The 72,089-nt window shown below is 37.9% G+C and overlaps 2 protein-coding genes across 6 annotated transcripts; one reads left to right on the top strand and one right to left on the bottom strand.

The window, feature by feature from the left end:
• Nucleotides 1-31,947: 31,947 nt before the first annotated feature.
• Nucleotides 31,948-32,379, bottom strand: LOC138878447 (uncharacterized). The gene has a single exon (XM_070158125.1). It carries the CDS (start codon nucleotides 32,377-32,379, stop codon nucleotides 31,948-31,950), a length of 432 nt encoding a protein of 143 aa, XP_070014226.1.
• A 24,835-nt stretch (nucleotides 32,380-57,214) lies between these two features.
• Nucleotides 57,215-61,639, top strand: LOC104225553 (3-hydroxyisobutyryl-CoA hydrolase 1-like). Of its 5 annotated transcripts, none has more exons than XM_009777376.2 (6): nucleotides 57,215-57,536; nucleotides 58,800-58,863; nucleotides 59,363-59,447; nucleotides 59,771-59,855; nucleotides 60,718-60,803; nucleotides 61,399-61,639. In XM_009777376.2, exons 1-6 carry the CDS (start codon nucleotides 57,515-57,517, stop codon nucleotides 61,423-61,425), a joined length of 369 nt encoding a protein of 122 aa, XP_009775678.1. In that variant the 5' UTR covers nucleotides 57,215-57,514; the 3' UTR covers nucleotides 61,426-61,639. The 5 variants fall into 5 exon arrangements, with proteins under 5 accessions (XP_009775678.1, XP_070012800.1, XP_009775679.1 ...); XM_070156699.1 differs by having other exon boundaries at nucleotides 57,295-57,536; nucleotides 58,800-58,871; XM_009777377.2 differs by having other exon boundaries at nucleotides 57,295-57,536; nucleotides 58,785-58,871.
• Nucleotides 61,640-72,089: the final 10,450 nt, after the last annotated feature.

The following is a 72,089-nucleotide window of genomic DNA, read 5'->3' as shown; positions in this document are numbered from 1 at the left end:
CAAATTGGCATGAGGGTCGTTCATGAGAATGAGAGTGTCGCCCAGCAGTGCTTTAGAAATGACAATTGAAAAAGCAAGTGTTTAACATAATTATCAAGTCCAACACCATCGGAAGAGACTATAAATCTATGTTCAATTGTGTTGTTTGCACTTGGCATGTTTTAAAGACTGTAATGACGAAGACATTTTGTTCTGCTACCTAAACACTTTATCCTTCGTTACCCCTTTTGAGCCTTATTTATTTTCTCATACCCCTCGTTCGGAATCAATAGCAACGACTAGGAAATACGAGCCTGGAAGGTAAAGAAAAAAAAAGGAAAAAAAAAAGAACGAAAAAAGGAAAAGAAAAGAAAGATGATAAAAAAAAAAGTCAAATGACAAAGAGGAGTTGGGAACTACGTTTGACCTGATTCCTCAAAGAGGATACGTAGACACTTCACAGCTCGGTCATAGGGTGCATAATGGCCACAATGGTCATAGTGTGCCTGGTGTAATAAAAAAATTTAAAAATAAATAAATAAAATTTTAATTATAAATAAATAATCCCCAAGCAAGAAACTTGGGCAAGGGTTGCGCTTGTGGTAAGCAAAATTGGTTCCGAAGGTTGTAATTTTGAACCCCAAATTGATTTGTTGTTTGAGCCTTTAATACCCTTTCTTTCTAGCCTGTCCAAAAACCCACATTACGGTCCAAAGAAAGATCTTCTGACCAGTCGGCAAAAGATGCCAAGTCAGACAAATGAGAGTCTTACCGGCGAACATAACATTCTGTTCCACAGCAGAAAGAACTTTAATCTCCAACAGAGAGAGTCATACCGGCAACACTCCAAATCCCTAGCTGGAAAGTGATACAAATGAGAGAGTCTTATCGGTGAAAATCTTCACGGACACCATAAGGCGATGAAAGCTGAGAGAAAAACCAAAATGAGAGAGACTTGATGGTGAAACCTTTTGGGCACTACAAGTCGAATAAGATTGGGAATCAGATGGGGAACTGCCAATTGAAGGTCTTGAAAGACGATTGACGGCAGAGGATAGGCCACATGTGCATGTCATGACCATTAGAGTCGGTATCTGCGTTTGATAGGTTTTTATTTATAGTTTCTTTTGTTAAAGAGTCATCTTTTTCCGTTGTCTTTTATTCTGTTCCCTTTTATCTTTTCCTTTCATAGAAAATTCCCCAGTAGAGTCTGTCTGGTCAGAACAAGTGGGAAATGACTTCAAAATAGGCCATCAGCTTTCCAATTATGCAAGACGAGATCTGACTAGTACATCCAAGTGGTATAGTCAGCAAGGAACAAGCGTGAGGCCAGTGTCAAGAAAGATATCCCCAGCAAAAGGGAATTGACAAAAGGATCGACGAGTGTCAAGAGGGATATCCTTGCCGAAATCAAAGGTTATTAAACCTCAAGGTCAAGGCCCGTGGACAAATCAGGGAGAGCAATGAGCATGATTTTCATGCGAGACTAAAAGGTCAGGGAAATGCCAGTTTCCGAGTTGTGCCACAAAAGAAGAGGGATATCCCCAGCAGAAAGGGATCATTCCCAGCAAATAATATCATCCCCAACAAGTTGTGGAACGCAGAGCAATGAAGGAGAAAGGGAAAGCCATCCCAAGTAGGAGTATCACAACCAACCACCGTGTTTTAAACTAACAAATTTTGTTTAATTTGAAACAGGTAAAGGAAATGACATTGATGTCAGAAATGCATGCCACAAGAAAGATTGTCAAACTGGGGCAGAAAATTTTCTTTTCAGTTAGAAAATTTTCTGGAAAATCAGGTACCCATTTGGGGAAGAATAAAGATAGCACCAAGGAAGTGGTCTTTGAACCAGGGTTGCCCCCAACATAATAAGTTTCCAATGGAGGAAGTTGATCCCCAGCAGACAGAACCAAGGAGATGAAATTGGTGTTTAGAAAAAGCAAAAGCCATTATCATCCCCCAGCAGCTTCCAGAAGAATGAAGCATCAATTTGAATGGATAAAATTCCCCAGCAGCGTTATCCTCAACAACGTTATCCCAAGAAGATAACACTTTTATCCCCAGCAGTGTTGAGAGAATTTAAAATAAAAACAAAAAAAAAAATAGCCAGGAGATTTGAAGGAGGGGAAGAAAGGAGACTCCCACTGTGGTATTATCCCCAGCAAGCAAGAACAAAGCAGCGCAAAGGAAAAAGAAAAGAAAAGAAGAAATTGCAAAGGTAAGTTTCTCAAATCATTGATCTTTACATTTTTCTCCTAGGATAAAAAGTCCTAGTCTGATGAATTTCCCTCCCGATACAATCTTGGTCCGATGAAATTTTTCTCCCAAGATAAGGTATCAAATCTTAGTTCGATGAAATTTTCTCCTAAGATACCAAATCCTAGTCCGATGAATCTTTCTCCTAAGATAGAAATCTTAGTCCGATGAAATTTTCTCCTAAGATATCAAATCTTAGTCCGATGAATCTTTCTCCTAAGATCACAACAAAATGGACCTAGTCTGACGATTTATCTCCTAGAGTCAAAATCTTGGTCTGATGAGATTTTTCTCCCAAGATAATATAATAAAATCTTAGTCGGATGAATCTTCTCCTAGGATCAAAATCTAGTCTGATGAATTTTCTCCTAGGATAATTTGAAAAAAAAAAGAAGAAGTTTGAATTTAAAAAAAGGGTTGTTGAAATCTCGCCATCCAAAGAAAGGAATGGCATTTTTTGAAAAGTTGTTGAAGTCAGGAGCCCCTGAAGAATAGAATGGCGATTTATTGGTTGAAGTCAGGAGCCCCCTGAAGAATAGAATGGCGATTTATTGGTTGAAGTCAGGAGCCCGCCTGAAGAGAGGAAAGGCGTTTTTAAAAGTTGTTGAAATCTTGCCAACCTAAAGAAAGGAATGGCGATGTATTGGTTGAAGTCAGGAGCCCGCCTGAAGAGAGGAATGGCGATTATTTTCAAAGTTGTTGTTGAAGTCAGGAGCCCGCCTGAAGAGAGGAATGGCGATTATTTTCAAAGTTGTTGTTGAAGTCAGGAGCCCGCCTGAAGAGAGGAAAGGCGTTTTTAAAAGTTGTTGAAATCTTGCCAACCTAAAGAAAGGAATGGCGATGTATTGGTTGAAGTCAGGAGCCCGCCTGAAGAGAGGAATGGCGATTTATTTTCAAAGTTGTTGTTGAAGTCAGGAGCCCGCCTGAAGAGAGGAAAGGCGTTTATTTTAAAAGTTGTGTATTTGAAGTCAGGAGCCCGCCTGAAGAGAGGAATGGCGCTTATTTTTAAAGTTGTTGTTGATGTTGGGAGCCCGCCCAGATAACAGAGGCATACATTTCAGTCTTTACATTTCAGTTGTTGAAGTTGGGAGCCCGCCCATAGAACAGAGGCATACATTCAGTCTTTACATTTCAAGCATTGAAGTTGGGAGCCCGCCCAGATAACAGAGGCATACATTTCAAGTCTTTAATTTTCAAATATTGAAGTTGGGAGCCCGCCCATAGAACAGAGGCATACATTTCAAGATCGAGTCAGAGGACAATAAAACAGAGGGTTACAATAGGAATCCTCAGCATGAAACAATAAAATTCCCCGGCACCGGGAAGCAGAAGGTTGCAATAAGAAGTCCCAGCACAAACTCAAGTGCATATGTCAAAAGGAAGAAAAGCATCGGAAGAAAAGCACCAGAAGAAATGCAAGCAGACAAGAAAGCAAGGCAACAAGAACAAATTGCAGTCTAGCCTAGCTTCTTGTTTTCTTTTAAGCACGGTGTAACAAGGAGATCGGTAAGCAGTGGTAATAGCATGCAACAACAGTAACATTGCAATCCCACGGTAGTCCCAGCTACCAAAAACTTCCCGAACTACATTGACCTGATTCCTGTTTAGTCCAGGATATGTAGGAAACCTTTGAAGCAAAGGTTCGGTCAAATCTTTTTCAAAAAAAAAAATGTTTCATACGGAGTACTCAGATGGGCAAAAATCGCTCGCTTTATCTTTGCACAAAAACCCTTCGTGTCTTCGGGCAAAGAGGGGCAGCTGTAAGCACGTGATTTTTGCCCAATAGGAGAATTACTCCCAAAAAATTCAAAAATAAAATAAATTTTCTTTGGTGTGCAATTTTGTGATATTTTGTGATATTTTGAATAATTATTTGTATGTTTGTCTATGCATGTTTATTTGTTAAATTATTAAAAATACAAAAATATGTCGCATATCGCATGTAGGATTTAATTATACAATTATTAGTAACTAAATTTGTTTCACAAAAAAATAAAAATTACAAAAATAGGCATCGTTTGCATTTTTAGCATTTAAGGTCCAAATATACAATTTTATGCTTAATTATTACTTAATTGCGCGTTAATAATTATTGGGAGTTAATATGCGCTTTTATAACTTAATTTATTTCTTAAATAATAGTTTAAGTATTTTTATAATTTTGTTTTAGAAAAATAAAAGAAGAAAAGAGAGCAAAAAATAAAGAAAGTCGGAATTGGGCCTCTTTTTCGATTTCAAGCCACATGCCCAAAAAATGACCCAATCTTCCCAAACGACCCAGTCCATTTCGAACTGGGTCGACCCAATCCAGTACCAACAACCCAACTCCCCCTCTTCATTTTCATTTTTTCATTTTTACAAAACAAAAAAAAAAAGAAGAAGAAAACCCTAGACTTAAACCATCCGCCACCCCCTCCCTATCATCTTCTTCTTCCCCAAAGCTCCAAACCTTCCAACCATGGCTGCCCCTCTCTCATTCCCTTCATCCCTACGCCACACACACACAACCACGTCGACAACACACACACACACACAACCACGGCGACGTAGCACACACACAATCCGCGGCTTCACCAACATGAACGACCATCCATGTTCGATTCCTTCATTGTCGCTTCAGCTGCATCGTCTGCTTCTTCTACTGCTGCTGCACGTCGAGCAGTTGGTTCGAAGCCACTCCGTCGCCAATGCTTCGTCGTCAACCAAGCAAACCACGCTGCTGCTTCTCCGTCGCAGCTGCTGCCCGCGTCCGCCATTGACGCAGCCATTTCTGCTCCTTCACCTGCTGCTCGACGTGCGCTGCTGCCTCTTCGCCATGACCAGCACTGCTGCTGCTGCTCGTCGCAGCAGTTGCTAATACTCACGATCCAGGTTTGCTGCTTCATACTGCCTTTGCGTCGAACAAATGACGAAATTGCTACGGCCTCACTAACGTTGTGGCTGCTACTTCATCTTACCTTCGTCTTCGTCGTCATTCGTTCGAGCTTTGGTCGAGGCTCGGATAGATTTGTTTACAATCGAAGTTCGTCGTTGATTCATCTAAGGTTAGTTGTTTTTGAGTTTTATTTTGTCCATATTTCGTTTTTATATTTCTCGAAGTAAAAGTCGATAAATGTTCGATCCTTGCTTTGTTCATGTCTATCGTTTGAATTAATTTTTAGTTTGTTCATGTGTTTGATTGAATTAATTTTCAGATTTCAAATGGAAAGTTAATTAGTGGTTTTTCATGTTTATTTCATGTTTGTTTTATTGTTTAGGTAAGAATTTGTTAGTTTGATGTTTGTTAGATTCAAATTGAAATTTAATTGATTATTTCTTCAATTTGTTTCATGTGTTTATGTATTTTTAGAAATTGTTAATATTGTTAAGTTCAAGCTTAAGTTCATAATTGTTTCTTCGTCGATCTTGTTATTTGTCTAAAAGAATTTAGTTGTGTTAAAGGAAATATATTGATTTAATAGTTTGAATCCATCACGTTTGTTGTTTAATATAGATTTCATTCATGTTCATACTTTGTTTGTTTGATCTTGAATCCGAAATTTGTATAGCTTGATTTCTTGTTTACCATTTATGATTATTTCTTGAAATTGTCTCATAATCTTGTTTAAGTTTAATATAGGAATTGTTGGTTGTAATGTTGTTAGAGTTGATTTTAAGTTCAATATTATTGAATTTAGAAATCTAAATATACTCGTTTAATTGTTGTTGTTGTTGAATCCGAAAATAGGTTTGTTGTTGCTAAAAATATTGTTCAATCAAATTTTAGTTGTTCTTTGTTGTTCAATTTGTGTTCATATGATTTGTGGTTGAAATCATGTTCATGTGATTTATTGTTGAAATGTTGAAAAAATCATGTTCATGAGATTTGTTGTTTGAATTTGTGTAGAAATTGGTCATATTGGCTATATTTTGGTTGAGTGTGATTAATTGATTTGTTATAGCTGATGGGGTAGTTTGGTAGTTTGCAGTACGTTCAGGGGTAGTTTGGTAATTTCAATAAGGTCGGAGGGGTAGTTTAGGAATTGTACATTTTGTATTTTTTTATGTGAAGCATGGGGGACAAAATGAAATGGGGTGGGTTGTGATATAGTTATTTAATATAAAGGGGGGACAAGACAAATTTTAGTGTGGGGGAATCTTGTATTTGTTTATGTTAGGCATGGGGGACAAAATATAATGGGGTGGTGTGATATATTTATTTAATGTAATGGGGATAAGTGGGAAGATAATGGGTTTGGTAGAGAAAATGGGTTGATTTTTAATTGATTGAAAGATTTATGGGATGGGGATATAAGTAGAAGTCTTGAAATCAGATTTTGGACAGACAGAAGAACAGAGAGGAAGGAATCTGAAAAAAAAAAAAAAACAGATAGACAGAACAGAAAAACACAAACAGAGAAAAAAAAAAGAGCTGAATATTTAAGAGAGAGAAAAATTCCGAAAAATATTCAAACCTTCAAATAAAAAATAAAAAAACAAAAAAAATATTCTGCTTTCTTTCATTGTTTGAAATCAGCATTAATTGTTGTTGTTTCATAAAAGTTGGAAGCATTTGTTTTGGGATTACTACTCCACCGGTCTGTTACTGGGTTGTTACTGTTGCTGGGCTGTTGTTGTACTGTTATTACTGCTGCTGATTCTCATTTTCATTTTCTTTTGCTTCCAATATCAGGTACACAACTGAAAAGCTGATTATTGTAAACTGAAACAAGAAGCATGAATACGAAAAATGAAGAGTTGAAATTCTAAATTTACTTTAATTATATTCTGAATTTTATTTGTATGTATAATTTATTTAGTTTGCAAAAAATCAGAATTGTGTAGCTATTTAATACATATAGTGGAACATCCGACGATAGCTTAACGATTGAACTATCTATATATTGCCTAAAAATAAATAAATGGTGTAGTAACTCCGTCAAGTAAAAATCAAACGAATAGGCCATCTAGTAGGAACTTGGTAGAAATATTGTTTAGTTAAATAATATTGGTTAATTTCAGCATGTAAATGGTCTAGGATTAAAATTAGATTGCTAAGTTTTTTTTTAATTTGACAAACTGATAGCATGCCTAGTATAATGTAACTAGGTAATAACATGTGAATAAGACGGTCCAGGTCTAGTTTTATGTCATACACGTTGGGCCTGGGCCTGCAGTGGCAACAGACTGGCATGTTTGTATCATTTTCAGATTTTATGAATCATATTCAAAATTCATCTATAACAACTCAAGCATGTAAATAAATTAAGATATTTTCTCTTTTATTTTGTAGAGACAAATTTCAATAGAAAAATGTAGGCATTTTAGGACTGTCCTTTTAAAAATAAAATGAGACGAGCCTCGCTTAATAAAATGCACCAATTGCGGGCCCTCATAAAATGTTTAATTAAAATTAATTAGACTTTGGGATGAGCCGTTTAGCAAAATTCCACGGCCTTACCCAGAAATAATAATACGCTAATTGCTTTAGGCGCGCATTTTAATAAGCTTACCTTCTTAAATTCGGGTGTGCATTTCATGCGACCCAAATCCAAATCCCAAAACATTGAATAAAAATACGTTCCGGATCGCGGGTGCATTTTATTTGACGCAATCCAAAGACATGTTTTTAAACGATGTTCACATTTTTTTTAAAAAAATATATATAATGATAAAAGCGGTAAAAAGATAAAATTTGCACATGAGCTCATTTTCAGTAGTTATATCCGGAAGGCAAGTACATCTTCAGTGCCAATTTCCGTCATCCACAACATCTCAACTCCAAGATTTGCACGCAAGGTGCAGAAGTGTAGTATGAGTAAAACTGACTCCATGTACTCAACAAATATCATAACTAACCCCGGCGAGGTATTATAAGAAAGAATTATAAATGATACTCGCTAATCCCTTGTACAGTTCATAAATTCCAAAAAGTACAAAACATAATATGATCAATCATGAATTCACAGATAAAACCACTTTGGTGAACACAATTTTCTTAACGTAGCCTGCTTAGTAAAAAATCCAACATATAAGGAAGATATGCAAAAAAATCAGTAAGATGCCAAGGAAATTGCAAGCAAAGAAGAAATGCAATAACCAAGTATCAATCTGTTACAACGCGTAACCTGATCCAAATAGAAATTACAATACAGCTCTAAGGCACACATCAAAATCTCAATAATTGAACCAAACCACTGATTAGACATCCTAAGGCCCACATCAACTAGAAACCGGTCAATTTCTCACGATCCGCGTGTGCACCATCAAGAAGGAACATGAGAGAGTGATCCTAGGGGGATAAATCCATATCCACACATTGCACGAACAACTCACGTGCCAATAATATATCAACCGCAAAGACAACTCACGTGCTGTAAGGACAACTCACGAGCCAATAATATCAAAATCTTGGATTCACACGAATAACTCATATGCTGGACGGTCAACGTATGTGCCAATATCCCAATCCGCCGGGTGTGATCACATGCTCAATATTACGATCTGCCTATCATGGCTAGAAGCTCAATATTACAATCCACCTGGTGTAGTCACAGACTCAATATCACAATTCACCTGGTGTGGTCACAGACTCAATATCACAATTCCCCCGACGTGGTCTCAGACTCAATATCACAATCCTCCCGGTGTATTTATAGGCTCAATGTCACAATCTGCCTAGCGTGCTCACAGGGTACAAGTCCAATCCATATCACAGAAAAAGCAGATATGCAAGAATACATCTACATGATCAAAGAACATTAAATTTCATACTCTTGGACTGGTGTAAGTGACATACTAGGGTGTATGTATGTGCAAAGTGTGTTAACGTAGCTCAAATTAGGAAAATACATCATAAAAAAAAGCAATTATCAAGTTTGATCAGGAGATTACACTCTATGTAACTTCAAACATGGCTCAAATAGCTCACAACATGGGTACATATATATGAACCATCACACATGAAGCTTAGCAATCAACTCAAGGCATATCATAGCCTATGTACTACACGAGCATAAATAATACCTTGGTGCATGAATATGGGCTTAATCCCAATACATATGTGCCACCCATAGCACGTAGCTATCACAAATAACTCAGGCAACTAGTGCCTAAACCAAGTTTAGGTAAGATACTTACCTCAAGACAGCCAAAATAATACTCCTGAAATGCCATCCCGTACGAATCGGCCTTTGTCGAAACTAGCCATAAGCAACTCAAAATCATCAAATAATGCCATAGGAAACAAACCCAAGCGATAAAAGTCGAATCCTTAATCAAACACTCAAAGTCAACAAAAAGGTCAACCCGACCGCACGCCCCGAAACTCAACAAATCTCACAAATTCCGACAACCAATTCGAATACGAGTCTAACCATATTAATCCATCCAATTCTAACTCTGGATCGACGTTCAAAACTCAATTATTAAATTTCAAAAGGTTTAGACAAAACCCCCCAAATTATCCTTTAGATTCATCAAAACAATTTAGAAATCAAAGATATATTCAGGTAAAATAATTAAATCCGAATAAAAAATAATTTACCCCAATCGAAGTCGTGAAAATCCCCTCCAAAATCGCTCAAATCCGAGCTCTAGATATCTAAATGTGATAAAATAACTCAACCCGCAAAATATAAAGCTCTGCTAGCTCCTTCTCATATGCGATCTAACAACTGTTTCTGCAACCAAAACTGAGTTTCTGCGGATACCATTGAAGCCCCGACCTCTCGCACCTATGGACAACTTCCGCTTTTGCGACATCATAGGTACGAGGAAACTTCCGTATCTGTGCAACACCCTTCCAGCCTCCCCGCTCGCTTTTGCGCCAAAGTGATCGCTAGTGCGGTCCCACAGATGCGCTAAACTCTCTGCATCTGTGAACTCCTGCCCCAACTCTAGATTGTGCTTCTGCACCTCATCGACCGCATCTGCAGCTCTACACCTGTGCCCAAGTCTTCGTAGGTGCGACCACACCAGATCCCTGCCAAAACCCGCAATATCCAACATGACCCAAAATGTTCCAAAACCTGCCCGAAACTCACCTGAGCCCCTCGGGACCCCGTCCAATCATGCCAAAAAGTCCCAAAACATAAAATGGGCCTACTCAAGGCCTCAAATCACACAAACTAATATCAAAACCATGAATGACCGAACAAGATCAATCTCTTCGGTCCATGAACTTCAAACTTCGAAGCAAGCGTCACATTCAAACCTAGCCAATTCAGAATCCAACCAAACTTTGCATACAAGTCCCAAATAAAAAAATGAACCTATTCCAACTACCAAAATAATAATTCGAACCCGATAACATCGAAGTCAACTCTTGATCAAACCTATAAATTTTTCAAACCTTCAAATTGCTAACTTTCACCAATTAGAGCCAAAACCCTCTAGAATCATCCAAATGTAAATCTAGGCATACGCCCAAGTCCAAAATCACCATCCAGATGTAATGGATTTGTAAAAAGTTCAATCCGAGGTCAAGTACACAAAATTCAAACTTGGTCAACTCTTTCAACTTAAAGCTTCCTTGCCATACACGTACTCATGGGTGATCCCACATCACCCCAATCCATAAGACCGACAACACAACTTAACTGAAGATCCTTACTTTAACCTTAGTCCATAACCCTTAGAACCCAATCTCCTACATCTAATATTCATTATAAGACCCGATTCTCGCATCCAAACACTGAATAAGTCTAAACAAGTTGTATCAATCCATAACCATAACCTAAGATGTAATCACATGATGTATTTCATAACTTAGATACTCATAGCAATAACTCCCGACCACAGTAGCTACTCAATAACAAATCCGGTACCGACGACATACCTCATATCAAACAAAACCATATTATTAACCTTTGTATACTAGATGGATGAAAGAAACATATAGAACTCATAACCACCCATCAGATCAACAAGTCGTGGAGCTTCCTCGCCCGTCAAGTACCACAACTAAAATCTAAGCTGACTAGTAACATTACTCTTCCAAACATACCTTAATCAAGCCCGATAGTGCTCATATAAGGTCCAATAACCTTATCTCATCCAGTACAAGCTTCTCTATCGACATGCCATACTAATACTACCTCGAACCACATACCATGCAATTAGTGCACCAAACAAGCAACAACTCGAATGTAACCAATGATGGAAGAAGAACCTGAAGTGAGAACCGTCCCGCAAGCTGAATAAATATCACCACACGTCGCAATGCTATAAACCCACCTCACAGAGGAGAAACAAAACACATTAAATAAACACAAAAGATCATAACCCAATAGAACTCCACTACGATACGTGACCCATTCCAAACACCGGTCCACACAGAATACCTCGAGCCGTGATGCTCACAATCAATAAACCATATTCATAACACCAATAAACACGCAAAGTGCATGACCATAACCATGGAGAGACGGATAGTACAATATACCACCAACAGGAAGACCATAACCAAGGCACCACCAACTATTCAACACCCAAAGAGCCATCTCACTCGAATTTTTGCCACAAGACCCGAAGAGAATCGCATTATGAGTACAAATAGTCAACAGTCTCACAACTCACCATAGCATAGAAGAGTCACACATGGAACATATCAGAACACGAATAAGATCAACTATAACCGATGCCACACCTCAATAATTATTATGCTGAGTAAATCAACCGATTTGACATAGAACACATATTCTTATTAGTCCTGCCAAAGGGCTCCCAAATCAATTCCAATCATCCCAAAATAGGTAACTAACCTTCCAAAAGTCCATAGTAGCCTAACCATAGCACATACAATCAACTATCAAACTCTTAACATACCAAAAATCTCCGCAACTAAGGACAATCTGCCTACGAGATCTTCAGGCCTTCAAATCCTAAAAATGCAAGAATCTCCATAACAACTCCTAACTCCACTACTCAAATACTGACACATCCCTCATACACAATCATCTCACAAGAAATACTTCAATAATTTTTCTGTGCCACATTGCAACATCTAAATAATCAATAGTTGATTAACCGGGCGATTATTGTAATACCATTCAAGCATCCAAAGTCAAAACGCAAGGCACCTTTTGAAATACACACTCGTCTCAGGTGATACCAGATAATGCTAGCATTCTTCTAAACATCTAAAACCGTCTATTCTATCTAGAACTCATGACCTTCCCTTTAAGATTAAACCATAAACTAGTACATGCAATTTCAATCCCACACGTTGCACCGTATCTATCATGCTATCATACAAAAATTCGAGAACCCCATTATCAAATCTGAATCACAAGCAGGATACTCACCCAATAACCAGAAACCTTCCACTTAAACCTATCCAGGAGAAAATTCACAAGACTCAACATACTCCTCATGCCTGTCAAAAACATCTATCCCAAGCCGTGGTCGAAATCACCAAGAAGTCCTCGGAAACTCATTAGCACAAAACCAAGCCACCAGAATTGAATCCCTCTAACTTAGTAAGCCATGCAGGTTTCCAAGCCCAAGAGTATTGCCACAAGACCCCCGTAGAGTCTCACCGCTAAAGGTATCGATAATTTCTATTACTAAGCCGATCTGAACCCCCACCAAGCCGACCTATTTCTCGAGTCCCTCTCAATTTGCCTTAAAGTTAACATGTCCCCATACCAATACACTATGATATTTAACAAAATCTCACCACAAGAGATCCTAGCACAAAACCACGTCGTCCTAAAGCCCATAAGCCATTGTATCCCCTCTTAAGTACCCAAGAATACCGCAACCGAGATACCTACTTTGAAGAGACCTTCTGTGAATCTGAAGTTGTTTCTTTAACCCTTATGATACTGGATTGTAGAATCACTAATGATATAGAACTACTGCAAGTCTCGTCACCATCTAATGCAGATCTCAAATCTTAGCCATATACAAAACCAAAAATCCTCAAATACCATATGTGAATCTTTAACCCATTAGAACCTTCTCGAGCGTCATCCACTCTGCTCAATTCTCCAATGAACCACCCCAAATGAGCCGAACAACTTATATTCGATTATCAGAAAATACCTCAAGAATTACCCCCTTAAGCAACAGAGTGAATCCCTACTCCATGCACACTACATCTACCATGAATAACAAACCCGAATCATTCTAAGTTTTCCATATGCTCCTAAAGTGTAATAAATCATGCATCTAGAAATTTCCTTACTTGACTAATCCTCAAAATCAACCTTTAAGTCATAACTGATCCACAAATATGCCTCAGACCAAAACTAATATAACTAATGACCATGGAATCTGATCGCTGCTAATAAAGTCCCTCATTTGGCTCGAAGCCACATAACATAACATCTGATAGCCTACAATATCGTTACTCCATAATTTCCTTGATCTCACACTGTAATTCAATAAAATCCCTCATGAGTTCATGTAGTCCTAATCATAAGATACCTCAAATCATCTACTAAGAGCATAACCATCCTTGCGACAGTTGTGCAAATTTCTTAAGCGATCCAAACTCAAATTGCAACACTTATAACCTGCTGGTAGAAAGAAAACTCTCCCAAAAACATCATTAATATCACACATTCGTAAACCACCCCACAGGAGATAACTCACCTGCTTAGCCTCAAATTGGCATCTCTCTATAACCCTATCATGGTCGCAACCACTATGCAATTGCTAAATCCCCCTGAGTTTGAACTCGTCATCAAGACATAAGAATCTACTTTGTTTCACAAATGAACAACATGAAAGATCTCTCAACACGCTTATAACTCGAGACTGTGCAATACATTAAGATAGAAAACAAGCATCCATAGTCCTTTCGCACTCCAAGTAAAATTCTTCTCATCACATCAAAAGCATCTAAGCACATTATGTAGTAACATAATACTCACCATATAATTATCCAACCACTTACTAAGCCATCAATCCCATCCCTAGGGACACTAGCAGACATATGAGTCCAAAAACATATACTCATACAACTGAAACCTTCAAGCCCAAGCTGCAGTCTTAACCTAGCTTCAAGTCTTCCAGACTGGCCTATCTCTTAAACACAAGAACACATCTCGCACCTCATCCATGACATCAGAAGATGTCACTAAACAACTGGTACCAAGTTCCCAATATAACTTACGAGTGGATGGAAAAAATCAAAGATATATGCTTCAAGCTGATCAAAGCCGTAAGATAAGAAAGAAAGATGGATAGTTTCCTACATGCATGTAGCCTCTCGAAGATAGGTATGGATGTTATCATACCGATTCGCAAGACTCTACTAGATACTTGCTCATAACTCATAGAACCTATGAACCTAGAGCTCTGATACCAACTTGTCACGACCCAAAATTCACCTAGTCGTGATAACACCTAATACAACCCTCTAGGTAAGCCAAATAATAGTCAACTCAATTCTAATGAAAATAATGAGAAATCAATAAGTGAGATAACTGAATTTTCACACAATAACCCAAGGACTGGTAGTACAAGTTATGAGCGACTAAGACTTAAATTTACAAAGCTGGTATGAAATAAATACAACATTTGTTCAGAATGTACATAAAAATAATTCAAATTTGAAACTACCAAGGACAAGTGATAGTTATATCTGGAAGGCAGATACATCTTCAGTGCCAACTCTCGTCATCCACAACACTCAGTTCCAAGATCTACACGCAAGGTGCATAAGTGTAGTATGAATACAACCGACTCCATGTACTCAACAAATATCATAACTAATCTCAGCGAGGTAGTAGAAGCAAAAATTATAAATGATACTCGCCAATCACCTATACAATTCATAAATTCCAAAAAGTACAAAACATAATGTGATGAATCATGAATTCACATATAAAACCACCTTGGTGCACACAATTTTCTTAACGTACCCTGCTTAGTTAAAAATCCAGCATATAAGGAAGATACAGAAATAAATCAGATAAGCAACTAAGGAAACTACAAGCAAAAAAGAAATGTAGTAACCAAGTATCACTCTGTTGCGACGTGCAACCCGATCTAAATAGAAATCATAATACGGCTCTAAAGCCCATATCAGAATCTCAATAACCGAACCAAACTACTGACCAGCTTTCCCAAGGCCTATATCGACCAGAATCCTGTAGGTTTCTCACAATCCGTGTGTGCACCATCAAGAAGGAAATGATAGGGGAAGCCTAGGGGGATGGACCCATATTGACATATTGTACGGACAACTCACGTTCCAATAATGTATCAACCGTACGGACAACTCACGTACTGCAACGACAACTCATGTGCCAATAATATCAATATCTCGAATCTGCATGTGTTGTACGAACAATTTACGTGATGCACGGACAACTCACGGGCAAATATCCCAATCTGTCTGGCATGGTCACAGGCTTAATATCACAATCCGCCCTGCGTGGTACAAGCTCAATGTCACAATCCACCTGGCGTAGTCATATGCTCAATATCACAATCCGCCTAACGTGGTTACAGGCTCAATAACATAATCCGTACAGTGCGGTCATAGGCTCAATATCACAATTTTTCTGGCGTGGTCACAAGCTCAATATCATAATCCGCCTGGTATGGTCACATGTTTAATATCATGATTGGCCCGACGTGGACACGGGATCAATATCACAATGCGCCCGATGTGGTCACGTGCTACCAGTCTAATGCATATCACACATAAAGCAGATATACAAGAATACATGTACATGATCAAAGAACATCAAATTTTATACTCCTACACTAGTGTAAGTGATATACTAAGGTGTACTCATGTGCAAAGTGTGTTAACGTAGCTCAAATGAGCAAATACATCACAAAAGTAGCGATTATCAAGTTTGATCTGGAGATTACTCTCTATGTAACAACAAACATGGCTCAAATAGATTACAATATGGTACAAATATAAGAACCGTCACAGCATGAAGCTTAGCAATCAACTCAAGGCATATCATAGCCTAAGCACTACCCGAGCATGAATAATACCTCGGTGCACGCACATGGCTCAATCCCAACACATGTGCGCCACTCATAGCATATAACTATCACAAATAACTCAGGCAACTAGTGCCTCAACCAAGTTTAGGTAAGATACTTACCTCAAACAAACCAAAACAATACTCTATAAAATGCCATCCCGCGTGAATTTACCTCCGAATGACCCGAAACTAGCCAAAGGTAACTCAAAATCATCAAATAATGCCATGTGAGACAAACCCAAACAATAAGGGTCGAATCTTTAATGAAACACTCAATGTCAACCAAAAAGTCAACTAGGACTGTGCCCCCGGAACTCGACAAAACTCAAAAATATAGATAACCCATTCGAATATGAGTCCAACCATATTAGTTTCATCCAATTCCAGCTCTAAATCGATCTTCAAATCTCGGTTATTCAATTTAAAAAAATGTAGACAAAAATTTCCTGAATTCTCTTTTTATTCATCAAACCAATACCAAAATCAAAGATGAAATCACATAAAATAATCAAATTCGAGTAAAATAATACTTACCCCAATCTAAGTCGTGAAAATCCCCTCCAAAATCACCCAAATCCGAGCTCTTGATATCAAAATATGATAAAATAACTAAACCCTCGAAATATAAAGCTTCTGCCCAGCTCTTTCACATATGCGATCCAACAGCCGCTTCTGCGTATACCAGTGAAGCCCCGACCTCTCACACCTACGGAACAACTTCTGCTTCTGCGACCTCTGAGGTGCAAGGAAACTTCTGCATCTAAGCAACACCCTTCCAGCTTCCCCGTCGCTTCTGCAACAAAGTGACCACTTTTGCGGTCTCGCAAATGCGCTAAACTCTCTGCATCTGCAGACTCGTGCCCCAGCTCTAGATTGCGCTTCGCATGTGCGACCACACTAAATCCCTGCAAAAGCCAACAATATCCAACATGACCAAAAATGTTTTTAAACCCGCCCCAATCTCACCCAAGCCCTTGGGACCCTGTCCAATTATGTCAACAAGTCCAAAACAGAACGCAGACCAACTTGAGGTCTCAAATCATATAAAATAACATCAAAACCATGAATCATCGATCAAGATCAATCTATTAAGTCCATAAACATTAAACTTCGAACCAAATGTCCGATTCAAATCTAGCCAATCCGGAATCGAAACAAACTTTGCATGAAACTCACAAATGAAACCTATTCCAACTCTCGAAATAACAATCCGAACTTGATAACATCGATGTTAACTCCCGATCAAACCTATAAACTTTTAAATTGATAGCTTTCACCAATTAGAGCCAAAACCTTCTAGAAAAATTCAAATAAAAATCCGGGTATAAGACCAAGTCTAAAGTCACTATTCGGACCTAAAGGAACTATAAAAACTCTGATCCAAGGTCAAATTCATAGTAGTCAAACATGGTCATCTCTTTTAACTTAAAGCTTTCTAGTTGGGAATCATTCTTCCAAATCAATCTCAAGCTACCCAAAAATCAAAATTGACGATACACGCAAGTCATAATGCACCATATGAACCTACTCATGACATCAAACCACCAAACTAAATATAAATGCTCAAAATAACCGGCTAGGTCATTACATTGAGTGTATAACATATTAATATACAGAAGGTGATTGTGACGAACTAGATCTAGATTCTGATCATGTGTTGTTGGAATAGCCACAACTCTTGCAGAGGATTCACTTTCTTCAGTTATTATTTTAGCAATTGTAGTAACAGATTATAGCACACATTTAACTCAATTTCATCATTTAAGCATCAAATCTTCACAATAAATCGAGATTCAACCGGAAATAAAAGGTTGCCACTCCACTGACTTCTTCAAACTAACAGCTTGAACAATTTCACTGTCAATGTTTTACTCATGAAAACAAATTTATTTAACCTCATCGTCAATACTCGTAGAATAGTTGAGATTAAAATCCTAAATATTAGAATGTCTAATTCGTAAAAAATTACGGTCTCCTCAAATTAATATGTTTCTTCCCGTTTTCAAAAAGGAATTTCATGCTCGCATTTGTAATTGTTACCAAAATAGCAGAAGATAAAGTTCAAGTAAACTTTTGAAAGCTTTTTAATTAAACTGATCATTAGATTTTTCTGAAGTTTTTCTTAGAACTCATTGATTGTTTCAATGTGTTCTTGAAGTCTTTCTTAGAATTCACCCATTGTTTTAGAGGGAGAACAAGTTGAATCTACCATTGATCAGTAAGATACCCACAACTCCAACATTTTAATTGAAATTATAGTCTAGTAATATTGTAAATTTCTGATGGTATCGTGTTATTAATTACTGATTTATAAAAAGTAAAATTTTAGTCGGTTTTAAAGTCCTAAATAATATATATAGTTCAAATAAGAAAAACTTAATAACCTAAATTTAACTAATTTTGAAGTCCTAAATATTAAAAAAATAACTAAAATTAATATTTTGTCAAATATAAAATCTATTGTTAACAGGTAATAAAGAGGAACGACATTTCGTTAAGGGGTTTTGTGCTTGTAATATTACTAGTCTCTCGGCACGTGCGTTGTACGTATATGTCAGGTCTGTTATTACATGATAATATCAATACTATTAAAATAAATCTTTGAAAATTCTTTTGGATAGGGTATATTTTGTATTTTTCCTCAATGATCATGTACAAACTTTGGTATGCTATACACAAATTATAATTTGTCTACAAGACTACATCAGTGATCAACGGAAGCTCTTTTAATTTAAAAAAAGAATAAAGTAGGATGATCAACGTAATTTATCATATGGTGACTTGCTTGTTGTGGTCAAGACTTTAATTAGTTACATGTAAATATTTTTAATATATATGAAGAATAATTCATCTAATACTTCCTTATGGATGATTTCCAGGTGTATGTTCCTTTCATCAGTTTTAGTTGCACTGCCATGAACTTTATAGATTAACACATTAACAATAAAAAATTTCAAACTAATACAACTTCAAAAATCAAATTAGCTTATAACTTATTTCACTATCAAGAAAGATCACTAATCTTTTCTTTTTTGTCACCTTTTGTTATATCTTTGCAAATTTTTCTTCTTCCTCAACTGTGGTTGCATCAACACTATTAGTCTTTGCAAGTTGTCAGGAGCGGAACTTGCACATTAAATATGGGTTTGGCGGAACTTAGTAGCTTTGATCTATATTCTGTATTTATTTTTAAAAATTTATTGAATATGTACAAACTATTAGTCACGACCCCGAATTCTCACCTTCGGGACCGTGATAATGCCTAACATTTCATTTGCTAGGCAAGCCAACGTTAGAGGATTCATTAAGCCAACTTTAGTCAATTTCAATAGCAGAATCGATTAAGCCAAACAGAAACTAAAACTGAGTGCGGAATAACATCAAGTGCAAAATATCTAAAACAATCCGGATCTGGAGTCACAACTCACGAGCTTCTAAGATTTTCTACAATAGAGTCTGAAAGAAATACAACTATTTTGAGCGAAAAGAAATAGTAAAATAGGAAGATAGAAAGGGACTTCAAGGTCTGCGGATGCCAACAGATCTATCTCGAGTCTCCAAATGAGCAAGTCCAAGCTGCTATGCCTCACGAACAGTTAGGGTCGATACCAAAATCTGCACAAGAAGTGCAGAGTGTAGTATGAGTACAACCGACCCCATGTACTCATAAGTGTCGAGCCTAACCTCGACGAAGTAGTGACGAAGCTATGACAAGACACCTACATGATAAACCTATGCAAATAACAGTATATGTATAAAATAACGACAAATAAAAGCTATACACGTACTATTGGGAGGGGGGACATGCTAGGGGATACAAGATATAAGAGATACAGCGGAAATAATAACCATAACAATTAATATGCCTTTAACCAGTAGAAACAATTAAGACAATGAAGAAAATTGCACGGCATCACCCTTCGTGCTTTTACTCTCAACCTCACAATAAGGCAATAATACCACACGGCATCACCCTTCGTTCTTTTACTCTCACTCACAGTATAAATCAATAAATACATCACGACATCACCCTTCATGCATTAACTCTCATAACATGGCACGACATCACCCTTCGTGCATTAACACTCACAATATGGCACGACATCACCCTTCGTGTATTAGCACTCATATACGGCACTACATCACCCATCGTGCATTAACACTCTCCCTTGACACAAAACAATGAACAAGTAATAACATGGAGATAGGATCAACAAGTACACGCCTTACTTCAACAACAGTTCCACAATACTAATCTCAACTTGGAATCAACACTCAATTACCACAAAAGCCCATAAAAACAATAAGAATTATCAATTTAACAAATAACTAGTCTAAGCATGGATAACATGATAAAAGAAAGCAATAATTGCAAAGAACAAGTCCCACCTGCATGCTATAACCCGACAACAATGCATAAGTACTCGTCACCTCACATATACGTTGTACCTGACATCTAAACATGTATCAAATAAACAACAAGTCCTAATCCCTCAAGTCAAGGTTAACCACGACACTTACCTCGCTCCAAAGGATCAATTCAAAGCTCAACCACGACTTCGCCTCTCAAACAAGCCTCTGAACCAATATGATCTAGCAAATTACCAACCAAACGATTCAAATTAAGCCTTAAGAACTACCCATGATTTCAAAAGATTCAATTTAGGTAATTATTGAAAAAGTCAACAAAAAGTCAACTCCCGGGCTGTCACGACCCAAAATCTAACCATGGTCGTGATGGCGCCTATCGTGTTACAAGGCAAGCCTATTCCCAAAATATTACTACTAATTTGATTATAAAAATTTAATAAAATATTTCTAATAATTTAATTCCTGATAAACTAAACCAACTAATAAAAAATACGGAAACGAGTTCCAAACACCAGAGTGTCACTAAGTCATGAGCGTGTAAAACTATGAACTAAGATATATAAATTGTCTAACAATCCAAAATAAGAAATGAGAAAAGGAGTAACAAGGTCCTGCAGAATTAGCAGCTAGCTTGCAATCTCCACAGATAGTCGGTCTGAACTCAACGATCGCCGCGCTCTAACTCACCTGGATCTGCACATAAAGTACAGGGTGTAGTATGAGTACAACCGACTCAGTAGTAACAGAAATAACTAAGGAACTGAGCAGTAGTGACGAGCTAAGTAAAACAGTCCAACTATTTATTTTTCACAATTTTAAAAATAACAGGAATAAACAGGTAAATTTCATAACTCAGTAAATGCCACAAAGAAATTTAACAGAAAAATGTAGCAATAACAAAAGTAAATGCAACTTCACAACAATGTCACTCCATCACTCAGCACTCGCACTTAGCACTCAACACTCAATACACTCAACACTTTGCGCTCACTAGGGGTGTGTACAGACTCCGAAGAGGCTCCCAAAGCCCAAGCGCCAAGCACGGACAACTCACGTGCTACCATATCAATACTTGGATCCGCACGGTCAACTCACGTGCTACGCGGACAACTCACGCGCTATGGTATCAATACCTGGACCCGCACGGTCAACTCATGTGATACGCGGACAACTCACGCGCTATGTATCAATATCCTCACAACCAGGCTATGGGCCTTACCCAATCATGTACCTCACTAGCCTCACCATCATCAACAAATAAGGGAACACAGCCCACATCAAGTATCATAGCATATTAGCAAATAATAGAGACTCAGGTAAACATGTACAATTATTTCTATAACTAAGTACAAATAATGTGAGCATGAATAAAGCCTAAGCATAATCTCTAACATGAAGGCAATTAAGCTTAATAACAAGTAAACACATAACCACATATAATAGCCATTAGGCCTCACAGCCTCACGGGACGGACCAAATCTCAAATCCCTCGTGGTGTACACCCACACGCCCGTCACCTAGCGTGGGTATCACCTTCACACAATCACATGATATCAAATCTCCGGGCTTATACCCTCAAAGGCAGAGTTAAAACTGTTATTTACCTTAACAGCGTAAAATCCTACTCCGGGATGCCCTCGTCTCTGGACTTGGTCTTCAAAAGCTCCGAATCTAACCATAATCAGATTAATACCATCACCATGTGCTAAAGAATCAAATTCCACAATAAAAACTACAAAATATGCCAAAAATCCGAAATCGGCAAAAACCCGGCCTTGAGCCCACGTCTCGAAACTAGTCAAAAATGTCAAAATAATAAACCTCGTCCTCTCCCGAGTCTAACCATATAAAATTTATCAAAATCAGAATCCGTCTGCTCCCTCAAATCCCTACCTAAAACTCTCTAAAACTGAAGTCCTAACTCCCTCAATTTCACTTTGAAATCATCAATCAAATCCCATAAATGAAAATAAATTCATGAAATATAACCAAAATCAAGTAGAGAATACTTACCCCAATCCCTATGGTGAAAATCGCCTCCAAAATCGCCCAAATCCGTGCTTCCCAACTCAAAATAAGACCGAATGAACAAATCCTTATTTTATATATTTTTCTGCCAGCTATTCTGTCTCGTTTCTCATGTCAAACAATTCCGAAACTCACTTTTTATAGCTCCAATGGATTCCTTGTAAAATTCTAGTCAAGTTAGTATTTTGAATCACTCCATTTGACCTTATAATGAATGAGATTTGTTTGTTTCAATATTTGCAAATATTGCAGATTTTTAAATACGTCGTCAGTGGCAATTTCGTAATTAATCTGCAAAATTTAGCAACTTATTTCTTAGTAAAATGACCATAAAATCCTCATACGATGTCCAAATTCGATGATTCTTTTTGCTACGGGTTCGTAATTACGATACAGATCTAATGCTTCAATAAAAAAAAGAAACAAGAGCTCATTTGTTCAATATGATATCATTTATCGTTGAAGAAACGACGTCAAAACATAAGAAAAACGAGCGCAAGACAACCCAAACCTATTCAAAACTCACCCGAGGCCCTTGGGACCTCAACCAATAATTCCAACAAGTTATATATCACTACCGAACTTAGTCGAACCTCCAAAACACCCAAAATAACACCAAAACACCAAATCAACCTCGAATTTAAGCCTAAGAACTTCTAAACTTCCAAAATTCGCCAACGACGCCGACACATATCAAACCACGTCCGAATGACCTCAAATTTTGCACACACATCACAAATGACACTACAAACCTACTCCAATTTCCAGAATTCCATTCCGACCCCGATACCTAATTTTCCACGGTCGACCAAAACTGCAAAATTTTTAACTTTCGCCAATTCAAGCCTAATTCTATCACTAACCTCCAAATCACATTCCGGACACACTTCTAAGTCTAAAATCAACCAATGAAGCTAATCGAATCATAAAAATCCAAATCCAAATTAGTTTACTCATAAGTCAACTTTTGGTTGACTTTTCTAACTTAAATTTCTAACTAAGAGACTAAGTGTTCATTTCACTCCAAAACTACTCCAAATCCAAACTTACCAACTAGATACAACTCAACACAGCTGAACAACACATAAATAAGCATAGATGGGGGAAACAGAGCTATAACTCTCAGAACGACTGACCGGATCGTCACACGGGCCCCTTAGTTTAAACCCGAAATTCGGACCAAATCCTGATTAATCATTCACCCCTGTACCCGGTTATATAATTTATTTTGGAATCCGACCTCAATTTGAGGTCTAAATTCCCATTTTATAAAAATTCCTAATTCTACTCAAACCCCCAATTTCCACCATGAAAACACAAGATTTTTGGTTGGAATCTTAGGAAATATAGTGAAAGATTGAAAGAAACTAGTTTAGAATCACTTACCAATGATTTGGGGAAGAAGAGTTCTTTGAAAAATCGCCTCTAGGGTTTCTAAATTTGAAAATTTGAGAGAATGATCAAAATCCCATATAACTCCCATTTTGATCAGTTACAAATGTTGCATTTGTGACCTGGGGTTTGCAAATGCGAACCCTGCAAATACGAACCCCGCAAATGCGAAGTCCTTGCCATCTCTGCTTCTATCGCAATTGCGCAAATGGGTCTCTTTGCAAATGCAAAGATTATGATCGCAAATGCGAACTTGACAGGCATGATGCCATATCGCAAATGCGAGGCCAGACCTCGCAATTGCGTGGTCTAAGACCTGCATCAAAAAGTAAAGAACACCAGTACATTTCTAAGTCTAAATTTCACTCTGTAGCCCATCCGAAACTTAGCCTAGCCATCGCGGCTCTAAACCAAATTTGCACACAAGTCTAAAAACAACATACGAACTTGCTCGCGCAATCAAATCGTCAAAATAACACCTAGAACTATGAATTTAGCATCAATTCAAAGGAAATTTTCAAGAAAGCTCATGAACTACTAATTTCACAACCGGACGTCCAAATCATGTCAAACCAACTCCGATCCTTAACAAATTCAACAGACAAGTCATAAATATAGTATTGGATCTATACGGGGTTTCGAAACCAAAATACGGATACGGTATCCTAAAAGTCAAACATTGGTCAAAAATTTTGAAGTCATTAAGCTTTTAACTTTCAAATTTCAACAAAGTGCGATAACTCGGGCTAGGAACTTCTGAATTCGATTTCGGGCATACGCCTAACTCCTAAATAATGATACAGAGCCACCAAGACCGTCAAAATATGAATCCGGGTCTGTTTGCTCAAAACATTGACCAAAGTCAACTCAAATAGATTTTAAGGCAAAAATTTCATATTTTCTCAATTTTTAACATAAAAGCTTTCCGGAAACTCGCCGGACTGTGCGCGCACATTGAGAAGGGTGGGTTAAGATGAGGTATTTAAGGATTCAAAGCGTAGAATTAGGTTCTAAAACATAAGATGACCTATTGAGTCATCACCTTATTACTTTAGAACACAATAACGTAGAAGAATCAAAATTTCAAACCTATAATCTTTAATTTCTAGCTCTGCCTTTGTTGGCAAGGCAATTTTCATACTTGAATGACTACTCCTAGGTATATCTTATAGAAATATATGTGATGCACCAATACTTCCATGAAAAATATTTTTTCCTAAATAGAAACTTAACTCTTGTGATTAATTATATAATATGTGGCATTTTGCAACATAACGCTATGACTATTCTAACAAATAATACTCATGATACGTGATATCAATTCTTGTTGGTTTCAATCCTGATTGGGCCAAACAACAATATGTATAAAATACTCTTTATTTGCTATTCGTCGAATGTATAGCCTGTGGGTGCACTTTGGCAAAGTTGTTCGACAAGTACAGTAGTTTGGCCATATGAGGGGAGAGCTCTTCATCAATAGTAGCCTTGTCTCTCTAATAATTCATTAGACTAAGGGTGTGTTTGGTATGAAGAAAAATACTTTCCTAGAAAATGTTTTCATGGAAAATGAGTGGTTTTATTATTTATTTTTCCTTTTTTGGTTGGTGAGTAGAAAATATTTTCTAGTATTTGATTAGAGAATAGAAAATATTTTTTTAAGAAAATATTATTTATGCCATCCCCCCCCCCTCCACCCCCAAGTCTCTAAAAATTCACACAAATCCAAAGGAACTACTGTGTTGCTTTACTTTTTTACGCAAAAATAACGTTGAAATTTGTGCTCCATAACTGAAAAGAAATATTCTTTTTTTTCGTTGAAAAAGAAAGTACTCTTTCAGCAATAGCAATATGAAAATAAAGTGCTCATTTTGTTGAAACAAAAAAAATATTTTTTCTAAATCATGAAAAAAATACCTTTTCACATCATGAAACGAGTTTTGAAAATTATTTTTCCTTCTCTTAATATGAAAAATGATTTCCTCCGATTGGAGGAAAATGAGTTCATGAGGAAAATATTTTCCAAAATATTTAGGCCAACCAAACATGAAAAAATTAAAAAATATTTTTCAAAAAATATTTTCCTTCATACCAAACACACCCTAAATATACAAAGGAGATCAAGTGGTTAAATGAAATCATAAGACATACTTGCCTAAGGATCTTTTTTGCATATTATAATAAATATGGTAGAGATGTGAAAAGTATGCAAGTCTTCCGTATATAGTAAGAAAATAGATAATAATAGATGTAGCCGGTAGAAATTGAATGCGTCCTTGCTGTCACGATTCAAAATCCACTTTAAGAATCCTGATGGCACTTAGTTCCTAAGACTAAGTAAGTCTATCGCACAACAACACCAGACAAATTATGACAACTTAATATTAAATAAAATTGAGAAAATGACCCAAAGCATAGCCAATATGGTAATACAATAATCACAATCCCAAAACTCGATAATACAGAGTCATACGCTCTACAAAAAGTACATAATGAGTCTCAAATACAACACTGTTTAGGATCAATAAATAGTAGTAAGGAACAGTAAAAGGTGACTCTAAGGCCTGCGAGCGGAACAACAGGTATACCTTGAAATCTTCACAGCAACTCGGAATCAGCTTAGCAACGAACAACATGCTCTGGGGTACCTGGAGCTACACAAAAATATGCAGAAGTATAGTATGAGTACACCACAATCGGTACACTGTAAGTATGAAGACTAACCTCGATGGAGTAGTGACGAGGTTCAAGTCGAGACACTCAATAGAAAAATAACATGTGCAGAGTATAAATACAAACACTAACAACGGAAAAGCGTGACCTAATAAAAAGCAACAGAGAATAGGCATGTGATAACACAACAATTTAATTGAAACACATAAAAACACAAAGGTGAAATCATTTAAGAAAAACTGTGACATGTTCAAATCATCAACCCGTTCCAACATAAGGATAACATCAAGAGTTACTCTGAAGCACAACATAACATAATCGCAAGTCACTCTTATGATGTTGCATGAGCTTTACAATAAAATATTTCCCTTTACATATATAGCTACACGTGCATAAGCCCCCTAATATCGTCGCAATGCATCACAATAGAGTATTTCCCCTTACTTGCAACATTCCATAAGCCCCCTTATCTCGCAGCATGCTCATCAATACGGCCTTATCTCGTTGCATGCACATCTAATTCTCAACACAACACCACCAGCCAAACAACAATACCAAAGCCACAACAATACATAGCCCATGGATCAACAACAAGTATACATGAATTACAACAATAACTTAAAGGTACCCAGGGAGGGGGGGTGAATGAACAATAAAATGTGCTTCATATAACAAAGAACTCCAATTCAAGGTATATTAATAGATTGAGGTTTAATCCGGTCCATTACCACACATACGCCCGTGTACACACTCATCAACTTATGCATATGTCATTTCACATAGTACAAATAATGCAATATCAAATCCTAAGTGATAATTTCCTCCATACAAAGTTAGGCAAGATACTTACCTCTATTAGGCCAATTTAATACTCTAAAAATGCTTTTCCTTTAAAATTCACCTTCGCGCAGCTCAAATCTAGCAAAAAATGACTTAATAATATCAAACAATGTAAGAGAAACCAATTTCTATTAATAAAGTTATGATTTTTACACAATTCTCAAAAGTCAACAAAAGTTAACCCCAGACCCACCCGGTCAAAACCCGAGTCGAAAGATAGATCTCGACTACTCATACCACCACGAGTCCAATATGTGTTTCGATTTCATATCCGATTCCAAATCGAATCTCAAATCTCAAAATTTATTTTTTAAGACATAGGCAAAAATTCCTCAAATTTCTCTTCAAATCCCATGATTTAGATGTTAAAACTCATAAACAATCATGTTATATAATCTAAATTGAGTCAAATTCACACACCCAATAGTTTTGTAAAAAGGTCTCCTCCAAAAATGGCCTTCCACCGAGTCTAGGGGTGAAAATTATGATGAAATAAGACTAAGTCCCAAAATCCCACTTTTTGTTTAGCTGCGGATGTTGCAAATGTGACCCCGGGTTCGCAAAATGCGACCCCTCGCAAATGAGATCATTTGATTGCAAAAGCGACGCCTATTGAGCCTAGGGAATGTCATAGTTGTGACCCGAACTTTGCATTTCCAAAGTCAGTCCCTTCTGCAAAAACGGCCAATTGGTCTCAAAAGCGACCTATCCCCAGCCCAATCTCTCTTCATATTTGCAAGGATGGCTTCGCATTGCGAAGCCTGCCATCACTTCCCCCTTTGCAAAGGCGGTGTTCCTTGGCAAATGCGGTATTTGCAAATGCGGACTGGTGCTCGCATTTGCTATAACTACAGTACCATCACACCAACAGATATGAATAAAGTCCAAACCATTACAAAACATGCACGAAACTCACCCGAGCCCCCGGGGCTTCGCACCAAATATCCACACAATTCTAAAATCATCATACGTACTCGCTCACAAGCTTAAAACACCAAAATAGTATCCAAAACCATGAATCAGACACCAAAACACATAGAATTTACAACGAAACTCAAGAATCGCTAAAATCACAGTCAAGCATATGTTTCATACCAAACCAACTCAGAATGACACTAAAACTTGCACACAAGTTTCAAATGACAAAATGGACTTATTCCAAGTCCCAAAACAAAATTCTGAATCTGATAGCCATAAAGTCAGACCATGGTCAAGCTTAAGAAATTTCTAAACCTTCAAATTGCCCACTTTCGGCAAGAAGAGTCAATTCAACCTAGGAACCTACGAATCCATTTTCGGGCATATGCCTAAGTCCAAAATTACCATACCAACCTATTGGAACCATCAAAACACCATTCCGGGATCGTTTTCACAAAAGTCAAGCCTCGGTCAATATTTTTAACTTAAGCTTCTAATCTAAGAACCAATTGCTCCAAATCAACCCAAAAAACTCCCCGAAAAGAAACCAACCACCCCCGCAAGTCATAAAACCTCAAATACAGATATGGGAAGCTTTAAAAAGGGGAAACAAGGCTCAAATACACAAAATGACCACTTGGGTCGTTGCATTCTCCCCATCTCAAACAAACATTCCTCCTCGAACGAGTGAGACATACCTGAAGTTCCAAAAAGGTGAGAATATCAACTTCGCATATCATGCTTAGTCTACCAAGTTGCCTCCTTGACTAGTTGACCTCTCCATTGAACATTCACTAATGCAATGTTCTTCAACTTCTGAACCTGCATGTCCAGAATAGTTGCCGACTCCTCAACATAGGTCTAATCCTTGTCAAATTGCACCGAGCTAAAACCTAACTCATATGAGAGATCACCATAGTACTTACGAAGCATGGAAACTCGAAACATCGGGTGTATTGTCGATAAGCTGGGTGGCAATGTACGTCTGTAGGCCACCCCACCAAGTCTCTCAAGAATCTCGAAAGGACCAATATATCGAGGGATCAACTTGCCCTTCTTCCCGAACCTAATCACACCCTTCATGGGTGCAACTTTGAGTAGAACCCTCTCACCTACCATGAATGCCACATCATGAGTCCTCCTATAAGCACAACTTTGCCTAGATGGCGTTGAACGAAGTCGCTCCTAAATCAACTTCACATTCTCCAGTGCATCACGGACCAAATCAGTGCTCAATAACCTAGCCTCCCAAGGCTTAAACCAACCCACTGGAGAACCACATCGCCTCCCATACAAGGCCTCGTATGGATCCATCTGGATGATCAATGAATAGCTATTACTGTAGGTGAATTTTGCTAGCGGTATAAAGTGATCCAATGAGTCCCAAAAATCAATAACACAGGCATGTAACATGTCCTCCAAAATCTAAATAGTACACTTGGACTACCCGTGTGTTTGGGGATGAAATGCCATACTCAGCTTGACCTATGTGCCTAACTCACGTTGCACGGCTCTCCAAAAATGCAATGCGAACTACGTGCCTCGATCCGAGATAATAGACACTGGCATACCATGAAGGCGAACAATTTCTCAAAGATAAATCCGAGCCAGTTGATTTGAAAAGTATGACCGGAATGAAGTATGCAAACTTGGTTAGTCTATCCGCAATGAACCTTACATCGCCGAGTCTCCTCAAGGTATGTGGAAGTCCAACCAGAAAATCCATAGTGATACGCTTACACTTCTACTCCGGAATATCAAGTCTCTGAAGAAAACCTCCGGGTCTCTTATGATCGTACTTAACCTGCTGACAGTTCAAACACCGAGCCACATACTCCACAGTATCTTTCTTTATTCTTCTTCACCAGCAGTGTTGCTTCAAATTATGGTGCATTTTTGCAGCGCCCCAATGAATGGAATACCGCAAGCTATGGGCCTCTTCAAGAATTAGCTCCCGCAACCCATCAACATTGGGCACACTAATCCTACCCAGAAGTCTCAACACCTCATCATCACCAATAGTCACCTCCTTGGCATTTCTGTGCTGCATCGTGTCTTTAAGGAAAACAAGTGGGGATTATCATACAGACGTGCCTTGATGCTCTCAAACAAAGAAGACCGTGAAATCATGCAAGCAAGAACCCAGCTAGGCTCCGAAACATCCAACCTCATAGCCTGTTGGCCAAAGCCTGAACATCCAAAGCTAACGATCTCTCCCCAATTAGAATATAATTAAGACTCCCCATGCTCTCTGCCTTACTACTCAAAAGCATCAGCAACCATATTGGCCTTCCCAAGATGATAAAGAATGGTGATATTATAGTCCTTTAGTAGCTCCAACCACATTCATTGCCTCAAGTTCAAATTATTTTCCTTGAATAAGTGTTGTATACTCCTGTAATCTGAGAACAACTTACAAGACACGCCGTAGAGATAGTGCCTCCACATCTTAAGCGCATGAACAATGGTTGCCAACTCCAAATCATGTACTGAGTAGTTCTTCTCATGGAGCTTTAACTGACGTGAAACATAAGCAATCACTCTACCCTCCTGCATATCACGCACCCAATGTCAATCCATGAAGCATCACAATAAACTGTATAAGAACCCGATGCTGAAGGCAAAATCAAAACTGGAGCTATAGTCAAGGTAGTCTAAGATTCTAAAAGATCTCGTTACACTCGTCAGACCACCTGAATGGGGTACCCTTTAAAGTCAATCTAGTTAAAGGAGCTGCAATAGATGAAAAACCCTCCACGAAATGGTGATAATATCGAGCCAAGCCTAGAAAACTCCAGATCTCAGTAGCAGTAGAAGGCTTGGGAAAACTGTGAACTGTCTCAATCTTTTTTGGATCCACCCTAATCCCCTCATTGGACACCACGTGGTCTAAGAATACCACTAAATCAAAGCCAAAACTCGCACTTGGAGAATTTAGCATATAACTTCTTCCCCCTCAAAGTCCGGAGCATGATCCGCAATTGCTGCTCATGATCCTCCCAGCTGCGAGAATAAACCAATATATCATCAATAAACACGATGACGAAGGAATCAAGATATGTCTGAAACACAATGTTAATCAAGTGCATAAAGGCTACTAGGGAATTAGTCAGCCCAAAAACATCACCAAAAACTCATAGTGGCCAAAATTGGTCCTGAAGGCCATCTTCGGAATGTCTGAAGCCCAAACCTTTAATTGATAATACCACGATCTCAAATCAATCTTCGAGAATACCTTAGCACCTTGAAGCTGATCAAACAAATCATCAATATGGGATAGTAGGTACTTGTTCTTAATGGTAACCTTGTTCAACTGCCTATAGTCAATGCACATCCTTAGAGCACCATGTTTCTTCTTCACAAATACAACAGGGGTACCCGAAGGTAAGACACTCGATCTGATAAAATCATTATCAAGCAACTCTTGAAGTTGTTCCTTCAATTTCTTCAACTCCACTAGTTCCATGCGGTGTGGTGGAATAAAGATAAGTTGAGTGCCCGACAACAAGTCAATACCAAAATCAATATCCCCATCGGGTGGCATGACCAGTTAGTCTGTTGGAAAAACATCTGGAAACTCTGTCACTACCGGAACTGACTCAATGGTAGGAGTATCAACACTAGCATCCCTTACAAAGGCTATGTATGCCAAGCACCCCTTCTCAACCATCCGTTGTGCCTTCAGGAAAGACACCACCTTACTAGGAACATGACCCAATGAACCTCTCCACTCCAACCATGGAAACCCCGGCATAGCTAACATCACGATTTTAGCGTGACAACCAAGAATAGTGTGATATGGTGAAAACCAACCCATGCCCAAAATCACATCAAAATACACCATATTAAGTAATAGAAGGTCAACCCTAGTCTTATAACCCATAATAGTGACCAAACAAGAATGATAGACACAAGCTACCATAATTGAATCCCTACCAGGCGTAGACACATAAACATGGGTAATCAAAGAACCACAAGACATATCCGAATATGAAGCAAAATAGGATGACAATACAAATTAGTGGAACCTGGATCAAATAGAACTGATGCATCTCTATGACAAACTAGAAAAATACCTATGATATAAGCATCTCATACAACTGCCTCAGTCCTACCAAGGAAAGCATAAAAACGGTCCTAGACTCTCCATCTCGGACGTCCTCTACCTGCCTATCCTCTACCTCTAGCTGGATGTGCAGGTGGAGTAGTAACTAGTGTAGAAACTATAGCCTGTGTACCCTGCGAAGGTCGACCCCTCTAAAGCCTGGGATAATCCCTCACCATATGCCTAGTATCACCACAATCGAAACAACCTCTCTGCGGGCTTGTCTGCTAGTACTAAGTTTGACCCGGACAGCTAGAATAACTGATATAGGAACCCCGTGTAGGAGGTGTACTAGAAGTTGGCTTTTTAAAATGAGTATTCTGAGGTCCCCAAACAGCTGGAGCACTGCGAGTAACCTGAAGTGCAGACTGAACTGGTCGACTAATACAACCTCTACCATGACGAGTTGAAACTACAAAAGGGGAACTACTAAATCCTCCAAAATCTTGAGGCCACTTGGCCTCCCTCTCCTGGCCACAAATATGCTCCAACCTCCTAGAAATCTCCACCATCTAGTGAAATAGAGTATTAGTTTCCAACTCCCGTGCCATCCCAAATATAAGACCGTAACTGAGTCCCTCAATAAATCTATGGACTCTCTCTCTAATATTGAAAATCAAAGCTGGTACTTGACGAGATAACTCACTAAACCTCATAGCATACTAGGCCACTGTCATAGTTCCCTAGTGCAACTGCTCAAAATCGGTGCGCAACGCATCCTTGAGGGTCAGCGGAATGAACTCCCTCAAAAATAGATTAATGAACTGAGCCCAAGTAAGTGGTGTTACGTCAGTTGGCCTACTCTCCTCATAAGCCTGCCACAATCTATATGCCGACCCCATAAGCTGGAAAATAGTATGGACTGATGCGCTCAACTAGGCATTTTGCCTTTTCTTCCAATTTTCGCTCCAATTCGCACACTTTCGTCCCAAATCGCATCTGAATGATTCCTACACATAGAAATACCACAAATTAGCACAAATCATTATATTATACATCCGATATCTACGAAACATGAGCATAATGTGAGGCAATATACATCAAAATATGCATACATTAAGCTGAATATCAACACCCCCACACTTAGACTCTTGCTCGTCCTCGAGCAATGAAACTATATTAACACCCCAAAACGTACCTATCATTATGAAAGAGCAATTCATATTTAATTCAATCACACACTTTAGCTTTTGACTATGGCCGATACCGGCAGTTAAGCATGAACACACGAATTTCATATTCTTCCTGTTTTAAAACTAGCCCAAGTATACACAATGTTATTCAACCAACTCAAACAACCTCTCCACAACCATCCTACCTCAAGAGACGACTCGTTACCACTAAGCATCCTCAACTCACACATTCACCCAACAAAAGAAGTGTACAACATCACCAATATGTCATGATACTAAATTCCCTCACCACAAGCAAAAAAGTGAATATAAAAGTAGCCCAGACGCTCAAATATGCCATTGAACATAAATTAAGGACATCACACTATTGAACAAAATTTGCTCACTCTCACAAAGAATTCATGTACATCCCGTGTTTGTACCTAAGCTTGTCCATAGTGTATATCTCTACTAATCTAAGCTAGTTAGATCTAGGATCAATTAGGATTAAGGTTGTAATATAGGCTAAGGGACGGGTAGGATACATTTAGGAATAGTGACTAACCCTCCTAAGCACTTTAATACACTACACTCACGAATCGAGCACATCTTCTTTTCAACCAATTGACTTGTCATACACCATATATAACATAACCCTCTTTACAATTAAGCACCTCTATGGTTCCACTAGCACAAATTAGAAGGATTAGGAGGTGTCTGTTTTTCTACATTATTCAAACTATTATTTTTTTCTTTCTTTTCTCCACACATTCCATACATTAAGGTTCATCGATTAGTGACTCCTTTTTTTCACAATTTTCGTGCAACATAAGGGCCCTTCTATGGTTCCACTCGAAAGCCACTCCCCAATCTCTCACCTTACTCCTTTTAGCGACTAAATGACTTAGGAGTTAAAGGTTCAACAAGCTCAAATTAAGAACAAAATAGGGATACAACTTGTAGTGTAGGTGCCAAAGAAAAGGTTTACAGGCTCAAAGGGGATAACAACGGAAATTTTGTATTTGTGAGTGACAAGCACCTCTTTGGTCAAGCAAGAAACGCCTATGTCATCTCCTAGACTAGTTTCGCTTTGATTAACACGCGAGGAAAGTTCTAGACTACACAAGATAGCACAGAATATCACCAATCCTTACACACACATTGCACTTGACTCAATCAAGATGGTTCTATCGACTCTCAAGTCAAGCAAGCACAGCGAGTTGAAAATTTTTAAGCAATAATGCACTAGGTGGCATACAAGTCAACCAACTGAGAAAAAGGCGTCACAGAGTAGGCTACTTAGTTTACTTGGGCATTATAATTCAAATCAAATATTCAGGAAGACAGAGCCCATGCCATAACTTAACATGCCAACACCAAACATGTCAATAGGTACCTCAGAGGTCCTCAGTTTTCTCCCTATCGTACTCCCAAAACAAATTAAAAAAAGAACACTCGATTCGAGCTACACCCTTGGAAAAGAACCAGCGTCCAAAGAAAAACCAAGGGATACTATCTATCTATCCTAAAAAGAATAAAAGAAAATCGGTTTGGTATTTTTAATCGGACTTTAATCCCTCAAGAAAATTGTCCAACAGATCCATCGTCGGGAAAAGTCGGAGCTTTTTTTGATTTTTTTATTTACTAGCTAATTAGACTATGTGAGTTATAAACTAAGCTAAAAAAACAAAACAATAACAATAACAATTTTATACAATTACAAGTCATGAAGTATTCCCCCACCCAATTAAACAATGCATAGTCCCCGATACATAACAAATTCAAAACAAAGTAAGGTGGAAAGAAAGAACTCCCTACTAGTCGGAGTCCGCCTCCTCAGGATGCCCACCAGCCGCGGCTCCGTGATCATCATCATCTGCTCCTAAGGGCACCAAAGACATGGGACCCGTGACTTCATCATCATCCGCATCCTCATCATCAGATCCTTTGTGAGTGTTCTATCCTCATACGGGTGAATGGGACTGCCTGGTGCTATGCCCAATATCTCCTTGGAAGAACTGGAGAGATCATTTCACAAATGCATGCGCTCCTCATCTGATACCCCTAGCCTTCTCATTATCACATTGAGGGAACTATAAAGATACATGTTGTAGTTTTTGTCCCTCTCATTCCTTGCAGCTTGGCATAGCTTTGATGTCGACTCCAGCAAGGAAGTGATGTCTAGAAATGCCTTGGGTGCCTCCACTACCTCATCATAGCCAAGGTACTTCGGTACCCCATGGGATAGCATGTACTGCGTCAGGAGGTTTCCAAATAATAATCTTTTGGTCCTTTTCCCAAAGCGGGTGCGGTCCATCTCCCCAATCATGAGCTCACCCACATTTATGGGTCGCTCGGTCATCATAAAGTATATCACACATACTCGAGCTCGAGTGCATTCCCTGTTATGCTCAACGAGCATTAATCTAGCCTGCACGAAGTTTTTCAATACCTTAGCCGTCTTGTTGAAGCCAAAATAGAGAATCTCAAGGTGGTTATCTCCCTTAGTTTGCATCCACTTCGCAATAGAATCAACGCCACAAAGTGTGTGACGTATTACCCGGTAGCGTGGGCTTTTGACAAACTTTTGTAGACTCTATGGATTAGGGTTATCAACTCCCAAAAAGTAACACAAAGAGCGCCTATCCAGTGGTATATCCTTTCCTCGGACCCATGACTGGAATAGATCTGCATTCCAGTTAGCATACAACTCATGTACCATGCTCAGATTTACAGGGCCCTAACATTCAATGAGCTTATCCATCTTCATCTCTACCAACCGAGCAAGCACATTCGAAAAGTTATTTTCTAGGGCCAACACATTAATCCCCATTTTGGGGACATATCTCCTATATGGCACAAAGTTATCATGCCATTTAATGGTGTCTTATCGAACTAGATCGACCCGAGGCCGTGGTGGCCTCGTCGACCTGCTAGCAACTTGCTTTCCCTTAGCTTCCCGAGAAGAACCTTCACCTTGCTTGCATTTTTTGGGAGGGGGATCAGTAGCGGCGTACTTTCCCACCCCTTTTCCTTTGGTGGAACTATCATGAGCTATAACAACCTACATACTACAAACACAAAGGTAAGAATGAATCAAGAAATTCGCTCAAGGTCATCGTGAGAGGAAAAGATGACCCCACACTTAAAATCGAATGATATTTACAATCTACTCACAATAGTGGTTCAACGTGCACTAATGTGTCATCACAAGGTGATAGGTACTCAATACTTCCCATGCCATACAATTCAAGTAGTCTAACATGGCCATAACTTGATCGTAGGGCGAGCAAGCAATGCTAAAGTCCATATTACGACACTAATATAGTACACTAACTACTACTTACAAGAGTTTACATCAAGATACAATACCCCCAAACACCCCACATTTCTCCAACATCATATACAACTATACTCGGCTACTCAAAATTCACCGGTATTCAATTCAATCTTTTAGGCATTTTATCAAACACCTTGTGGGCATCAATTTTGCTTCTCTTATTTCAACAATGTTGGAAAAAGGTGGCTCTCCAAAATTGAAATAAAGTAGAGGGAATTGTAGTTTACTACTTCAAATAAAACTTCATAACCAATATTGGCAACTAATTTCAGGTTACAGTAGGGCCACCCACCATAACAACAAAACATGTCAAAGACACCTAGGGGACTGTGGATCTCTTGAGAATTGAGGTCATGACAACACACAAAAATTCACAATATACACGAGAAGAAGGAGATGAGGAACATACCTTTGAGTCTTGAGAAGAGAACACACAAACAATAGTGGAGAATTTGAGAGAAAGAGAGGAAGGAGAGAAAAAAATGAAGGTAGCCTGGGTTTCTGTGCGTTATGGTGTAAGAGAGAGAAGGTGGGGTTTTGGGTTAGAGTAAATTTGATTTGGTTGGGATAAGTTGGGTATGGGTGAGTATGAGTGTGTATATGGGTAGTTGGTTTGGGTTAACAGGGTCGGGTTAACCAAAAAAAATACAAACAAACAAAAAATGAAAAAAAATATAATACATAATGAAATAATTACGTAGCCCCCCTCCCCCCCCCCCCCGCCCACCCCCCCGCGCTAAGCCTGGCACTGGGGGATGTGATGTTTCTATAAACTGATCCCCAGACAGCGTGGGGCGCTGGCTTGGGTGCTCCTTCGCAAATTCTTTTTTAAATAAACATCACTTAATCCGAGAATTCAATACATACATTATACACATCCCACACCATTCTCACCTATGATTTCTATAACTACTAAGAAAACAAAAAAACTAGTCTACTCTAACTAAAAGAAAATAAAAAGCTAAGCTACGAAAGTATTAAAAATTGGGTTGCCTCCCAACAAGCGCCTGATTTAACGTCGCGGCACAACTCAACATGTTTTTCAAGCATCAGTCAAGTCCACCGAGGTCTATTGACGTGCAATATCACCACCCTAATAATGTTTTACTCTCTTTCCATTTACCAAGAAGGTGCCACTTGAAGTCGTATCACGCAGTTCCACCGCTCCATGAGGCCTCACACTTACCACAATGAAAGGACCTTCCTATCGAGACTTAATCTTTCCGAGGAAAAGTTTCAACCTCGAATTAAATAAGAGAAATTCTTGACCTAGCTCAAACTCGCCATGATGGATATGCTTGTCATGCCACCTCTTGGTCTTTTCTTAATACAATTTGGCATTTTCGCACATGTGCAATCGAAACTCATCAAGCTCGTTCAGTTGTGACAATCTCTTCTTGTTGGCTAAGTCCATATCCATATTCAACTTTTTAATTGCCAATATTCTTTCTTGACGGGAAAGTGGCACTCCTTCCTACAAACCAAGTTATACGGAGAAGAACCTATGGGTGTCTTGTATGCAGTTTGATATGCCCATAATGCGTCGTCCAGCTTTCCGGCCCGGTCCTTCCTATTTCCAATTACTCTTTTCTCCAGAATCTGCTTCGCCTTGTTGTTTGACACTTCCACTTGACCACTCGTTTGGGGTGATAGGCAGTAGAAACCTTATGCTTAACTCCATACTTTGCTAGAATATTATTCAACAATTTGTTACAGATGTGAGTTCCTCCGTCACTTATTAGCATCATTGGAGTCCGAAATCATCTGAAGATGTGTTTCTTAAAAGTTTATCACTACCTTTGCGTCATTAGTAGGAAGTGCAATGGTCTCCACCCACTTAGAAACATAGTCGACTGCTAACAAGATGTACCTGTGACCATTAGAGTATGTGAATAGTCCCATGAAATCAATTCCCCAAACGTCAAAGAGCTCTACTGCCAGAATATTTTGTAAAGGCATCTCGTGCTTCTTCGTGACGATTCTTTGGCACCTGTTATACTTTTTAACAAAGGCGTGTGCATCCTTAAACACTTTTGGCCAATAGAAACCTAATTTCAGCACTTTTTGGGCAGTTCTATCCCCACCATGATGACCTCCATATAGAGAAGCATAACAGTCATGCAATATTGCATTCATCTCCTCCTCAAGAACACACCTTCGTACCAACTGATCTGTGCACTGATTATAGAGGAATGGCTCATCCCTCATGTAGAGCCTCATATCATGTAGAAATCTTCTTCTAATATCGGGTGTCAATTCTGGTGGCATCACCCTACTTGCAATAAAATTCACGTAATCTGCATACCAGGGGGCTTCACTCGAGGTGATTGCCAATAACTGCTCATCCGGAAATGTTTCCTTAATCAAACCTCCCTCAGCCACATGACTCCGATTTTCTAACCTGGACAAGTGATCAACCACTTGACTCTTTGTTCTTTTTCGATCTCGGATATCCAAGTCAAATTCTTGCAAGAGGATGACCCATTAAATTAGCCTCAACTTGGCGTCTCTCTTTTAAAACAAGTACCTTGTAGCTGAGTGATCTTTGTAGACGATGACTTTGGTCCCTACTAGATAGGATCTGAACTTGTCAAACGCCCACAGCACTGCAAGCAACTCTTTTTCAGTAATAGTGTAGTTCATCTGGGCTGAATTCAGAGTTTTGCTCGTGTAATAAATGGAGTGAAAAATTTAGCTTCTCAAATGCTTTCAGACATGCATCATCAAACTTGAAGGGGATATCTTTCTCAAGAAGCTTGCACAGAGGAGAAGAAATGTTTGAAAATCTTTAATGAAACAATGATAAAAACCTGCATGGCCCAAGAAATTGCGAATGCCCTTGATGGATGTCGGTGGGGGCAATTTTTCAATCGCCTTCACCTTTGCTTTGTCCACTTGCAAACCATTTCTGGACAGTTTGTACTGCAAGACTATACCTTCACGTACCATGAAATGGCACGTTCCCACTTTAGCAACAAGTTTGTCTCTTCACACCTAGCAAGCACTTTATCAAGGTTCATTAAACAATTATCAAAAGAAATCCCAAACACAGAAAATCATCCATGAACACTTCTACAAATCTTTCAACCATGTCAGTAAAAATATCCATCATACATCTTTGAAAAGTTGCAGATACATTACAGAGACAAAAGGGAATTCTCTTAAATGCATACATGTCATAGGGAGATGTAAATGTAGTTTTCTCTTGGTCCTCTGGGGCTATAGCAATCTTATTATACCCTGAATAGCCATCTAGGAAATAGTAGTATTCCTGTTCAGCTAATCTATCAAGCATTTGATCAATAAAGAGGAGGGTAAAGTGGTCCTTTCGGGTGACATTATTTAATTTTCTATAATCTATGCAAATTCTCCACCCACTCACAGTTCTTGTGGGAATCAGGTCATTATTTTCATTAACCACTACAACCATTCCCCCATTCTTAGGCACACATTGGATGGAGCTTACTTGTTTGCTATCAAAGATTGGAAATAAAATACCGACGTCAAGCCACTTAATTACTTCTTTTCTTATCACCTCTTTCATGATTGGATTTAGGCGGCGTTGTTGCTCTACACTTGGCTTGTGCGTTTCCTCCATGAGGATTTTATGCATGCAGAAGGCTGGATTAATGCCTCGAATGTTAGATATTGTCCACCTATTTTCTCTCTTGTGCTCTCGTAGCACTCTCAACAATTTTTCTTCCTACAATTTAGACAAGTCAGAAGAAACAATAACAGGTAGAGTGTCAAAACCACCCAAATAAGAATATTGAAGGTGAGGGGGCAAGGGTTTAAGTTCCAATTTAGGAGTTTCTTCAATCGACAGTTTTGGAGGAGGCCCACTTGGCCTATTTAAGGGCTCAAAGGGGTTTAATCCATGCATGTAGGCACATGATGTATCTAGTATATGCATCATCTCCTCAATCTCATCATCAATCTCTAAGCTATCGAACAACATGAGTGCTTTGTCTAGAGAATTGTCTAGATATACACTCGTGTCAATATGTTTCTCATCCACCTCCACAACAAATATCATAGAGAGATCCTCATAATGGTGGGGAAGTTGGATTGCCTTGTAGATATTAAAAATTGCTTCCTCGTTGTCCACCCTCATAATCATTTTTCCCTCTCTTACTTTAATAATTGCATCACCTATAGCCAAAAGAGGTCGTCTCAATATATTTGGAACTTGTTCATCAGCCTCATAATCTAGTATAATAAAGTATGTTGGGAAGATGATTTCCCAATTTGCAGCAACACATCTTCAATCACTACTTCAGGGTAGGCTATGGATCTATCACCTAGTTGCAACATCACATTGGTGGGTCTTGGAGCTCTCAGACCCAATTGTTTGAACAAGGACAAGAACTTCAGATTTATGCTCGCCCCCAAATCACAAAAATCACAACCCACATCGAAATTACCAATCTGCATAGGGATGGTGAAACTGCCAGGATCCTTAAGGTTTTGAGGAAGCTTGTTTTGGACCTTTGAAGTGCACTCCTCCGTATGTGTGGTTGTCTCAAATTCAGTCAATCTCCTCTTATGAGCTACTATAACTTTGATATACTTATTATACTTTGGAATTTCACAAAGTACATCTACCAATGGAATATTCAATTGGACCTGGCTCAACATAGAGAGAAATTTGTTAAACATGCGGTCATCATTCTTCTTCTACAATCTTTTGGGGAAAGGTGGTGCTGGCCTTGCAGCATTCACTGGTTCTGAACTTGCACCATCTTTCTTTGACTCATTTGTTGCTTTAGGAATCAACTCCCCCTCGGGTATAGGCTTGTCCTTTCTCTTCTTTGGCACTTCTTCTAATTCCCTCCCATGTTTGAGTGTAACCGCATTACATTGATGGTTCTTCTCTATATCACTGGGAAGAGCGCTGGTAGGCCTAATATTTTGATTTGACTCTAACTGCCCTATTTGTTTCTCAAAATTTTTGAAATCGGTCCTGAGTTGTTGATTGTCAAGCAAAAACTTCTTCAACAAGTCATTCGTACTCTCTTCTATTTGCTGGGGTGGCTTCTAAGGTTGATTAAAATTTCCTTAGGCCTATAATAATTCTGAGTCATCTGATTTCCACCCTTGGAAAAGTTAGGATGTTTCTTCCAATTTCAATTTTAAGTGTTCCCATATTGTGCATGCTGATTCATCGGACCTCTGGTCTGTTACCCCACATAGTAGATAGATTCAGGATTTGCGGGGCGCATGTCACTCGTGTGATTGTCACCACATAATTCACAGCAAGCAGACATTTGTTGTACATATTGCATCTGTTGTGTTTGGTGCATTGTCATTCTATTCATTTGATTTGCCAATTTTTCTATATCTGCTCTCATGGATGAGAAGTCATCAAGCTCAATTACATCGACTACTTTCTATTTAAGTGCTCTTCGTGATTCCCCATCTCCTTGTAAATTATGATCATTAGCAGTGAAGTTGTTTAGTATGAGTTGGATTTCACTATACAGCCTCGCCATGCAACTACCCCCACAAGCTGAGTCAAGATTCATCTTTGATGTCTTGTCTAATCAACGAAAGTATGACCGAATACCTTATCAGTTTGACAATGATGCAAAAAGTCTCTTAGTAGCTTCGTGTATCTTTCACAAGCTTAACGAAGAGTCTCGCCATCCCGTTGTTGGAACCCAAGAATCTGGCTCCTCAGCGACTTTGTCTTTTTAGTAGGAAAAAAATTGATTAAGAACTTTCTTGCTAGATCATCCCAAGTGTGGATTAAGTTCGCGGGCTCCTTTTGCAACCATTCTTTGGCTTCCCCTAGCAGTGAAAACGGAAACAATGTCAGCTTGACGTAGTTCTTGGAACCATTCGGATAATTGTAAGTGTCCGTGGAAGTTCCAAATGTGCCGCTGCGGGTTTTCATGAGATAGACCCACATATTGCCATGTGGGCTGAATCAGCTGTACCATGTACTATTTGACCCATGATATCATCATAATAGCCTGAGTCATATTAGCAAGATTGGGCCTTGCGGCTTCTATCACCGGATGCTCTTCATTACCTGCTATCTCTAGTGGTTGTGGTTGAACTATGATGTCTAACTCTCTTTCTATTCTAGTTCTAGCTTCAACTCCCCTCCTCACTCTGTGAAGTGTTCGTTCAATTTCAAGATAAAGAGGAAGGAAGTTGTTTGCGCTTTTACTCCTCTGCATTCAAGAGAAGATCCTGCATTAACACAAACAAGGCAAACTGAAAACTAAAACTTGAACAAATAACTAATAAAAGCTTAACTCGGACAAGTAGCTAATTTCTAAGTCCCCAGCATCCGCGCCAAAAACATGTTGCGAACAAACATGCTCATGCAAGTATACATGGTCATCAAGTAATAGAGTAGTGAGTAGAGTATCGTTCCCACGGAGACTTATGATTAACTTTTGACTGATTCAAACTCAAACAACTTATCAATTCTAGAGATTTCTCACAAAATGTGTAAGTAACTAATTTACTACCTGAGAAACTATCAAGCAATGAAATAACTAGAGATCAACCACAACACTTAAGCAATTTCGGATAAAAATCAATATGAGAGGATATTCCATGGTCATAGGCTAGCTAACTATCTTGTTGCGTTCTTGGCTTAAAGTGACTAATTAATTTATCTGGATTGTTAGTTAACAGGGTTGATATTACTCATAAGAATCTGTCGAGTTCTTACTCGCCTATTCTAACTAATTTAATGCCTATATGTCTATGGAATTAAGATTAACAAGAATGCTTTTACACTTCCTGTATTTCAACCAAGCAAGACAATTAGGTATATTTCTATCCTAATTGTGAATTTGTTCCTCGATGCCCGGGTTTAATAACTTGCTCTATTTAATCCTATATGCAATTTAGAATTCTCACTTTTGAGTTCAACTCTAGATTCGTAGATAGTATTTCACTGTTAGCTACTCAGCAAAATAATTAAAACAGAATTAAATAAACAATCCAATATGATAAAATCAAACTTGTCAATTTAAACTTCAAATGTCAACATTCATGTACCACCCATGACCCCAGAATAGTAGGGTTCTTAGCCACTCATATTCATACAATCATCAAAAATAATATTTTTAGACATAAAATCAATGAACACTAGAAGAAGAATGGAAGAATTGATCAAATCTGTGCTCCCAAGTGTTTCGTACTTTTGTTTCTCTCACAAAATTACGTCCTCCTCCTCAATATAGGTTTAGGTTGGCTTTTATATGAGTTGGGGCGACTTGGGGTCGAAATAGGACAGATCCGCATCACCAATGCCCAAGGCAGCATGGGCCGCTGCCCTAGCGCTCAACTTCTTCAACACACTATTTTGTGCACCACATGTAGTGGCCCATGCTGCCTGTGGCGCTCAACTGTGGATTTTTGCCTTTTCTTCCCATTTTCTCTCCAATTCACGCACTTTCGTCCCAAATTGCATCCGAATGATTTCTACACAGAAATACCACAAATTAGCATAAATCATTATATTATACATCCTAATTCTATGAGACATGAGCATAATTCGAGACAATATACATCAAGATATGCATAGATTAAGCCGAATATCAACTCTACTATGCCCATGATACGCAGAATACAGGGACACTGGTCTAGAAAATCCTATGCATCCTCAAAAGTTGTGCCACTAAAAGTAGGAGGAAAATACTTCTTGAACCTCTCTAACATCATCTGCTTTACCTCTGACACCACTTGCCTAACCTCAGGCTGAGCCGCAATCATGGGCTGCACCGACATAACACCTGGAGCTTGATCAACATAAGCCTGTCGTTTTAGAGTACGAGCGGTGGGAGTCTGAGCTCCTACCCCGGCCTGAGATGTAGCTCCCGCCTGAGATAAGGTACCAAACATGCTCATGAAATGTGCCAAGGTCTCCTGAAGTTCAAGGGTAGCAACAGGTACCTCATGTGCCTGCTCCCCATCTAGAGCTACTAGTGGCTCCTCAGTCGCAGCCCTATCAAGGCCCCTCGCTATAGCACGTGCCCCGCCTCTTTCTCAGCTTCTGTCCCAGCCTTTAGTAACACCAGCACCAGAGGCAACATCATCAGTAAATGAAGCTCATGTCCTAACCATCTGTGAGAGAATAGAAAGACATGCTCAAATTCTAAAATCAATAAAACCGAACGATAAGGAATAAAAGAAGTGAAATTTTATAATAGTTTCGTAGCCTCATGAAGATAAGTACAAGCATCTCTGTACCGATCCGCTAGACTCTACTAAACTTGCTCATGACTCATAGAACTTATGAACCTAGGGCTCTGATACAAAAACGTCGCGACCCAAAATCCCACCTTAAGGATCGTGATTATATATGGCAAAAATTAGAAGGCCCGATTTTTTGACCATTGAGGCACATCGTAAATATCGACCCAAAATCCCACCTTAAGGATCGTGATTATATATCGCTCCCAGAATGCTCGAAGTTCCCAGGGTCCCATATGCTCGAACTCGGGGCAGAGTAAATCAATGGCTATGATGAACGAGTAGGAGATTCCCAAGGCACATGATTAAAGCTGGCCAAATCTATTAGGCTAGTTCAGGCCCGTACCGTGGCATTAAATGGTTGTACCGGTCATATATCTTTGCAATAAATGCACTTGTATTATGTTAGGATTCTCCTAATATATAAAGGGGATCCTTGTCATTTTGTAAATCATCTCGCATCATTACTTACAACATTTAATACAAGAATATTCTCTGCTCTCTAACTTAAATATATTCTCTTGGTTTCATTACTTACATTCATTGCTTATATTTATAGTGTTCTATTTATTGTACTTCATTTATTGCTCATTATTGTCCATAAAAGCCCTCATCAAAGCTCTCAAAACTATTAGTCCTTCATCGGTCGTTCATAGCTTAGCATCGAGCTCGACCTCGAGGTCCCATATAGTCAGGATCGAGGCCCCGATTCTCAATCACTCGGTTTGCCTAAACGCACCATTTTCAAGTTCTTATCTTATTTTCTAGTCTCACACTTAGCACCTACTGCTTAACAACTAGCATAAAAAACGGATCACGTATTTTTAGAACCACAAAATCAAACTTAATTGTTATTACCATTTTCAAGGTAAACAGTGATGGCACCTAGTTCCTAAGACTAGGTAAGCATATCACATAACAACACCAGAAAGATTATAACAACTTAATATTAAATAAAATTCAGAAAAAATGGCCCAAAGCATAGCCAATATGGTAATACAACAATCACAATCCCAAAACCTAGTAATACAGAGTCATAAGCTCTACAAGAAGTATATAATGAGTCTCAAATACAACAATGTTTAAGATACAATAAATAATATGAAGGAAATAATAGAAGGTGACTTTGAGTCCTGTGAACGGAACATCGGGTATACCTTGAAATCTCCACAGTAACTCGGAATCAACTCACTAATGAGTGGCTTTCTCTGAGTTACCTGGATCTGCACAAAAATGTGCAGAAGCAGAGTATGATCATACCATAACCGGTACCTAGTAAGTATCAAGACTAACCTCGGTGAAGCAGTGACGAGGTTCAAGTCGAGACACTCACTAGACAAATAAATTGTGCAGAATATCAATATAAAAACTAACAATGGAAAAGCGTGATTGAATAACAAGCAACAGAGAATAGGCATGTGATAACACAACAAATTAATTAAAATACGTTAAAACATAAAGTGAAATAATCTAAGGAAAACAATGACATGTTCAAATCATCCACCCGTTACAACACTAGAATAACATCAACAGTCACTTTGAAGCACCACATAACATAATCAAAAATCACCCTTATGATGCCGCATGAGCTTCACAATGAAATATTTCCCCTTACATAGCTACAAGCACGTAAGATCCCTTGCCTCTCCACGTGTGCATCACAATGAAGTATTTTCCCTTACTTGCAACATTCGCCTAATCCCACTTATCTCCCAAATGTGCATCAATACACACAACCTTTATGTTACTTCATGCGTATCTCACTCACAACACAACAATCAACCCACACCACACGTGCACATATGCCACAACACCGGCCAGACAACAATACCAAAGCCACAACAATGCATAGCTCAACGCTCAATAACAAGTATACAAAAATTACAACAATAACACAAGGGTAGAGGTGAATCAACAATAAAATATTCTTCATATAACAAAGAACTCTAATTCAAGGCATATTAATAGCGTAAATATCTAATCCATTTAATTGTCACATATACGCGAGTGTACACACTCGTCACCTTATGCACACGTCGTATCACATAGTACAAATAATGCAATTAGACCAAATCCTAATGGGTAATTTCCCTCACGCAAAGTTAGGCAAGATACTTAGCTCAATTAGGCCAATTCAATACTCTAAAAATGCTTTTTCTTTAAAATTTATCTCTGCTTGGCTAAAATCTTGCAAAAACGACTTAATAATATCAAATAATGCAAGAGAAATCAATTTTGATTAATAAAGTTATAATCTTTACACAATTTTCCAAAGGTCAACAAAAGTCAATTCCGGGCCCATCCGGTGAAACATGAGTTTAAGGGTAGATCTGGACTACCCATAACCCTACGAGTCCAAATATGTGTTTGGCTTTCAAATCTGAGTCCAAATCGTCTCTCAAATCTTAAAATTTTTATTTTTCAAAACATAGTAAAAAATCCAGATTTCTCTTCAAATCCCATGATTTAGGTGTTAAAATTCATAAACAATCATGTCATATAATCTAAATTGAGTCAAAATCACTTACCCCATTGTTTTGTATGAAAATCTCCTCCTAAAATTGCCTCCCACCGAGTCTAGGGCTCAAAACTTGTAACGACCTAGCTGGTCATTTTGAGTATTGTAGCCTCGTTCCCCCATTTATTGCTTATTCTATGCTCGTTTGTTGTTATGTGACTTGCCAGGGTGGTTGGTTTATTTGCATGGATGTTTTGCAATGAGATGGGACACTTGGTCCCAAGGTTGGAAGCCTAAGTTGAAAGAGTTGACCAGATGTTGACTTTTGTGTAAATGACTCCGAAATGGAGTTTTGGTGGTTTTGATAGCTCTATATGGTGATTTTGGACTTAGGAGTGTGTCCGGATATTGATTTTGAGGTACTAGGTGATTTTGACTTGAATTGGCAAAAATTGGAAAAGTTAAAGTTTGGAGAGTTGAGAAGTTTAACCGAGAGTTGTATTTGTTTTTACCGGGCTCAAATTTTAGTTCCAAAAGTTGGAATAGGTCTATTGTGTCATTTATTACTTGTGTGCAAAATTTGAGGTCAGTCGGAGTTGGTTTGATAGGTTTTGACATCGATTGTAGAAGTTGGAAATTCATTAGTTTCAATAGGCTTGAATTGGGGCGCAATTTGTGTTTTTAGTGTTGTGTGATATGATTTGAAGCCTCCACTAAGTCTGTATGATGTTTTAGGACGGGTTGGTATGGCTAGATGGGGTTCCAAAGCCTCGGGTGTGATTCAGATGGGATTTTGATGGAATTTTGGACTTGTATAGGTGCCGGTATTCTTGTGCGTTCGCACATGCGGTGGGAGTGGCCACAGATGCAGTACCGCATGTGCGGCGCTTTGGTCGCAAAAGCGGATTGGAGTGAAGGTGGGGAGGCTCGCAGAAGCAGGTGAATATCCGCATAAGCAAAAGCACTTCTGCAATGAGGAGACCGTAGGTGCGGAGTTTGGGATTTTGGCCTGGGCGCGCAGATGCAGACACGAGGTCGTAGTAGCGGTCTCGCAGGTGCAAGTTGTTGGACGCAGAAGTGGTAGGTTGGGGTCTAGTGCTTTTTCGCAGATGCAGATTTGTAACCCAAAAGTGGTACCGCAGAAGCAATTATGTGGACCGCAAAAGCAAAATGCATGGCAAAATTGATAAATGCTAGGGATAGAGTATTTTCTTCATTTTAGACTTTGGGGAGCTCGGATTGAGGCGATTTTTGGATGGGTGTTCACTATATTTCAAGAGGTAAGTGATTTTTGATCACTTTTGTCCATGTATTTCGAATACCCATCAATTATTTGACCTATTTGTCATGAGTATAAGTTAGAATTTGGGAACTATGTATTGGAGAGTAAGATTTGGGAATTTGAGTGTAGATTTGTGGTCGGAATTTGATGATTTTGGTATGGTTGGACTCGTTACTGAATGGATGTTCGCATTTGGTAAATTTTGTCGGGTTCCAAAACGTGCGCCCGAGGTTGAATTTTTTACTTTGGTTAAAGAACTTAGCTTTATCATATGGAATCGACTCCTATAGCTTTTATTGATTGTATTATGTTGTTTGTGGCTAGATTCGAGTCATTCAGAGGCTCGCGAGGCAAGAGCTTGTTGGAGTTGTGATTTGTTCGGTTTGAGGTAAGTAACACTTCTAAACTTGGTACTAGGGGTATGAATCCCTAAACTACGTGTTATGTGGTTGGCGTTGAGGTGACACACATGCTAGGTGATAGGCGTATGGGCGTGCATCATGGTAATTGTGACTCGGTTAATTTTATGCTACAGTGTAGTGATCATATCTTGTTGTTATTCATGTAATCCCCATGTGTTATAGAAATTTAGCTACGATCTATGTTAGAAATCATGTTTAGACTATATGCTTGTACTGTTGGGACCCACCGAGGTCGTTTTTGCTAATGAGTTATTTGCTTAAATTGCAATTATGTACTCAATTACATTCATCATTTGCATATCATATTTAAGTATCTGTTATCATTTATTGTTACATCATGTATCATTATTTGGGCTGATTGGCATGAGATTTGTAAGCCCGATAGACAGGAGAGGTTGATGAGTGAGTTGAGGCCGGGGCCTGATTGTGAGTGATGTTTATAGGATCGGGATGCATTCCCGCAACATGCCATGTTGGCTTATATTAGTGCTTGGGCAGGATCCGCCCCTCCGGTGTCTGACATACCAAAAGTGAGCACAGGTACTATGAGTGCTGAGTCGAGTGCTGAGGGATTGAGAGTGTTGAGTGATTGAGCGTGCTGAATAAGGTTGAATAATCCGAGAGCATGAGTATATGAGTTGATCACGGTGCTGCATTACAGGCGACATGCATATTTGACATGTTGACATAGAGATGTAATATTCCTCATGCTAGCTATACTTGGCGTATTTTATCAATATTGAGCCTCAACTATTAAACTTGAAAGCATGTCTACATTTCTGTATTGTGTACAAGTGATTATGAGATTTCTTCGAGTTATTACTGTCATTTTCCTATCATATCTGTATTGTTATTTTCTGGATTTGGACCGTACCAATCTGTGCTCGTCACTGCTTCCATCCCAAGTTTAGTCATGTTACTTATTGAGTACAATGGGTCGGTTGTACTCATGTTATACTATGCACTTCGTGTGCAGATCTAGGTACATCTGGACCTGGTGGTTGATAGACTTGGAGCAATATCAGCTAGGAGACATTTGAGGTAGCTACTTTGACGCCTGCAGACCTCGACTCTCCTTCTTTTCAATTTTTATTTTGTATTGTTCTATGCTTCAGACAGTTGTATTAGATATTTAGACTGTGTTGGCACTTAGTAGCTCATGCAGTTATTGATACCCGAATTCTGAGAATTATTTATTTGAGTCGCAATTATTCTTATTGGTTATTTATGGGATTTTCACTATTAAACTCAGTATATAATGCTTTTAAATTAAAATACATAGTTATTTTGTGATTATCGGCTTTCCTAGTACTATGATAGGTGCCATCACGACGTGTTGAGTTTTGGGTCGTGACAAGTTGGTAGTAGAGACTAGGTTACATAGGTCTCACGAGTAATGAGCAGGTTTAGTAGAGTCTTGCGGATCGGTTCAGAGACGTCTGTATTTATCTTTGAGAGGCTACCGAACAATTAGGAAAACTTCACTTTCTTGTATTTTTGTCATGTGGATTTGTTGATTCCAACAACTAAACTTCTATTATTTTATTCTCTCATAGATGGTGAGGACACGTGCTACCGAATCGGGCAGACGGTCACCAGTACCACTAGCTAGGATTGCGGGAGGTCGGGACCGCTGTAGAGGCCGAGATGCAGCTCGTACAGCAGCTAGAGCAACATTTGTGGAACCACCAATTGCTCCAGCTTAGGAGCAGATACCAGATGTGCTCGAGCTGGTGGGACCACCTCAGGCACCAGTTGTACCCATTGTGATTCCAGGCCTTCAGAAGGCTTTGGCCCAGATATTGATTGTATGCACTAGCCTTGCTCAGGCCATTTCAGTTCAGGCCGCACCAGCCACTTCTTAGGCCGGGGGAGGTGCTCAGAATCCTGCCGCCCGTACTCCATAGCAGGTGGTTCTGGGACTTCAGACACCGGGTACTACCATCTTAGCTGGTTGCGGTTGCTCAAGCCTATGTCGGTGCACCTATGAATGACGAGGAGCAGAAGAGTCCATAGCATGAGGAGCAGAAGAGGCCAGAGCAGGTGGGCTTAATACACGTGTTGCAAGTAGGGGAATTACTTGAAGCCATGCGGTGTTATAAGGTGGGCTTAAACGCGGGTAGCTATTTCAGAAAAAATGATTTTAAAACTAAACGTAAGCCTCCCACGGTGATATAAAGAAAGATTATGATTGAGATTTAGAAATGCGAATACGAAGTTGTACCTCGATTGTGATTCATATTGAAAAGAGTTATTGGTTGAACGTCTCTTGTTGCTTTTATTTTTCCTTGTCTTACTAATGTTTGTCGGTATTTTATTATTTGTGGTGCTCATTATGTGTTTCCTTCTTGTTTCCCTTTTCCTTAAAATCATGTCATTTGCTTATGTTTTTAAATTACTTTTTATCACTCATTTCTCCGTTTTCTATCACTTCCCGTTATTATATTATTGTTCTGTTTATCTTCTCCTAGTATGTGTCTTGACCTGGCCTCGAAACTACTCTACCGATGTTAGGCTTGACTGGGTACCAATGTAGTGTACTCATATTATGCTTCCACACATTTTTATGCAGATCCAGGTACATCTGCTCGTGTTGGATGCTAGTGAGTGATTTGCTACTTCTGGAGACTTCAAGATATACCTACCCGATGTCCGCATTCCTAGGAGTCACCTTCTGCTATCCCTTATTATTGTTTATCCTTTATTCATACAAGGATGTATATTGATATTTTAGTACTTCTTGTAGAGCTTATGACTCAGTCTCACCGGGTTTTGGGAGCATTGTAGGTGTGATTCAATTTTGAGATATTTATGAGACTTATTTGTTTATATCATGTTTCTAGTCATTATTTCTATCATATTCTCTTGTTTATTAGGCTTACCTGGTCTTAGAGACTAAGTCCCATCATGACATTCTAAGAAGGGAAACTGGGTTCGTGACAATTACCTTTCTTGCCATTTCCAAGGCCTACATTACCCTCTTGGTAGGCTTTTTGTGAGAGGAAATTATGTTTATTTCCAGTCATATGGCGGGAGCTAGCACTATCCACATACCAATAGTTCTTGCTTCCTCTCACCTTAGTCTGCCAAAACATTCAGGAGTTAGCTTTAGGAACCCAGACAAACTTGTGTCCATTTCTTTGAAAAAAAAAAAGAATGAATCACATTCTTTTTAGTCCATCCTGATAATCTTTCACTTTTCTGGGAGGAACCAGGTCTAATAACTTTTCTTTTCTCAATATAACATTCTTAAGATTTGCTTTGATTCAATTTGTACATGTTTCTTTGAAGTGTCCATTATTATCACAGTGTGTGCATAGGCTATTGTCAAGGATATCAACATACTTGCATTGTTGATTATATGGGGTTTTAGCCTTAGTATGTCCTAGACCCTTTTTGTTGCTACTATTATTTTCATGAAACTTAAACATTATCTATGAAGACCTCGTCCATTTGTAATTTCTTGCTAATACATACTTAGACTTATCCAAATTCTCTTGAAGCACCCTAGCATTTTCAGATTCAACTAGGAGATTGGTTTTAACTCTCTTTAGTTCACTTTTTAGTTTCTCCTAAATATTTGTGGTTATGTCCTTACTCTTGGTGGGAGCATCAAATAATTTTTTTATTCTTAATTTCTAAGGATGCTTTCTCATCTTCAAGTATAAGAACCTAGTTCTTCAGATCAGCAATGAAAATTTCAAGGTCTCCATACTTACTTCTAGGACTTTATTATCACCTATGAGATGCATAATCATTCATTAGTGATTCCTTTTCAGCATAATTGTTTTTTGATATGCATCAATCAGGACACCAGACAAGGAAATCAATTTCTATTTAGAGTAAGTATGAATTTGATCTTTGATATCATGAAAGTTTACCACATGTTGTTCTTCATCATCAACATCAGAGTCGGAGTTTTCCATCAATTCCAAGAGATCTTTAAGTTTTGAAAAACTAACTTCTTTGGCCGTTAGTGACTGATTATCTTCATCACTTTCTTCATCATCATCAAACTTATCAGTTGAGGATGATTGCATAGAAGTCATAGACCTTTTTAAAATTTTGTCCATGATCTTGTTTGTCATCCTGCATCCAGGATCCAGTCTCTTTTTTGTTGTTTTGCCTTAGTAGGATTGTTCCTCTTCTACTCAGTTTCTCATAGTGGATAGTCCTTGATGAAGTAATATTTTTTTTTCACACTTGTAGTGTCTATTAATATTATTTTTCTCTGTAACCTTAGGTTTGAATGAACTACCTTTATTCAGAAATCTGCTCTTTCTGATTGCTCGATGGAAATGCCTAGTAAGCAGTGTCATGTCATCTTCTTCAATGTACTACTTCTAAGTGGTCTTGAGACCAAGTTCTTAGGCGTGCGAGGTTTATAAAACTATCGATTTAGACAATATTGATTTTGCTTTAACTCATATATCTCCAAGTTTTCAATTAGATCATCAAGAGTCACTGATTTCATTTCAGATTTCTTTCTTCATAATTGCATTAACCTTGCTATCCCATGAGGGTGGTAGTATAATTGGTAATTTTTCTCACAATTTTGTTTCATGGGTTAATTTCTCAAAGAGATATCACCTCATTGATGATTGACATAAGCCTTGTATGCATCTCAAGAAATATTTACCCCTCTTTCATCTTAAATAGTTCATATTGCCTAGTCAATATGCCGATATTTGACTGTTTAACTTAAGACGTACCCTCATATGCACACTTGTCACTACTAATTTTCTACCATAAATCGTGATGGTACCTAACAATGCCATTAGGCAAGCCAATGGTGAACCTCCAACATAATTTATTCATTCTTAACTTTTAAAATTGAGAATTTCATTCAGTAAATGGAATGGAAGTTAGAAACCATGAAAATATATGTTCTTCCTTACTAAGTCACAGAGTAAGAACAAAACATAAAACGAAATAATAATAATAACATTAGGTACAACCGTGAACATCCACTATAAACCCCCAAAACCCGATGCCACAAGTGCATGAGCAATCTAGTAGAATATACAAAACCACTTTAGATACAATCGAAAATAAAATAGAAAGAAATAATAAACATAACAAGAAGGAGACTTCGGGTGCTGCAGATTGAAGAATGGAGAGCAGATCACCACTAAGTCACCAAATAGTGCATCTATGCGCCCGAATTATCACGATCCAAACCGATGGGCCGCGACGGGTGCTCGAATCCTACGTGTCGAACATCCTTAAGCATGCGTTTAAGATGTAAACATTAATAACATCTGCTGAATTACGAGAATAATATACATAAATGAAACCTGCCCAAAAAGGCATACGTACATATATGTACAACATACGTAGGGTGAGCCGACAAGGCTACTATAGACAACTATGTACCTCAAAACTGGAAGTCGGCAAGGCCACATACTATCCAACTAGACATATTGTCTACAAACCTCTAAACAAAATATAATTGTACCAAGACGGGATTGAGCCATGTCATACCCATATATATATATATATATATATATATATATATACATACACAAACATATCGTACCAAAATTAAAAGCAGCTCCGGATCTAGTGGAGCACGCCAACACGCGCTGAACAAGGATCCTAAGAAGGAGGACGGTCAGCTTGCCTACCTGCACCTGCGGTCATGAAATGCAAGCCCCGTGAAATAGGGTGTCAGTACAAAAAATGTACTGAGCATGTAAGACATGAAAATTTGTACGAAAAAGGCATAGATGAAACATGGAATAAAGAAATCCATCTATAAATCTGAATAACTTTGTAAGTTCTAAAGCATTTATAATATTATACATGCGTATATAAATATCGTGTCATGCATGGGTATAGGTGTACATAACATCATCAAGCCAGTGAGGGCATCCCATCATATTATCTCGGCCGTTGTGGGCAACATCATCAACATATACCAATTGATCAGGTGGTGGCGCATATAATATGCTGTAACCTTTTTCCCATATCCTATATACATACATATACACACATACATACATACATACATATACATACATATATATATATATATATATACATATACATACATATACATATATATATATGTATATACATATATATACATGTATATACATATATATACATGTATATGTACATGTATATACATGTATATATATATGTACATGTATATATATACATGTATATATATGTATATACATGTACATATACATGTATATATATATATATATATATATATATATATATATATAAAATACGCGTATATAACGCCATATGGTCATGGGTCAATGTACATGTATAAATGAATGAAATGCATGAAAAATATGTAATAATCTCAATATTCCTTCCGGATAAACTTTTTCAATTGCGTATTATTCTGAGACCCATGAACAGAAGATATAATAATATATCACAAGGGGAATCAAGAACACAGAGACCCCTAGTATTTCTATGAATATAATCGTTTATGAAAACTGTACATTTGCTCGTTTCTTCTGTATAACTTGGACCATGCCATAAAGAAAGAAGGGATGACCTTAACATACCTGGAGTAGGGAAAAATCCATATAATATTCTTGAAGATTGCACCGTACTATTTTGTAACCACAAAATTTTGATGGAATTACGCTTCTATTCCTTGAAGTATTTTGAACGAAATTAAGCTTCTATTTCTTTGAAGTATTTTGAATGAATTAGGCTTTTGTTCTTTGAAGTATCTTGAACTAGGAAGAATGGAATATGTCTCTTGCTTTAGAATTTTTAATGTTTTTGGTTCTTCTTTTGTCCAAATGGAATGGACAAGATTTGATTTTAAATCTTACTTGAAATTCTAATTTTCCCTAGATCGACACCTAGACATGGAATGACTCAAGAGTCATTCCTTAATTTGTGGCCTTCTGCCACGTTATCTTTCTTGCGGGAGGGAGTTTAATCTTATCTCATTTTTTTAATAATTAGTTAGGTAATGTCCCGTTATTTGATAATTAACCAATTTCCTGCATAACTAAAAATTATCTCAAATTACTTAAAATTCTACTTATTTTTAATATACTTTATACATCATATTATCACAGCCATATGGTACCTTGTATGGTACTAGTTCATAAATATCGAGTAGTATCGCTCGACCCGTATTTTATCCCAAATTGACCACTTTCAGCGAAACTCATTTTCTTTATTTCGTGTACCTTTTATCCTTCATGACACTTATTTATCGCTTGTTATAAATAGCATAAATACGTTAACCTCGAGATAATCTCATCGCCGAGTCTATGTCAATTAACTGAAGACGAAACTTTTAACGTACGAAAACGCGAGATGTAACATCCTTCCCCCCTTAGAAACATTCGTCCTCGAATGTTCGACTCCCCGGGATCTATATAACTTTGGGAGGGTCGCCTTTGTAACAACACTACTACCAACTCTCCCTATAGAAGCTTAATAATCCAATGCCACACAGGACCACAATCATCAATAACGACAATGGCCTCACACGACCAATGACAATAACCAACACAAGAATTTATACACGTACCTTATGGTTATGATGTCTCAGTCGGATCCTTCTCTAGAGGAGGGAATAAGTAGGGATATTTAGACTTCATGTCTTCCTCGGCCTCCTAAGTCATTTCTTCCACATTGTTGTTTCTCCAAAGTATTTTCATGGAGGCTACCTCCTTATTCCATAGCTTGCGATAGCTTGCGGATTTCACTACAAGAAAAAGCCTTATTAGAGACCAATATTTAATGACGGGGTTAGAATGTGGTCCCTAAAAGTACCCTAGTAGGGATGAGAATATATGTTGGTCCTTAATTCTCTAATTTTTCATTAAATCAACGAAGAGAATTAAGTCTAGTTCATAAAAGGGTTGATATCTGGTCACAAAAGAGTAACGTTTTGGCGCAAAAAAGAGGCGCCATGCCAAATTAGAATAAAATATAAGAAAATTAACTTAACATCTTTATCTTTTTCAAGGAAATAAAGAAAGCTTAGCTGGCTCCCACTCACATTTCATCTCCCTCAAATCCCTAAATCACTTCCATAAACCTAAGTCTGCAGATTTCCCTCAAAGGCTATGAACGATAGCATGTATACTAAAATCAGAGCTATATTTTTCTACTCTTTCACTCTTTCATCTCTGTCACAGTAGGTTTGCAATCCGTTTGTGCAGGTTTGGGGAGAAAATCAAACTAGGAATGAGCGACTATCTTACCCAAAGTAAGCACACTTTATTTCTCTATATATATCCTATGAGACAATCTTTACTTATTACTCCTCATCTGGGTTTTTGTTATATCTAGCTTTTCTAATGTATTTTTGTCTTTGCGCTTCTATTTTGTGGTTGCTCAGCAAGATTTTGTACAATCAGTTTCTTTTCAAGATTGTGTTTTCTTGCGTGTCCTCTTTTTGAAATGTTTGTAAAAGCCTTTTCTTTGTTTCATTTTCTTTTAATTTGTTCTTCATCTTCTATACTTTGTTCAACATTTTTTTTGCAGTTAGTGCTTAGAGGAACTCCCCCTTTTTATATGTAGTTTGGATTAAAGATATGTTGTCAATTGTTTATCTTCCGTAAAAATAGATCTTCATTTTGTTTAGATTGTTTATTAGTGAATTCCTATGTTTTAATCCTTTTTGTAGCAGGAATATAGTGTTGAATTTTAGACAACCTTTTATCTTTTGAAAACATAATGTAATATTTAGTTGTTTTTTTTTCATCTTCTTTAATTTTTAGTGAGTCTAGTATATATTGGCTTAGCTTTAGAAAGTCTTGTTTGTGGCTTGCTAATGAATTTAGCATCTGGAGTATTTATGGCTCATTTGTAACTCAACAAAATGATACCTAACAACTCTATTTTCAATCAGCCGCATTTTAGTTCTATCGTTGTAGTCGAAAGTAAAAAATTTCAGAATCGAGTGTTTGACTTTAGTGTATTCATTTTTAGGTAGTTTTATTATCTGTCCTTTTCTTATATTAGTACTAAGACCGTCACAATGTTGTGTTAGAGTCAAGTTTTCACTTAATTCAATTCACAAGCATGAAATAATATAACTATAAACAAAAAATATATAGAATGAGTAACTAGTACACTGGGTGATAAGTGTTGAATACAGAAATTATTTGTTCCTTTTGTTTTGACAATTAATTTACAGCTTTTCTCATTCTTGTGGTATATTATTACTTTTAGATTCTTAAATTTAATCATTGGTTAATAATTTATTAATTCTAGCTCATTGCTATGAAGGTTATGTACTTCTAAAGACCAGAGAAATTGTTGATGAGTAACAATTAGTAAACTAGTTGATAAGTGTTGAACTGAGAAATTGTGTGTTCTCCGTTTTCACAATCAATTTGCAGCTTACATTCTCGTGGAGTATTATTCGTTTAGTCTAAAAGGTTATGTGCATTTTAGAGTACTTTCATTATCCTATATCTTTTTTCTAATTTGATTCTTATGTAACCTCCAGTTTAATGTGAAACAGTCAAATACAGTAAATGGAGTCAGATCCACTATGGATGCTACCAAATATGGCTTTCTTTCACCAGGTGCCAAAGTAGTGCTATCATTCCTTAAGTGTTAAATTATCTATGTTTCCGAATTTTCTGTTACAAAGTTGATATCGACTGCAAATTAAACAGTGTAAGGCTTAGAAGTCAAGCTACTCTTTGGCATTTAAAAAGTCTAGACTTTAATTAGTTAAAAGAAATAAAAGGTAATGCTACTATGTGCTAACAATACAGAGAGACATACCAGATATGGCTGGTGACAACTGTGATATTTCTGGATGATATTTAATTTTTTCAATAACTTAGTAATTTTAAGTGCACATAGCTTAATGTCCCCAGTCATATATTTAATTATTTATTTATGCTTATCAGGTAACTGAAACTTTGGTGATAATTATTTCCAAAAGTAGTACATACTGAACTATGTTATGGCAAAATATAGCAAACCCCAGGTTAAGCTAGGTTATGTGTTATTTTAGTTCTGTAATATAACTTTCTTTGATGTACTCCTTAATCTTATTTGAACTGCCCATTGAAGGTTACCATCCTTAATGGAATCGTCATGGGAGGCGGGGCTGGTGTTTCTGTACGTGGTAGATTTCGAGTTGCAACAGAAAAGTCAGGTATTGCCTGTACTTGAAGTAGATTTTATCTTGTTGTCTTCTTTCCCTTTTATATTTGATCTTTGCCACATTCTTTGGCATTTGCTTGAAATTTGTCTCTTTATTTCCTTTCTTATGGAGTGCAGCAATATATGATTGTTCCAGTGGAACAACACTAGCCAAATAAGAGCAAAACCTTACAAATTGTATATTTTCATGAGCTTTAGTTGGTACCTCGGATTTGCATTGAAGATTACACATAACCCTTTTTCTAACTTGATGTTTGTTGATGTGATACCAGAAATTTCAAGTCCAACATATTCTTATGTTTTTTTTGCCTGTAGGTTTTTTCCATGCCCGAAATAGCTTTGGGATTCTTTCCTGATATAGGTGCCTCTTACTGTTTATCAAGACTTCCAGGATTTTTTGGTAATTTCACTTGCCACATTGTTTATATTTCTGAAGGAATTTACTGTTGTTGATGTAATTCATTCAAGTGTCAGTGTGAAGTTATTTGCTACTTGTCGTTGGAAATTAAAAGTCACTACCTGGCTGCTCACTAGTTTAGGCTATCTTAAGAGCAATGGTCAGCTCAGCTACTTTGCATTAAATGCTACTTCTAATTCCCCGATATCCTTGAAATCAAAAGTAAGAAAGAGTCAGAAACAGTAAATTGATCCTTAGTTCCTGCAGAAGGGGTTCAAAAGCTTGTGATACACACCTTTTGGTGCATCTTCTCTTATAGTTTCCGAATTCTCTGGACATTCTTTTTATCTGTTTTCCACCATTATTCATTCATTGATCATATGTTTCCTCATTTTAAAAGTAAGTTTGCACTCATTATATAATCATACTTAGGTCAATACTCTTCACATGGAAGTCTTCAAAATATATTTTTCCTACAAATATTTGGACAGTTAGCTGGATGTCAGCCTTAGGTTTCACGTGATGGCTGAATTTGTCAAGTTTAAATTATTACAAATATCAGCCCTTGTTTTCATATGAATTTCTTAGATCATTACAAATGTTAGCCTTTGAAGACATGTAAAAATCGTGACATGTTTGAATGAATGATATCGATTTTATCTAGAGATATGATCCTTTTTTTCCCTGATTTCTTTATTCTGATTATGTTGCTATTATTGGGGAGGGCTAATTCCTATGTTACCACGATGCACATAGAATTTGTAGGTACAAATGTTAAGTCTCGTTCTTTCTCAACAACAAAAAAACCAAATGTTAAGTCTCGTTTCCCCTTGGCTTATTTCTAATTTCTTGTACTCTTTGACAGGGGAATATGCTGGTCATACTGGTTCTAGGTTGGATTGTGCTGAAATGCTTGCTTGTGGTCTAGCAACCCACTTTGTATCATCGGCGGTATATTACCTTAATTCTCAGCATGTTCTGTCCATTTTCGATTGCTTCTATTGGAAATCAATGGCTGTTACTAATATGCGTATGTAGCTAAGTTATATTTGCAGAATCTTAAAAAATCCCATTAAAGTAAAGATTGGTTACTTTACATTCTGCAACCAAAAGAATAGAAAAAAAATCAATTTTTTCAAGTTTAATACCTTATTTTAAAGTAAATGATGACAATGATCTATGTATTTACGCATTAAACCTGCTCAAGGGCAAAGCTTATACTACTTTAGCATGAAATATAGTTGTGCTTCTGTCAAGATTTGTGATTTTCACCTTTAGCCAAGAAGTTATTTCATAATTGTATTTAACATTTAAACCCGGGATAACAGATAAAATTATCCTTGAACATATTTTCCAAAGGTCTAAATCAATTTTTTGTGTTCATGCAATCCCTTTTACGTTGCCATTTAACTTTTGTAGGGTAGATGACCACACTTAATGAATTTTGGTAAGTAGGTTGATCATTGTTAGGGATACAATATTATTTAACCAATCATCTTGTTGATCTTTATTGGTTTTTCTGAAGATATTTTAATACTTGTTACAGGTTTTGGAGATTGACGTTTGCAAGTAAAAAAGCTTATTTGGAGGAAATATAAGTTGCTCATTTTGCTGGGAATTTGGACTTTGTATAATGTCTAGGGATGTTAGCTAGGTTTTTTTTTTGCAGGAATTGTGTAACAATATTGTGATTGCTTAGTTACATTATACATGTAAATGGCGCCATTAATTGGAATGTTAATCAATTTTTGTAAAACAAAATTTATCTCTGTATTATCTTGTTGTTATCAGTTTTTTTTTTTTAATTCTTGTTATAGATTGAATTTAACAAGCACAAGAATGAAATAATAAAAAATTAATGTGGTTCCTAAAATTATTTTAGGGACCGGAATAACTAGTAGCTAAAATATTTAACAACCAAATTAATGTGTCCAATATATTGTATTTTGAGACTAGAAATATGGTGCCTAAAAGTATTTTAGGGACCAGGATTCAAACTGGTCTCAAATGAGATTTTAGGACAAGACCCCAATCTCGTTGCTATTGACTTTTAGCGGCGGAGGCTATAGCGACGGGTGGCGACCAGATATTTCTGGTCGCTATTGACTTTGAGTGACCGAAAATTGACTATTAAGGACCATTTTTCCCTTCGTTAAAGGGCGTTTTTCTTGTAGTTTTTTTTTGGTATAGGACAACAATCAGAATTTCCTCGTATGACAAGTCCTCTGTAATCTGTACATCATCAGTGGCCACCACTCAGGTAGGATCACCAATGCACTTCCGTAACATAGATATGTGGAAAATCGGATGGACAGACTCCAATTCTGAGGGTCATTCTAATTCATAAGCTACTTGGCCCACTCTTCGAATGATCCTATAAGGCCCAATATACCGTGCGCTAAGTTTGCCTTTCTTGCCAAATCTCGTCACATCCTTCATAGGTGACACCTTTAAGAATACCCAGTCATCAACCCTAAACTCTAAATCTCGTCGCCGCACGTCAGAATATGACCTCTGACGACTCTAAGCTGTCAATAGTCAATCCCGGATCAACTTTACTTTTTCTATGGCTTGCTAAACCAGGTCTGGCCCATGTAACCCAGATTCTCCAACATCAAACTACCCTATAGGAGATCTGCACCTGCGCCCATACAAAGCCTCGTACAGAGCCATCTGGATACTGGAGTGGTAACTGTTATTATATGCGAACTCAATAAGCGGCAGATGATCATTCCAGCTACCTTTGAAGTCTATCACACAAGCTCGTAACATATCCTTAAGTCTCTGAATAGTACGCTCAGCTTGTCCGTCTGTCTGGGGATGAAATGTTGTACTAAGACTTACTTGAGTCCTTTTTGGAAGGACCTCCAGAAGTTAGCTATAAATTGAGCTCCTCTATCCGAGATAATAGATACAGGGACACCATGTAGTCGTACTATCTCCTTAATATAAAGCCTTACATAATCCTCCGAGGAATATGTAGTCCTAACAGGGAGAAAATGGGCTGACTTTGTAAGCCTATCAACAATCACCCATATTGAATCGAACTTACGCTGGGTACGAGGTAAGCCTATGATGAAATCCATATTGATTATTTCCCATTTCCAAATCAGAATCTCCATAGCCTGCAATAATCCACTGGATTTTCGATGCTCAATCTTAACCTGCTGACAGTTAGGACACTGAGCAACAAACTCTGCTATATCCTTTTTCATTCCATCCCACCAATATACTTCCCTAATATCATGATACATCTTTGTCGCTCCGGGATTGATAGAATAATGAGAATAGTGAGTTTCTCCCATAACCTGCCGACGCAGCCCTGCAACATTAGGGACACATAATCGTCCTCGATATCTAAGGACCCCATATTCTGTAACCTCAAACGGTGTCTTCTCCTTCTGATGGGTGGTATTCCTATAATGAACTAACACAGGATCCTCGTACTGCCGTTCCTTCACTTCAGTTACTAAAGAGGATGTTGTCGTATCCTGAATAGTAATTCCAATATCACCTAAGTCCAGTAACCGAACTCCAGACTAGCTAGCTGATGAATATCATGGGCTATTCCCCTCTTTTCCGGCTATAAATATGACATGCTACCCATCGATCTATGGCTGAGGGCGTCGGCTACCAAGTTCGCCTTCCCCGGATGGTATAAAATATCAACATCATAGTCTTTAAATAGCTCCAACCATCTTCTTTGACGTAAATTCAACTCCTTTTGCCTGAAGATATACTAGGGGCTCTTATGATCCGTATAGATATCAACATGAATGCCATACAAGTAATGCCTCCACATCTTTAGTACATGAATCATTGCAGCTAAATCTAAATCATGGTTTGAGTAATTCTTCTCGTGCTTTCTCAGTTGTCTAGAAGCATAAGCTACAACCTTACCATGCTGCATCAGTACACAATTCAACCCAATGCCCAAGGAGCCACAATAGATAACATAACCCTCGGTCCCTTCTGGGAGTGTTAGAACCAGTGCTGAAGTTAATATATTCTTTAATGCCTGGAAACTCCGTTTGCAAGCGTCAGTCTATTGAAACTTTGCTCCCTTCTGAGTCAACTTTGTCAAAGGTGCTGAAAGGGAAGAAAATCCCTCTACAAATCTCTTGTAATAGCCTACCAAATCGAGAAAGCTACAAACCTCTGTCGGTGTTGTGGGTCTAGGCCAAGTCTTTACTGCCTCAATCTTTTGTGTATCCACCCGGATGCCTTCACCCGAAATGATATGCCCAAGGAAAGCTACAGAGTTTAACCAGAATTCACATTTAGAGAATTTTGCATACAACTTCACTTTTTGTAGAACTCTGAGCACAGTACGCAGATGATCTACTTGCTCAGCCTCTGAACGAGAATACACTAATATATCATCGATAAATACAATTACGGATAGATCTAAAAAGGGCCCGAACACACAGTTCATCATATCCATGAATATTGTTAGGGCATTGGTCAAACTGAACGACATAACACGAAACTCAAAGTGCCCATATCTGGTCCTGAATGATATCTTTGGAATATCTTCATCCTTAACCCTTACCTGATGGTACCCGGACCTCAAGTCTATCTTTAAAAAATACTTGGCACCTTGGAAATAATCAAATAAATCATCAATCCTCGGGAGCGGGTACTTATTCTTGATTTTCACCTTATTCAACTGTCTATAATCAATACACATCCATAAGGAACGATCTTTCTTCCTTACAAATAACACAAGCACTCCTACGATGATGTACTAGGTCTGATAAAGCCTTTTTCAAGCAAGTTCTTTAGTTGTTCCTTCAACTCTTTCAACTCTGCGGGGGCCATTTTATAGGGAGGAATAGATATTGGATGAGTATCTGGTAGTAGGTAAATAGCAAATTCAATTCCTTGCTCTGGCGGAAGACCCGAAAGTTCATCAGGAAAAACATCGGGAAACTCATTAACCACATGGATGGATTGAATGGTTGGTGACTCTATTTCCATATCATGAACCCGAACTAAGTGATAAATACAGCCCTTTCTGATCATCTTCCTTGCCTTGAGATAGGAAATAAATGTACCTCTCGGCGATGCCGTATTATCTTTCCACTCCAAAACAGGCTCCCCTGGAAATTGAAATTGGACTATCTTTGATCTAAAATCAGCGTTGGCATGACAAGAAGCCAACCAATCCATACCCATGATAACATCAAATTCTACCATATCTAACTCGATTAGGTCCGCTATGGTAGATCAACTATGAACTACTATTATACAACCCCTATATACCCGCTTAGCTATCACTGAGTCCCCAACAGGTGTAGACACCTCAAAAGGTTTAACCAATTCGGGTTTTATTCCAAACTTACTAGCAACCAATGGAGTAAAATATGATAAGGTGGAACCTGGGTCAATCAGTGCATATACATCATATAAGGAGACTGATAATATACCTGTAACAACATCAGGCGATGACTCCTGATCCTGTCTTCCTGCCAATGTATAAATGCAGTTCTGAGGACCGCTCGAGCTAGATGCTCGTGCTTGTGAACTGTTACACCCCATGTTTTTGTACATGAAAGTATATCGTAAGTCAATTTATGTAAGCTCGGAAATGAGATCTTCTTTGAACGTATACAAAGTTATTTAATGTTGTTATACCCAGTACTTCAGATGTCACTATCATTATAGGATTATCTAATATAAACTCAAAAAGAACGAAATCCTTCTACAAGGATAAGAAAGGTTTACTGAAGTCTTAAGCAAGTTAAGATGAATGTGAGACTTGTTAATCATGATTTAAATGATTTTTAAATTCAAGATATGACTATATATGATGTTTGGATATGAAATATAAAGTTTGGGAAAAATCGGATTTAAGTTGCGGAAAAATCGACTAAGGATTTGCCTTGTAATAAAACATTTTGAGTAATATATTTTATGTGTTATATGAGGTTGTTTTGGGACATATTATATACCAAAATGAAGGTCTTGGAACCTAGTTTCCAACGGTCCAAACCATTTATTCATACGACATAGGGGTAGAGAAATATGAATTAATATAGTAGGATCGATAAGTCACATCGCCACACTTCGGAGAAACTAGCAGTTTTATAGGTCAGTTGCGACACAATTTTCTCCCAATATATTGAGATTTACATGGAGATATTTATATGAAATTAAAGCCCTATGTGTCTAGTTTCTAACGCTGCAAATAGTTTGTCAATACAATGTCGGATTGGAGAGATACAAACGTCCGAAGTTGCACCGCTCAAGCTGCCAAGCAGGCAACTTACCCACCTACTTGGAGAATTGAGGCGGTGGGCTTATAAATTATCTTCTCCCTTGTATATCTCGTCATTATACACAGAAATAATACACCAAAACACTCTCAATTCTCTCTAAGAGCAGGTCCAGCATCCCATGAACCAAACTAAAGGGAAATCAACTCAAATTATCATCAAAGGTGTTAAAGATTACAAGAGAATGCTTCAATGATGTTGTGGTGTGATTAAGGGCTATTGTGAGCTAAGTTGAGATAGGGTTTTGAGTTGGAGATGTTGTCCAAGGTATGTATAACATCTTCTTGATTGTGCCTAAGGCTAATCTTGTGTTGGTTGTGTTGTTTGAGTGAAAAACCATAAGATAGCACTTGAAAGAACATGAGATATGATTGTCTCTTTGGCTGGGCTATTTTGTGGCTAAATATATGGTTTGTGATTGCTGAAAATTATGAGAAATAATTTGATAATGTTGTGGCTGCTATTTTTAATCTTTTATAGGTTTTAATTAAGTTGATTGAAGAAGAAAAGATGAAAAACAAGTGATTGACGGTAAAAATTAAGGTGCTAGATGTATGGGGCTGTTTTGGAAGGCATTTTGTGGATGTTTTAAACTAGAAATAATATGGTACATATAATTATGATGTTCTAAAGGTTGCAAACTAATTTATGAAATAAGAGTTGGATTCAATTCATATCTTATTATGAGTAAAAACGAGCTTGCCGCTCAATATAATTGTTAAGATAATTAGAGAAACTCATATTGGATTGCATTGTTGTTGTTAATGGGTTGTTGATGACCCTTAGTGGTATTTGGGATGTATTAAAATAGGGAAGGTTCTGCCCGATTTTTCTTAAGCCATACGACTAGCCAAATACAATGGTACGATATTATATGTTAACGACAATATCATTTCACTTGTTGAAGATGCAAGACATTGTGTCGAGCTTGGTTGAGTAATAAGGAAGATGTCATACAGGTATGTTAAGGCAATCCCTTATTTCTTTTAGCATTATCCATTCTATTTTATTCGTAATACAATGATATCTACATTCAGAAAGAGAGTTGGTAAGAGATTGAAGGTGGTTGCGGAAGAGTTGAGTCAGAGGAACTCGATTTTGTATCATGCTTATGATGAGTAAATGTAAGGTCTTCAGTAGATCATGTGTGTAATAAGATGTCTAAGCTTCTTAATAATAAGCCCTAAGGAAAGAATATCTATTCACTCATATGGTAAAAAGGAATAAAAGAATCGGAAGGTAGACACAAGTTTCAGCAAGTAAAAGAAGCAAGGTGAAGAAGGGTACGAGATACCTAGTTAATGAAGATTAAAAATATTTACAATTCTAGCAGAGAAATATAAGCATTCTGAGTTACTTTCAACAGTAATGGAAATATATACAATTAGCCACACCCATCTCAATTATGGCCTATGGGAGTTGACAAATACAGTTTAAGAGAAGGATGGGATATCATGATCAAATTGGGGTTAGAGTAATCCAAAATTATGGATGGATTGTTTGCATTAGTTGATATTTCAGAAGGATAGTGCAAATGTGGTAATAGATATCCTTGTGAGACACCCAGATGGTGAACTCTAAAATAGTATAATCATGTATGAATACTTGAATGTTACATCCCGCATTTTCATATGTTAAAGTTTCGTCGTAAGTTAATCGACGTAAGTTCGGGGATGTGATTATTTTGAGATTTTAAGTATTATGCTATTTGAAACAAGTGATAAGTAAATTCGTGAAGGTGAGAGGGGAAGCAAGTCAAAGAAAATGAATTTTCGTCCAAGTTTGGCATGTTGGGATAAAATATGGCCCGAGCTAAAATACTCGGTATTTATGAACTAGTGCCATACGAGGTACCACATGACCATGATAGTAAGGTATATAAGGTATGTGAAAAGTGAGTAGTATTTTAAGTAAGTGGGAATAATTCTCAATTATGTGGGTAATAGATTAATTACTAGGTTACGAAACATTACCCGGTTAACTAATACGTGAATAAATTTAATCAATTATCCAAAGAGTAACGTGGCAGCCTAGGCTTGATGGAGGCGTGACTCTTAAAAACATAAAAATAAGGTGGCATCAAGATGGATTAATCATTAGGAAACTGGGGCCCACGTCATTGTATAAGAAGTATCAAATTTAAGAGACTTAAATTTCAAAGTCATATAACTTACATTCTGGTTCATATCCAAATTCATTTTATCATCGATCACTTAAGAGTCTTGTGACTCGTAAGGAGCTTCATCAGGTTATTCTGAGTCATTTCATATGCATCTGCATATGTCCAACAACGCAAGACTGCAATAATTCAAATCAAAGTGAGGATTTGCTAACGGAGTACAATGTAATTTTTTCCAAGAATATCATATGGATTTTTCCCTACTTCGATCCCCATTTCGTGTTGTCGCAATCAACAGGTGTTAAAGGGATTGTCAAGAGAATCGGTTCAGGTATGTTAAGGATATCACTTCTTTCTTTTGGCATGATCCATACGATGCAAACGAAACGTGCAAATGCACAAATTCCATATATGACTCTATTCATAGAAGTATTAGAAGTGCCTATGTTCTTGAATCTCCATATATCTTACTATTCCATCGTCTGTTCATGGGTCTCAGAAAATACATAAAATGATTTTATGATATTAATAAGATATAATGGTATTATGACGTACTGAGAAATTTTGTTATCGTATTTCATATGCATTTCATGCATTTATACATGTACATTGACCCATAACTCAGACGGTGTTATATACGCGTATATATGTATATATATATATATATATATATATATGTATATATATATATATGTATATGGGAAAAGGTTACGGCGTTATATACGCACCACCACCTGATCATCTGGTATATGATGATGATGTTGCCCACTATGGCTGAAATATGATCAAACGGCGTTATATACGCGTATATATGTATGTATTCAAACGGCGTTATATACACGTATATATGTATGTATATATATGTATATGGGATATGGGAAAGGTTATGACGTTATACACGCACCACCACCTGATCAGCTGGTATATGATGATGATTTTGCCCACGGTGGCCGATATGATATAAAGGGATGCCCTTAGATGCTGATGATGTTATGAAACATGTACCTATGCACGACATGACATTCATACGCATATGCATGACGCTGAAAGAAATTTATGATTTACAAAGTTATTCAGACTTACATGTTGAGTCATGTACTCCATATGTCTTCTATGTCTCTTATGTATTTATTTACGTGCCTTACATACTCGGTACATTATTCGTACTGACGTCCCTTTTGCCTGGGGATGCTGCGTTTCATGCCCGCAGGTCCTGATAGATAGGTCGAGATCCCACCAAGTAGGCTATCAGCTCAACGGAAGATGTTGGTGCGCTCCATTTGCTTCGGAGTTGCTCGTTTGGTTAGTATGATTTAGACGTGTATTGTTTGGTATGGAGGGACTCTGTCCCGACCTTTAGGCATTTATGTATTCTTAGAGGCTTGTAGACATATGTCGTGTACGTAAAAGATTGTACGGCCTTGTCGGCCTATGTTTTGAGTTTATAAAGGATCATGTTGGCCTATAAGGCCCGTATGTCACGTGTATATGATGATGTAATAAGAAAGATACGTTACGTTGGTACTCGGTCGAGTAAGGTACCGGGTGCCCATTGCGGCCCATCGGTTTGGGTCGTGACAAAAGTGGTATCAGAGCAGTTCTGTCCTAGGGAGTCTATAAGTCAGGTCTAGTAGAGTCTTGTTTATGGGTGTGTCGTGCACCACACTTATAAGCAGGAGGCTACAGGGCATTTAGGATTGTCACTCTTTCTTTTTACTCTAGATCGTGTGGTAGAGCTCACTTCTAAGAATTCAAATTCCCAAATTATTTTTTTTATTTTTCGTAATAAGACGATACCTACATCCGGAAAGAAGGATTGGAAAGAGGGATAGTTGTGGAAGAGGTGAGTCAAAGGAATTGAATTTTTGTATAATGCCTACGATAAGTAAATGTGAGGTCTTTAGCAGATCATGAGTGTACTGAAAGGTGTAAGCCTCTTGATGAGGAGCCTTAAGGCAAGAATGCCTATACACCTTTATGGTGAAAGACAATGAGATATTAAAAAGATAAATACAAGTTTCAACAAGCAAAAGAAGCAAGATGAAGAAGGGTACGTGGCGCCCAGTTAATGAAGGTTAACATCGTTTATAATTGAGGCAGAGGAACATAAGCTTTTTAAGTTATATTCAACAGTAACAGAGATATGTACAATTGGCCACACCCATTTCAGTTATGCCCTGTGGGGGCTAACATGTATAGTTAAGAGAAGGATGTGATATCAAGATCCGGCTGGGGTTAGAGTAACCCAAATTGGTGAATGGATTACTTTCATTTGTTGGCATTTCCGAAGGGTATTACAAATGTGCCAATAGATCTTCTTGTGAGACACCCAGATGGTGCACCCTAGAATATTACGACTAGATGTGAATACTAGCATTCAGGAGATAGGCAGTGAAAGCCTGGATGGGATAAATATTACCTTAAGTGTGGCTCTCATCCCTAGTGGAGCGAGGATGTTGAGCAACCCAAAGAGCCATTGGATGGATCAAAGGGAAGCTAAAAACGAAAGAATGTCGTATTGAAGTTTTTACAATAAAAGGGATATGCAGAAATATTAGTAGAGTAATGAGAAGGAAGATAAGGAAGCATTAGGAATAAGGTGTGATACATGGATGAAAACGGTAGAGTGTTACAGAACCTATAGTCAAATGAAGGAAGAGATGAAAGGTGATGGGCCTTAAGACAACGAAAGAGCATAGGCCATAAGGTTATATCCTCATTTCAAGAAATAAATTCGCAACTCTAGCGTGATTACCAAAAGGGAGAATTAAACCCTAGAATAATAGAAATCAGTATGGACTGGTGAACAAGATAAACTAAATATGAATAAGGAATTGAGTGATTTGATGATAGTCAGCATCATGGGAATTGCAGATTGCATTCCAGCAATAACATAATGTACAACAGAAGAAGATCAATGATGAGTTAAGAAAATGGTCATTCTAGGAGACGCTCCCCTAAAGCAAGCAATGTGAGCAAAGTTAAGCTTAAGAGACTGTATGTGCCAGTTACACTAAGTATCACCCTCGCGAGTGAGGAATTTTTTTATCCTTGGTACAGAAAGATTGCCACAAGGTGAGTAGGGATCATCGATGATGTGAAAAGATGTCAAATATGAAGAGGTAATACATTTATAGGTAGATCCTCGTGGCTTCAACTCTTAGTACTCCCCTAAAGGGGGAATATGGAGTAATGTGGCATTAAGTTAGAATTAATTGGTTCTAGTGATTATGGAGTGGTAAAGGAAGAATGTGATAAATGAAAGAGGAATGAGATAACACTTATCCAAATACAGATACGCTACGATTCAAGAATATTGTGCAAGCACGACGTCAAGGAAAGAAAGTAAAGGTTCATGCTCGAGCTTTTAGTAATAAATAAGGAGCTAGTGCGAGACGTAAGTTAGAACAAAGTAAATAACCCAAGAAAGATTACAAGGAATATTGATACCAGAATGGGCCAACGAGTAGTTAGTAATTGGTCAGGAAGATCCCAGTTATGGATAAACAGGAGGTTACAGGTGAGTCATCATATCATGTAAGATAAACATAGTAGAACCCAACATGGAGAATTCAGCCTCGAAGAATATCATTATAATACTTGAAATATATTCAAACAAGCGTCGTAGTAGTTAAAGGTACCGTATGAGTGTTACGGGGATAAAAGAAAGTGCCACTGGGAAGGCAGTCAAAATATCAGTTCAAAAGCAACCATACAAGCACAAGGGCATGGAAGTAAGCAACTACGGATGATTATAGGCAAGTAAGGACATCAAAAAGGTCCGAAATAAGCTCACAGCTTTACGAGAGTCAAGGGTTCTCCCCAAGTATTACAACGAAG

This window comes from Nicotiana sylvestris, chromosome 9, assembly GCF_000393655.2.
Source record: "Nicotiana sylvestris chromosome 9, ASM39365v2, whole genome shotgun sequence".
Taxonomy (NCBI): domain Eukaryota; kingdom Viridiplantae; phylum Streptophyta; class Magnoliopsida; order Solanales; family Solanaceae; genus Nicotiana; species Nicotiana sylvestris.
Note: the sequence above shows the minus strand (reverse complement) of the source record. Positions and strands in the feature narration are given on the sequence as shown.

Coding starts and splice junctions, on each gene's coding strand:
- LOC104225553 (XM_009777376.2), top strand. CDS start 57,515: ATGAGCGACTATCTTACCCAAA. Junction 57,537..58,799: donor GAGCGACTATCTTACCCAAA/GTAAGCACACTT, acceptor AATGTGAAACAG/TCAAATACAGTAAATGGAGT. Junction 60,804..61,398: donor CCCACTTTGTATCATCGGCG/GTATATTACCTT, acceptor TACTTGTTACAG/GTTTTGGAGATTGACGTTTG.
- LOC138878447 (XM_070158125.1), bottom strand. CDS start 32,379: ATGTCTTGTGGTTCTTTGATTACCCATGTTTATGTGTCTACGCCTGGT.